General features: G+C 38.4%; 1 pseudogene across 1 annotated transcript; it reads left to right on the top strand.

Moving 5' to 3' along the window:
• The first annotated feature begins 36,724 nt into the window (after positions 1-36,724).
• Positions 36,725-54,648, top strand: LOC308515445 (uracil-DNA glycosylase-like; annotated as a pseudogene). The gene is made up of 3 exons: positions 36,725-36,806; positions 47,156-47,222; positions 53,843-54,648. The product of its transcript is annotated as a uracil-DNA glycosylase-like (transcript).
• The last annotated feature ends 17,441 nt before the right edge of the window (positions 54,649-72,089 follow it).

Here is a 72,089-nt window from a genome sequence, read left to right as displayed (position 1 = left end):
CCGTGGGCAATTGGCCGGCAGGCCCTGCTCCCGATTAAGTATTTTTTCCTGAAACATGGATATATTTGAGAGTTTGTAAGTAAGTCCTCCAACTGTCAAAAGCTCGATTTAAAAAAATAAATTTTGGTTCTAATGATATAAAAAAGAAAAAAAATTTTCTGTACAGCAAAAGAAACCATCAACGAAACAACAAGAAAATCTACTGTATCAGAGAACATATTTGCCAATGTTATCTCTGATAAGGGTTTAATAACCAACATTTACAGGGAACTCATACAACTTCACAAAAGGAAGATAAACAATCCAATCAAAAAATGGGCAAAGGACCTAAATAGACACTTTTCGAAAGCTGACATAGGAAAGCTAAGAGACATATGAACACATGCTTAATTCACTAATCATCCAAGAGATGCAAATCAAAACAACAATGAGGTACCATCTCATACCTGACAGAATGGCTATCATCAACAAATCAACAAATGACAAGTGCTGTAGAGGATGTGAAGAAAAAGGAACCTTACTTCACTGCTGGTGGGAATGCAGAATGGTGCAGCCACTGTGGAAAACAGTATGATGTTTCTTCAAAAAATTAATAATGGAACTGCCATTTGACCCAGTAATACCACTTCTAGGAATATATACCAAGTAAACAGAAACACCAATATGAAAGGGAATATGCACTCCTCTGTTCATAGCAGCACAACTTACAATAGCTAATATTTGGAAACAGCCTGAATGCCCATCAGCAGATGAGTGGATTTGAAAACTGTGGTACATATACACAATGGAATATTATGCTGCTGTAAACAAGGAATTCTTACCATTTGCAACAGCATGGATGGAACTGGAGAGCATTATGCTGGTGAAATAAGCCAGTCAGTGAAAGATAAATACCACATGATCTCACTCATTTGTGGAATATAAAGAACATTATAAACTGATGAGCAAAAATAGATACAGAGGCAAAGAAGTATTGAACAGACTGTCAAACTACAGTGGGAAGGCAGGGGATGGTTGAGGAGGTGGGGGTAAGAGATCAAACAAACGACTTGTATGCATGCATATAAGCATAACCAATGGATGCAAGACACTGGGGGGTAGGGGGGAGGGCATGTGCCAGGGGGTAGGGGAGGCCGGGGGAGGTCAATGGGAAAAAAAAGAGACATATGTACTACTATCTGTAATACTTAAACAATAAAATTAAATTTAAAAAAAGAAACAAAAGAGAAAAACTAAAGCAGGTACAGGAGAAGAAAAAAAACAATGAAAAAGAGAAGAGAGAAAGAGAAAGGTATAACAAAAGATAAAATAACAATAAAAACATAAAAATAGAATCAAGAAAGAATAATCCAAAAAGAAGAAATAAAAAAATAAAGAGAATAAAATTAAAAATTATATATCTATAATAATAAAAGCATAATATGCAAATCAACTGAATGACCGAACAGTGGAACAACCATCTGGAAGACCACACTATGACACCTACTGGCACCAGGCCAGCCAAGGCAGGTGCAATGTGATTGTTCGGGCGGCCCTGACATCATCCCATGACTGTCCCGCTGAGAGAGGCCCAGGCCACTGGCCAGCGGGGTGATCGATTGCCCCAAAGAGGGAGGCCCAGGCCACTGACCGGCAGGCTGTGGCAGGTGAGCGGGGCCTCCCTCTGTGGTGCTATCAATTGTGGGGCTCTAGAACTGTGAGAGGGTGCAGGCTGGGCTGAGGGACACCCCCGCCACGTGCATGAATTTTTTTGCACCAGGCCTCTAGTATAAAATAAAAAAGTGAAGTGTCGTTCACCTCAGCTGAGTTTTAATTCCCTCACTCTTCTGTTCTGTCTGCCACTTCTCAGTTTCCTGTTAGGTAGTCAGCACCATGTTGCATTTCCAAGCAATCTACCGCTCTTCTGTTTGTGTCTGTCTCCACAGGCCTTGGCTGCAAGCAGGTGGGACCAATCTGCCCACTTTGCCTGTCTGCTTGCTGTCAATCTTAATCACTCAAACTTCTGTTTCTGATGGGGCTTTAGGTGGGGGTGGTGCTGTATTGCTTTCTTGGACTGATCAGCCCGGCTTCAACCCAGTCCCTGAAGGCTCTTTGGGGCTATTCAGGGTCTTTACGTCCTTTGTAAAGCTCAAGGTATAGTCTGGGTGTGGCTGTATTAGCAGCCTTGAGGCTGCTGGGAGGGGCTGGCTCTTCAAGAGAAAAATGGCTGCTTAGGTTTGGAGGGTCACAATTGTCTCAGGGCTGGATTTCTGGTCACCTCTCCCTGCTCTGCTCTCCTCCACAGTCTCTCCCCAGACTCCATAAATCTGCACCTCTACCTGCACCATAGCCTCAGGTGAGTGTTAGTAATTGAAAAGTCCTATGAACTGGTTTTAGCAAATAAAAGCAAAGACAAACAAAGGCAAAACAACCACTCAACTGCGAATTTCTCTCCCCTTGGCACCATACTGCTTGGCAGTTCTTCAGGCCACCTTTCTCGGCTAGGCTGTGGACTTAGATCTAAATTCCCCAGCCACCAGCAACCCTATGGACTTCCTTTCCCATGGGACACAGAATTAGTGCAGTGCAGCTTCCTCCTGACCCTCTTGGCCTGGTGGTCACCTGTCTTTCTCTAGCCCAGATCCCTGATCCTACTATTCTCCAGGTGTTCTCTGCCCTTCCTGGCTGCAAATTGCTTCACCAGCTGTTTCTAATTCACCTATTCCAGGTGGATGCTCTTAGATTTACTTCTGTCTATTCCAGGACAAGGTGCAGGACAAGTCTGCCTTAACTTTCACCTCTATCTCTTGACCTGCCAGCCTTCCACCCCCCACCCCAACCTTGCAGCCCTTCCTACAGGTCTCTAGGTGTTTTCTGTCCTTCCTTGCTATAAGTCACCTCCTCATCTGCGCCTCATTTGCTCTCCAATTTAGTTGTAATCCCAGTTTGGGCTTGGTAGGAGATGCATGACAGGTCTGCCTATTTGGCTGCCATTTTCTCAGTTCCCTCTATTTTTTTATCTTTATTGTTGAGAATAATACAGACATCCCCACTTTTACCTCTGCCCCCCTTTGCTCCCCTCCACCTGGTTCCCACAATGCCACAGGCCTTCACCACCTATTGTTTTTATCCATGGGCAGTGCATATAGGCATATATCTTCTTTGGTTAATCTATTCCCACTCCCCCTTCCCTCTGAGGTCTGTCAGTCTATTCCATGTTTCCATGTTTGTTTCTACAGTATTTTATTCATCACTTTATTTTGTTCATTAGATTCCACATATGAGATCATGTAATATTTGTCTTTCTTTCACTGGCTTATTTTGCTTAGCATAATAATCTTCAGATCCACTCATGCTGTCTCAAAGGGTAAAAGATTCTTCTTTTTTCCATTGCATAGTTTTCCATTGTGTAAATATAACACAATCTTTTTTTCCACTCGTATACTGATCATCACTTGGTCTGTCTCCAGATCTTAGCTATTGTAAATAGTACTGCTATGAATATAAGGTTGCTTATATTCTTTTGAATTAGTGTTTTAGGTTTCTTCAGATATATTCCAAGATGTGGAGTCTCTGGGTTATAAGGCAGTTTCACTTTTAATTTTTTTTTCAGCATTTGGATACTGAGAACATTGCCAATGTGAACATTGTGATATAGTATCTTTAACTTGAGTAAATAAGAGTAAATTCTTCAGTGTGGTATACTCTTTTTTTTTTTTTTTACTTACCCAAAGATATGCTTATTGATTTGAGAGAGGGAGGGAGAGAGAGAGAGAGAGAGAGAGAGAGAGAGAGAGAGAGAGAGAGAGAGATTAAGATTAATCTGTTGCCTCTGGTATGTTCCCCCACACCAGGGATTGAGCCTGCAATTTAGGTATGTACCCTAACAGGGAATCGGACTTAAATCCTATTGGTGCACAGGATGATGGTCCAACCAACTGAGCCACCAGGCCAGGGAAGTGTGGTGTACTTTTTTACACTCCCATCATAGTGTATGAGTGTTCTCAGATACTGCAAATTCTTTTGGTATTAAAGACTTTTAAAATTTTGACATATGATAGAGTAGTTGTATTTTATTGAAGTTTTAGCTGGCATTTTCCAAATTTTTAAGTTGATTAAAATTTTTTGCATATTTTAGTGTCCATTTGGATTCATTTTTATTGAGGAGTTCCTGTTGTCTCTTGCTCATTTTAAAAATTATGTTGTCCCTTTCTTATTGGTAGGTAGTATTCTAAGCCTTTGTTTTCTTATTGTGTTGTAAATATTTTTTCTCCCTCTAAAATATATTTTATCACCTTAATTACATTTTTGGATGAGCAGAAGATATTCATTTTAATAAAGTCAAATTTGCTAATCTTGCCTTTTATGGATAATGTTTTGTGTGTTTTGTTTAAGAAACTATTTTCTACCCAGAGGTCATGAAGATGTTCTCCTACATTGTTTTAATTTTATTTTTCAACTTTAGATCTTTTAACCACTTGGAATTTACTTTGTATGTAGTGTGATTCATGGTTTCAATTTTATTTTTTTTGCAAACATGGATATCCAATATTTCTACCACTGATTGCTAACAAGACCACTTTTCACCACTTCTCTGCTATACCACCTATGTCATAGATCAAATGTGTATATATGTGTGATTCTGTTCTGAGCTTTATTTTCTATTCCATTTTTAATTTGTCTATCCCTGCATAAATACAACACAATTCTAAATACTATGCTTTTATAATGAATCCTGATTTATTATAAAGAAGTACTCACAACTGGTTGTTCAAGTCTGCAATAATTATTGTTTGCCCTTTGCATTTTTATATGTTTTAGAATAAATTTGTCAAGGTCCACCATAACCAAAAACAAACAACCCATGTTGGAATTTCTATTGGGATTTCATTTAAGTTATAATTAAATTAGGAAAAATTTGACATCTTACAATACCTAGTCTTTTAGTCCCTGAACATCTACCTACCCTAAATAGAGTTTTTAGGCTGAACAAATGTTAGTAACTGAGAAATTCTTAATAAAGTATTTTATGTATATGTCAGATTTTCATCATTATTAATTAATATTATCATTATTAATAAGGTCATTTTATGGTATAGCACTCTATTTAATTAAAAAATTTCCTTGAAAAGTTTGATAACTTAAAAATATTTTTATAGAGGTTTTGCACACTTTTGTTTGATTTATTTCTAGGTACATGATATATTTTATTCTTTTTAAAATGGAAATATTATATATTTTATTTTACATCTATTTTTGCTGGTATGTAAAAATAAATTTATTTTGGAATATTGATTGAAATCTAATATCCTTATTAAATTTACTAAGTGGATTTTCTATACACTTAATATTATCATCTGCTAACAATGTCAACTTGTTTTTTCCTTTGAAACCTAATGCTTACTATTTCATTTCCCTTTTGTACTAGCAGGCTAAGATCTCTTTAAAATATTGAATAGATGTTCTGACAGCAGACATTTTTACCTTTTTCTTTAACTCAAAGAGAAAGCTTTCAATGCTTCACCACTTAATACAATGTGTGTTATAGGTATGTTGTAAGTACTCCTGATCACCTTGAGAAAGCTCACTTTTGTTTCTAATCTGGTATAAATTCTTATCATCAATGGATTTTGAATTTTATCATTGTGTTCGCTGAATCTGCTGAACTAATAATATGTTTATCTCCTTTTATATGTTGATATAGTGGTGAGTTATATTAATTGATTTTTTAAATGTTAAGCCAAACTTTTTATTATGGGATAAAACCAAGTTGGGCATAATATATTATCCTTTTTAATATTACTATATTTACTTTGATAACCTTTTAAAAATAATATTTTACTCAAAGTAAAACTTGACACTGACTTAATTTTTCTCCTTTCCTGTGCTGTCCTTCATGTTTGGTAAAGAGTTGATTATAAAATGCATTGAAGAGTATAACATGTTTCTCTATGCTCTGAAAGAACTTATATAAATTGTGTTCCATCTGCCATAACATCTGCTTGAGTGGCTTAAGCAATATAAATTTATTTTTTCACAATTCTTGAGGCTGGACATTTGAGATCAAAGTGCAACATTGTTAGGTTATGATGCGGAATCTCTTCTTGGTTTTCAGAGGACTGCCTTCTCACTGTATTCTCATATTAGCGAGAGAGGAAGAAATGAGAGAGAGGGAGAGAGAGAGAGGAGAGAGAGAGAGAGAGAGAGAGAGAGAGAGAGAGAGAGAGAGAGAGAACAAGCTCACCATAATCCAACATTTGGAATGCTATCATCAGGGCCCTACCCTTATGACCTCATCTAAACCTAATTACCTCCCATCTCCAGATACCACCACATTAGGGGATTAGGGCTTCAACATAAAATTCTGGGGAGTGCACAACTCAGTCTATAACGTTCTGAAATACTTTCTTCAGTGAATGCTTAGAAAACTCATTTCAATAGATTGTAGTTTACCTTATGTGAATAATTTTTTACATTTGATTCAAGTTTTTTAAAAGATTTTTGGGGTTTTCCATTTCTTTTTGAGTCAAATTTTTGTTGCACTTCTCTGGGAATTTTAAAATTTGTTCACAATACCCTCCTATTTTATGTCTTCAGTGATTTCTCCTGGTCCTTTCCAATATTCTCCCTTCCTCCTTTCTTCCCTCCCTCTGTCTCTCATCAAACTTACCACAGTATTTATCTATTCAAATATACAAGTTTAGCTTTGTTGGTCTTCTATATTTTATGTTTTTAAACAATTTGTTAAATTTGTATATTTACAGTTTTCTTCTTCCTCCACATTTTTTCCTTTTATTTTTTGATAATTTTCTAAGTACTTTAGGTATTTAATATACTTACATTATTTTCAACATTTCTCCTTTTTATTATATACATTTCTTCTAATAATATTTTACATGTCAATTTAGATGAATCCTGTAAGGTTTGCTATATAGCATTTGATATGATACAGTTCAAAATATTTTCTAATTTCTTGTATTAGATCTCTTTGACTCATGTGATATTTAGAATATATTGTTGATTTCTGAAAATATGTGACATTTTCTAGCTATCTGTTTCTGAATAATTTCTGACATAAATGCATTTTGGTCAGAGAGTATACTTTGAAATATGAATCACATATAATATTGTACAAAACATAACTATATAGTTTAACAGATTGTTATAAAGTGACTGTTCATGTTACTACCACCCAGGGTAAGCTAGAAAATAGCCAGAGCCACAGAAATTACCTTGTGCCCCTTTCTATTTTTTTCTGTGACTCTAATCCTTTGGTATTTGTTGACAGGTATATTATGACACAGGATAGACAATTTTCTTAATGTTCCACATACACTTTCAAAATATGTATTCTACAATTGTAATGTATCATGGCCATAGATCAATTTCTTAAGTTATATTTTTAAAATCTTACATAGCCTTACTTATTTTTTAAAAATATATTTTATTGATTTTTTACAGAGAGGAAGGGAGAGGGATAGAGAGTTAGAAACATAGATGAGAGAGAAACATCCATCAGCTGCCTCCTGCACATCCCCTACTGGGGATGTGCCCGCAACCAAGATACATGCCCTTGACCAGAATCAAACCTGGGACCCTTCAGTCCGCAGGCCAATGCTCTATCCACTGAGCCAAACCGGTTAGGGTACCTTAATTATTTTTTATGTTAATTCTACAATTAACTAAGAGGTGTATCACAATTTCCCACTATAATTATAGATTTGTCCTTTCTTTTGCTACTATCAAAGTTTGCTTTTTTTGGGGGGCGGGGGGAGATATGTAATTAGGTACATACAAATTTAAAAATATAATTTCCTTCTGGAATTTTTTATTAAACCCTCTTATCCCCCACATTCTCTTTTATTTTTCACCTGTTTTTATCTCTATTTGCAGCTTTCTGGATTTTTTTAAACCTATTTTTCAGTTTTTTACTTTTTTCTACTATACTAACGTTCCCGGTTTGCTGCCAAACATGTCTCCTGTGCATATTTTTAAATTTTATTTTTGCAGTTTATTTAATTGTATTTAATTTTTAAAAGTATTTTATATTTTGCATTTTATTGCATTACAGTTTTGTAATTTTTTACTTCTTCAAATTGTATTTGGTTATTTTTCAAGTCTGTTTGTCACTTTCTAGTCTCTGCAGATATTTGTGAGTTTCTTGAATATTTCTTCATGCACAGTAAGCATATTCATGTTGTAATCTGTTTGTGGTAAGGTCAATATGTAAATAATTTTTAAATAATTCTGGTTCTTACTCATATATTTTCCCCTTTTCTTAGTTTGATTATCTTTGACTCTCATTGCCCTTGAAAAGTTATTTTTGAGATTCCCCAAAGCTTTGGGTCTAGATACTTTTATTTTTTATTTTTGTCTGTGTGTGAGATAATTAACTTATATTCTAGTAAGTATTAAGTATCTAAGATAACCTAAAACTGATTTTGGAGCTTAAAGTTGCAAATATGAACAAAAACTAATGAGAAGACTATAGGTTAGTAGATTTCTTAATCACTATGACATAGTGTGCCCAATTCCGTCAGTATATAGAGCATATTTTATTTTACTGGCACCTATATGCTTCTGTTAAAAATGAGGGTCCATAATGCAAGTTTTACTTATATAATTCTGTCCAACATTATACATAAACCTATTAAACATCCATTGCTTCATTTAAGTAAAGAAAATGCCTTTACTCATAGAAACAGAGTGTGGAATGGTGATTACCAAGGGCAGAGAAATAGAGGAAGTGAAGAGATATTGGTCAAAGGGTATAAACTTTCAGTTATAAAATAAATAAATTCTAAGCATATAATGTACAGCTTGGTGACTATAGTTAATAATACTTGCTGCATTATTTTTAATATGTTTTTATTTATTTTAGAGAGAGGAAGGTAGAGGGAGAGATAGAAACATCAATAAGAGAGAAACATATAATCAACTGCCTCCTACTGCCTTCTACATGCCTCCTACTGGGAATTAAGCCCACAACTCATGCATGTGCCCTGAACAGGGGCAAACTGTGACCTCCTGGTTCCTGGAATGATGCTCAGCCACTGAGCCACACCAGCAGGGCTGAATTATTTACTTGAAATCTTCTATGAGAGTAGATCTTAAGTGTTGGATATCCTAGAAATGCAAGACACCCATGCTCTACATCCTCCTTCCCTTGTGGCTTTGAAAGTGAAGCAAGGGAACAGGAGTCAAGGAATGCAGGATCCCAGAAGCTGGAAAAGATAAGGAAGTTGTATCCTCTGCCAGGCTCTGTTTCATGCCACAGTGAGCATCCTTCACCTGCATAAACTACACTGCATCTTATTAAATGTGAAATAGGCCCAAGCCTGCCTATCTTCTGTAAACAGACTAAATATGAATTAGGCCCAAGCATGCCTGCCTATCTTCTTTAAACAGACAGTTTTTGGGCGTGGATCTGTGTACATATTTACATATGTGTTTACATAGGTGCTGTTAAATCGCATTGTTTACCCATATCTTCAGAAAAAAATCACTTCTACTGTCATGGTAAACAACCTGCTTCCTTTTTTATAATGGTCTAGCCCTCTAGCAACTTCAGCGTGAAATTATAGCTTATTTGCCTACAAACGTCAGGTGGTCATAATAATCTGGCTATATATATATATATATATATATATATATATATATATATTCAAGAAAAATTTATTATATATATATATAATATATATATATTCAAGAAAAATTTCTTTCTTTTAATTTAAATTCTTTATTGTTTAAAATATTGCATAAATCTCCCTTTTCCCCCATTGACGTCTCCCTGGCCACCCTCACCACCCAGCACATGCCCTTCCCCTACTGTCTGTGTCCATTGGTTGTGCTCATATGCATGCATACAAGTCCTTTGATTGATCTCTTACCCATTCACCCCCCAACACACACACATCTTCCATCATCAGTTGGATAGTCATTTCAATGCTTCTATGACTCTGGTTCTATTTTTCTTCATCAGTTTATGTTGTTCATTATATTCCACTTAGCATAATACTCTCCAGGTCTTCCATGCTGTTACAAATGGTAAGAATTCCTTCTTTTCTACAGCAACATAGTATTCCATTCTATAGATGTACAACAGGTTTTAATCCACTCATCTGCTGATGGGCACATAGGCTGTTTCCAAATCTTTGCTATTGTAAAGTGTGCTGCTATGAAAATAAGGGTGCATATATCATGCCTGATTGGTATTTCTGTTTTTTTAGGATATATTCCTAGAAGTGGGATTATTGGATCAAATGGAAAGGAAATCATAAAAATCCTAGAAGAAGCCATAGGCAGAAAAATTGCAGACATTTGCTGCAGCAATATCTTTACCAATATACCTCCTAGGGCAATGGAAACTAAGGAGAAGATAATCAACTGGGACTATATCAAAATGAAAAGCTTCTGCACAGCCAAAGAAACCATCAACAAAACAACAAGAAAGCCCACTGCATGGCAGAACATATTTGCCAATGTTATCTCCAATAAGGGTTGAATCTCCAAAATTTAAAGAAATCAAAACTTCCTTGAAACAAAAGAAAATGAACAACCCAAAACCTATGGGACACATTTAAAACAGAAAAGTTCATAGCATTACAGGCCTACCTCATAAAGAATAACAACAACAACAACAAACCCTCTAAAAACTTCTAATAAACTATTTTACCCTACAACTTAAAGAACTACACAGAGAACAATAAGAAAAGCCCAGATTAATTAGAAGGAAAAAAATAATAAAAATTCAGAGCAGAAATAAATGATAGGAAGACTAAAAAAATACAAAAGATAAACAAAACAGAGAGCTGATTCTTTGAAAAGATAAACAAGATGGATGAATCTTTAGCCAGACTCATCAAGAAACAGAGAGAGGAATCAAAGAGGTGAAGTAATGACTGACCCCACAGAAATACTAAAAATCATTAAAATACTATGAACAAATATATTCCAACAAGCTGGACAACCAGATGAAATGGACATATTCCTAGAAAAATACAATCTTCCAAAACTCAATTAGGAAGAATAAATACACTTGAATAGGCCCATAACTATTGATGAAATTGAAGCAGTAATAAAAATAAATAAATAAATAAATAAATAAATAAATAAAAATAAAAAAAATAAAAAGAACCTCCCAGCAAACAAAATCCCTGGTCTAGATCGCTTTACAGGAAAGTTTAAATGACAATTCAAAGAAGATCTAACATCTAACCTCCTAAAACTTTTCCAAAAATTCCAAACTCTTTTTATGAGGATAGCATTAGCTTAATTCTAAAACCAAATAAAGGCAATACAAGGAAAGAGGATTACAGGCCAATATCCCTGATGAACATAGGTGCTAAAATCGTCAACAAAATTCTAGCAAATGATATCCAGCAATACATTAAAAAGGTCATACACCGTGACCAACTGGGATTTATTCCAGGGGTGCAAGGCTGATGCCATATTCACAAATCAATAAACGTGATACATCACATAAACCAATTGGAAGACAAAAATCACATGATTTTTGATGCAGAGGAAGCATTCAACAAAATCCAACCCCCTTTTTTAATAAAATCTCGCAGCAAAAGTGGGAATAGAGGCATCATACTGCATCATCATAAAGGCCATATATGAAAAACCTACAGGAAATATCACACTAAATGGGCAAAAACTAAAACCATTTCCCCTAAGAACAGGAACAAGACAGGGATGTCCTCTTTCAACACTCTTATTTAGTACTAGAGGCTCAGTGCATGAATTCGTGCATGGGTGGGGTCCCTCCGCCTGGCCAGCAATCAGGGCCGATCAGGGCCATCTCGCCCAGTCACGATTGGGGCTGATCAGGGCCAGTGGCTGGGGAGGGATCACGGGAGGGACCACTGGAGGGCTCCAGGGTGTGTCTAGCCCTGTCTTGCCCAGTCCCAATCGGCCAGACCCCGATAGTAAGCTAACCTACCAGTCGGAGCATCTGCCCCCTGGTTGTCAGTGCACGTCATAGTGATCAGTTGGTCAGACACTTAGCATATTAGGATTTTATATATATACTAGAGGCCCAGTGCACGAAATTCATGCATGGGGGGCGTCCCTCAGCCCAGCCTGCACCCTCTCCAATCTGGGACCCTTTGGGGGATGTCCGACTGCCGGTTTAGGCCCAATCCCATGGACATCCCTCTCACAATCTGGGACTGCTGACTCCTAACCACTCACTTGCCTGCCTGCATTATGGCCCCTAACCACTTCTGCCTGCCAGCCTGATCGCCCCCTAACCATTCCCCTGCTGGCCTGATCTCCCCCAACTGCCCTCCCCTGCTGGCCCAGTTGCCCCCAACTGCCCTCCCCTGCTGACCTGATCACCCACTACTGCCCTTCCCTGATGGCCATCTTGTGGTGGCCATCCTGTGATGACATAAGGGTGGCCATCTTGTGGTGGCCATCTTGTGATGATGTCATGCAAGGGCGTGAGGCCACCTAGGCTATTATTATATAGGATAGATTGTAACTCACAGTGCAGAATGCTCAGCACGCACTTTCCCTCCAGCCCCTGGTTTTGTAGACCTCATGTCCTTCCAAAGCTCTGCTCACCCTCTTCAGCTGCCAAACAAAGTAAATTGCATCATATACATGGTAACCCTTTTCAGGCTTCATGGATGTGTCTTTATTTCACTGCAGTTCCGATACCCCAACATAAGCAAAGACACCTTCATTATCAGGTAGCACCATCGTGGTAAGATCCCTGCTCAACCTACTGCAGTGGTTTTCACTAGACCATGGGCCACCCTACAAGGTTTGGCTCAGTGGATAGAGCTATGGCCTGTGGGCTGAAGGATCCTGGGTTCGAGTCCAGTCAAGGGCACATTTCTGGGTTGTGGGCTCAATCCTCACTAGAGGGCATGAGGGAGGCAGCAGATCAATTCTCTCCCATCATTGATGTTTCTATATCTCTCTCCCTCTGCCTTCCTCTATGAAATCAATAAAAATATATTAACAAAAACAAAAATAAATAAGCCATGAATCAAACCTCGCTGCTCTCCATCCATCCAGTCCCCTCACACCCTCTTGTGTCTTTGCCCCTCCCCCACACACTCTGCTGGGGTCTGTAAAGTGGGGTCAGGATTTCTACTTCAACCAAGGGCAACACTTCCGCATGGCCCTCCTTCCCCACCCATCTCTGTCCTCAGTCCTGTGGATTCTCTCCCTCCCTCCCTTCCATCTAACTTGGTGAGTCCTGCTCTGCCCCTCCTCCTGCAACCTCCTGTCTGCAACCTCCCCCTTTCTCCTCTGGGGGCGGAGCTCCCCAAAGGCTGTGCGGGATGGGTTGGGGCTGTGTGAGGCGGGGCTAGGCAGTGCAGGTGAGGCAGTGTGGGTGGGGCTGTGGGGGCTTTGAGGCAGTGCGGAGCTGTGTGGGGCAAGCCCAGGTGGGGTCTCATAGGAGAGTTGGGGTGTCAGGTCATGAGGAGGAGAAGGAAGGGATGTGGAGCCTGTCCTGTGGGAGAGGCACCGGCTCCTTGGCTGCCGCCACCCAGCAGCTTTTCTAGGTCCCTGCGCAGCCGTCACCCTCTGCCCCTTGCTGCTTCCCACTTCCTTTCAAGTTTTGGACTTGGTTTCTCTGACTCAGCCCCACCCGCCTCTCTGCTGTGTCCCTGGAAGCCCAAGAATGCCCCTTGGCCTCAGGCAGGCATACCTGGCCCATCCCCCAATATGGTGTTACCCACTCTCCTGGAGTAGTTAGTGAAACTTAACAAATAAAAAGAAGCAACTCTGAAGATTATAAATTGTGCACTGAGAACACCACAGGTTGTAGAGGGCTGCACAGTCCACAGCGCTCAGATAATGCATAGCAGCCTCCCATGCCACCCAGTTCCTCCTGGCTCCCGCCCCCGCCCACCTCCACCTGGGGCTCGGGCCAAACCCTGGGAGCTTCCTGACAGTTCTCACCTCACACCTCACTTTCTAATCCAGCCCACCAGTGCCCACAGCAAGCTAACCTACTGGTTGGAGCATCTGCCCCCTGATGGTCAACATGTGTCATGGTGACTGGTCAAGTGGTCAAACTCCCAGTCAAGGGGACAATTTGCATATTAGGCTTTCGTTATACAGCATAGTACTGGAAGTCCTATACTCAGCAGTTGGACAAGAAGGAAAAAACATTTAAATTTTAAAGGAGGAAGTAAAACTGTCATTATTCACAGATAACATGATATTGTACATAGAAAACCTTAAAGACTGTACCAAAATAATATTAGATTTAATAAATGAATTTGGCAATACAGCAGATAAAAAAATTAACACCCAGAAATCTCTGGCATTTTTGTACACCAATATTGAGTTCTCAGAAAGAGAAACTTAAAAAAAAAAATCCCATTTACCATTGCAACAAAAATATTAAGATACTTAAGAATAAACTTAAACAAGGAGGTAAAAGTCATGTACTTGGCAAACTTTAAGACATTGACAAAAGAGATAGTGGAAGATATAAACAAGTGGAAGAAAACACCATGTTAATGAACTGGTAGAATCAATATCATTAAAATGTCCGTACTACCCATAGCAAACTATAGATTCAATGCAATCCCCATTAAAGTTCGAATGGCATATTTCACAGATTAGAAGAAATACTCCAAACATTTATATGGAACCAAAAAATAAACTGAATAGCTGCAGCAAATTTAAGAAAGAAGAACGAAGTATGTGGGATCTCAATACCAGATATCAAGCTGTATTACAAAGCTACTATTCTCAAAACTGCCTGGTACTGGCACAAGAACAGACATATAGATAAATAAAATAGAATAGAGAACTCAGAAATTGACCCAAACCACTATGCTCAATTAATATTCAACAAAGGAGGCATGAACATACAATGGAGTCAAGACAGCCTCTTCAATAAATGGTGTTGGGAAATTGAACAGATACATGCAAAAAAATGAAACTAGATCACCAACTCACACCATACACAAAAATAAACTCAAAATGGATAAAGGACTTAAACATAAAATGAGAAACCATAAAAATACCAGAAGAATCCACAGGCAGCAAAATCTCAGACATAGGCCGAAGCAATTTCTTCACTGATACTGCTCCTAAGGCAATGGAAACTAAAGAAAAAATAAACAAATGGGATGAAACAAAAATAAAAAATATATATATATATATATATATATAAAAATAAAAAGCTTTTGCACAGCAAAGGAAACCAACAACAAAAGAACAAGAAAGCCCACTGCATGGGAGAACATATTTGCCAATGTTATCACTGATACAGGTTTAATCTCCAACATTTACAGGGAACTCATACAACTTAACAAAAGGAAGAAAAACAACCCAATCAAAAAATGGGTAACGAACCTAAATAGATACTTTTCGAAAAAAGACAGAAGAAAAGCCAAAAGACATATGAAAACATGTTCAAAGTCACCATTCATCTGAGAGATGCAAATCAAAATGACAATGTGGTACCATCTCACACCCGTCATAATGGCTATCATACACAAATCAACAAATGACAAGTGCTGGCAAGGATGTGGAGAAAAAGGAGCCCCTGTGTACTGGTGGTGGGAATGCAGACTGGTGCAGCCACTGTGGAGAACAGTATGGAGTTTCTTCAAAAAATTAAAAATGGAACTCCCATTTGACCCAGTGATCCCACTTCCAGGAATATATCCCAAGAAACTAAAAACACAATTAGAAAGGATATATGCACCCCTATGTTCATAACAGCACAATTCACCATTGCTAAGATTTTAAAACAGCCTAAGTATCCCTTAATAGATGAGTGGATTAGAAAACTCTGGTACATCTACACAATGGAATTCTATGTGGCGGTAAAAAAGAAGGAATTCTTACCATTTGCAACAGCATGGATGGAACTGGAGAGCATTATGCTAAGTGAAATAAGCCAGTCAGAGACAGATAAATATCACATGATCTCACTCATTTGTGGAATATAATGAACAACATTAACAGATGATCAAAAGCAGATCCAGAGACAGAGAAGCATCAATCAGACCATCAAACCTCAGAGGGAAGGTAGGGGAGGGTGGGAGTAAGGGGGAGAGATCAACAAAAGGACTTATATGCTAGCATATAGGCCTAACCCAATGGTCAGCAAACTGCGGCCCCTTGAATGTGGCTCTTCCACAAAATACCACATGCGGGCACGCACGTATAGTGCAATTGAAACTTCGTGGCCACACTCAAGGGGCCAAAGAGCCGCATGTGGTTCACGAGCCACAGTTTGCCGACCACTGGCCTAACCAATGGACACAGACAACAGGGGGATGAGGTCATGAGTGGGGGGCATGGGGAGTAATGTGGGGATAAGGACACATATGTAATAACTTAATCAATAAAACAATTAAAAATAAAATAAAAAAATAAAATGAAAAATAACACATAAAAAAAGAAAGAAGAACAAAGTTGGAGGAATTACAATACTAGATATCAAGTTATACTACAGTGCCGCCATAAGCAAAACATCCTGGTTCTAGCACAAGTGCAAGCATATAGATCAATGGAACAGTACAGATTCCCCCCATATTGTTCCAAATCATTATGCTCAATTAATATTTGGCAAATCATACAAAGGAGTTAAACAGTTTTCAATAAATGGTGCTGGGAAAACTAGATAGGTACATGCAAAAAAAATGAAACCAGACCACCAATTTACACCATACATAAACTCAAAATGGATAAAAGACTTAAATGTATGTCATGTAACCATAAAAATCTTAGAAGAAACTATAGGCAGCAAAATCTCAGACATTTCTCATAGCAATATATTTACTGATATATCTCCTAGGGCAAAGGAAACTAAGGAGGAAATAAGCAAATAGGACTACATCAAAATAAAAAGCTTCTGCACAGCAAAAGAAACCATCAACAAAACAAGAGAGCCCACTGTGTGGGAGAACATATTTGCTAGTGATACATCTGGGTTGAATTTCTAAAATATATACGGAACTCATACAACTTAACTAAAGAAAGACAAATAATCCAATTAAAAACTGAGCAAAGGACCTAAATAAACACTTCAACAAAGTGGACATACAGAAGTCCAAGAGACATTTGAAAAAATGTTCACAGTCACTAATCATCTGAGAAGTGCAAATTAAAATGACAATGAGCTATTATCTTACATCTGTCAGAATGGCTATGGGTTTGTCTGGGCTGCATATCTGGTGCTTCGGCCAGACGGGGCGCGCTGTGCTCTCTGTTCCTAGAACACATAGATAGGAAGGTAGTTACTGTACTGATGCTGTACTGTGTTGGGAACAAATTGTGTAAACAAGGCTTTGTAACTAACTTTGTGGTTTTTGCAAATAAAAACACTGTAACTCCTGTAGTCAGCACTGCAGTTCAGCCTCTGCTTCGGAAGGGTGCTGTAACTGTAGTCACTGGACAACTTAATAACAACTCCTAAATCTTGATCTGAGTCCCTGGTGGTCGTCTCCGTGATTCACCCCATTACATTTGGAGGCCCCTAGCGAGATCCACTCTGGCCGAGTTGCCAGTGGACACCCCAGACGCCCCAGGTGAGGACACTCCAGTCTCTGTCCCAGGTCCCAGGGAGGTTGAGTGTTTTCCTCCCAAGACTGAAATCCAAAAACGATGAGCCACCTGGACCTCCAGTGGGGAGGTAAGAATCTGGTATCTGTCTGTGGAATGTTCCCTTTAGGACTCAAAAGAGGGCTGGACGCAGTGGAACCTCGGAGTCTGACTGCCTGGACATGACAGCGTCTGGGGTCTTAGTCTGGGCAACCTTAGGTTGCATTTGTCTGGTTTGTTTTGTCTTTGTTCTTTGTTGTCTTTGTCTTTGTCAAAATGGGTCATGGTCAGTTGTCTTTGTTGACCCCCTATGAGTCAGGCCCACTCTAAGTGAGTGGAAGGGGAGCTTCATCACCTACCAGGAAGCCATAGAGCTCCCTTAGGCAATTATCCAGGAATTGGTTGGATTGTTTAAACTCTGGGTAAATATCTGGTAGAAGTAAAAACTTGGGCTGTCTGGTATATAAATGTGGGACTCTGGAGGTGAGTGGATTTGGATTTGATTGAAGAATTATGAGTGAACAGCTATTTGTTTATGTGGGACTAGCCAATTTGCTACTCCAGTCTGGGCTAGTCTACTGAGAGAGTATGAGTACGGGTTTTTGTCTGTCTTGGCTGCTCATTAACTGGTCTGCGTGAAATGAAAACTACTTTGATTTATTCTGCATTTCTGTTGATTCGTCTAGCTCAGCCGTGGGCAAACTACGGCCCGCGGGCCGGATCAGGCCCGTTTGAAATGAATAAAACTAAAAAAAAAAAAAAAGACCATACTCTTTTATGTAATGATGTTTACTTTGAATTTATATTAGTTCACACAAACACTCCATCCATGCTTTTGTTCCGGCCCTCCGGTCCAGTTTAAGAACCATTGTGGCCCTCGAGTCAAAAAGTTTGCCCACCCCTGGTCTAGCCAAACCTTTGGACTGAACCCATAATGGGCTGCAAAAGTCTCTAGCAGCTGTGAGATTTATTTTTCTCAGAGTCTTTTGCTCTCTATTACAGAGGGAATCGCCCACTTAGCTAATAAAAATTTCTGTCTATCAGTTGCTTTTATCTGAGTTTAAATTTGCTATATTAAATTGAACTTTTAAAGTTCTAGGGTAGATTTAAAGGCTAGAACAAAGGCTGGCTAGGTTCTGAGATTGCTTGTAAAAAAAGCAAGAGAGAAGTCTTTTCAAGTTAACTATTTGCTTAGCAAATTAACAAAGAAGTAAATTTCAAAGAACAAAGAACTTGCTATTTATGGTTTTCTTATCTCTTTTGGTGGATGGAGACTTCCAGGGGCAGGGCTTACAACTCTGCAAGGGCGGAGAGATTTACTGGCCCTGACCCCGCCTGTGACATCATAGTCCAATGTGAGCCACTTGTGGAGGAACTAAGGCTGAAGTTATTATTAACTGTCTATGGACCCCGTTAACCCTGGTTGTGTGTTTTGTTTGACTTGCCGTTTTCAGTTATTTATTAGGATCCTCATAGAGGACATAACCTGGTCTTTTCCTTCCTCCCTCATCCTGATTCTGACAGCATCTGTAACTGGATTAAAGATCTTTTCTTTCAGGAGGCCCTCCAGGCTTTCAGTCTGCAGGAAATCTCCCTATACTCCCTTATCCTCATCCGCTATCTTTCCAGGCTGACTAAGAGTCATTTTTCTCCACAGGTCGGATCCCAGCCTCCAAGAGGGAGGACTACTACAGCAGTAGTCTGTGGTTTTCTCCAAAACTTCCACTGTTTAAAGGGAGACAAACAACTGGACTGGGGGATTGGCCAGAGAGATCAAGAGTAGTAAAGGAGGAGGATTTAAGATCCTCTAAGAGTAAAGAGGAAAAATCTGTGAGGGAAAGCAACGGGCCCTGGGCTGAGAGATAGGGGTTGGGGGGGTGTTGGCAGTTAATTATGAAGCAGGGAGAGATAGGTTTTGTTGATTTTACTGACTGAAGACCACTCTGCAGGCGTAGGGGTTACCACCAGGTGTGTTATCAGGAATGTTACTAACTTCAAGGATGCAAGTTTCCTGCGAGCACAATTAATCTTTCTCTGCCCTGGTTTATTCTTTTTAACCCTTGCAATACTAAATTAGATCGATACCTGTTCTTAGTTTTATCACAGAAGGTCTAGGTATGTTTTCTTGAAAGTGAAAGTACATTTAAAGTGTGTTAGTCATTAAAGGATTGAGGTTTCTAAGAATAAAGAATTCTAATACAGCAGCATCAATGACAAGAGGGAATCATTAGTGGCTGCCTTGATGCCACAACCAGGGTATATGCCCTGACAGGGAATCAATCTGTGACCACCTGGTTTATAGCTTGATGCTTAACCACTGATCAACCAAGGCCAGGCTTTATGTCACTTCTTGATCATCATTCGACTCTTATTTTAATTCCTACTCTGAACCATTTTTTCTTAGTTTTCGAGATTTATACATGAATCTTATACAAAACAGTCCATTTTTATATGATCTTGTTTCCAAACTGTATGTGATTGGAATAAAAGTGTAAGTAATCTTCGATCCTTTTCATCTTTCATCCTGCATTAGATTTGTAAGATTCATCTGTGTTGTTGTGAGTACAATAAAATTGTTTATTTTCACTGTTATACAAGGAAGGCACATTTCATGAATATAACAACATTTATTTATTCATACTATGGACTTGAATTGATTTAGGTTCACATACTTTTTTTTTTTTTTCAGAGTTGACACTAGATTGCAATTGCTGTGTTACAATGTATAGAGTGATTCTTATATTTAACTACATGATGCCAAATTGTTTGCTGAAGTGTTTGTGTTGACTGCACTCATACTAGTCATGTTTGGTAGTTCCTATTCACTCACATCCTTGCAAATATTTGGTATTGCAGGTCTCCTATTATCTTTCTTATAATATAATGAGTTTATAATGTTTTTCATTTGTTTACAAGTCATTTGTTCATCTTATTTTATGAAGTGCACAAGTAGGTTATTTGCCATCTTTCTATCCAGTTTATTTTATTTATTTATAGTTATTTACATATTGTGGATACTAGTCTTTTGTTGGTCAGGTTTGAAGAAAATATCTTTTCCAGCTCAGGGGATTACCCTTTAATCCCTTAATAGTGTCTTTGAAAAGCATAATCTTTCATTTTAATAGAGTTTGTCAATGTGTCGATTTTGACCATTTGTTTACTTCTATTTTTGTTTAGTTGGGCTTTTTTATTTGTTTTGAGTGAGTGCTTATTTTTATTATTTTATTTTTTTAGAATCAAGTATTTATTCTTAAAGAAATACTCTAATATATAAGCAGATTCCTGTAAACTCAGATAGTAAGAGCTTTTATAGTCAGCTGAAATGTAAACAAATCAATGGGGAGAATTGGAGACATTTAGAGACACATCTTATCTTTGTTTAACATATCAGGTAAAAGGAAAGGCTCAGGAATCAGACTCTGGGTTTGGATTCTGGTTCTGCTATTTACTCAATAGTGACATAGGGCAAGTTACTTCACTTTTCTTTTATTTTTTATTGTCTAAAGTTTTGCATATGTCTCCTTTTTCCCCAATTGTCTCCCCCTCCACAGCCATTCCCACCCTGGTAAAGCCCCTCCACAGCCCCAGTGTCCCTGTTCATTGGTTATGCTAATATGCATGATGCAAGTCCTTTGGTTGCTCTCTAACCCTTCTCCTCCCCTACCATTTGTTTCTGGATCTATTCTTGTTCATCAAATTAAGTCGATCATAATATTCCACATATGAGTGAGATCATGTGATATTTATCTTTCTACGACTTAGCTTATTTCACTTAGCATAATGCTCTCCAGTTCCATCCATGCTGTTGCAAATGGTAAAAGTTCCTTCTTTTTTATAGCAGCATAGAATTCCACTGTGTAGATGTACCACAGTTTTCTAACATACTCGTCTGCTGATGGGCACTTAGGCTATTTCCAAATCTTAGCAATTGTAAATTGTGATGCTATGAACACAGGGGTGCATATATCCTTTCTAATTGGTGTTTCTGGTTTCTTGGAATATAGTCCTAGAAGTAGGATTACAGGGTCAAATGGGAGTTCCATCTTTAACTTTTTTAAAAAATATATTTTATTGATTTTTTACAGAGAGGAAGGGAGAGGGATAGAGAGTTAGAAACATCAATGAGAGAGAAACATTGATCAGCTGCCTCCTGCACACCCCGGTCCTAGGGATGTGCCCACAACCAAGATACATGCCCTTGACCAGAATCAAACCTGGGACCCTTCAGTTTGCAGGCTGATGCTCTATGCACTGAGCCAAACTGGTCAGGGCCATCTTTAACTTTTTGAAGAAACTCCATACTGTTCTCCACAGTGGCTTCACCAGTCTGAATTCCTACCAGCAGTGCACGAGGGTTCCTTTTTCTCCACATCCTCACCTGTACTTGTTTTTTGTTGATTTGTTGATGATAGCCATTCTGACAGGTACAAGATGGTATCTCATTGTTGTTTGATTTGCATCTCTCAGATGATTTGTAACTTTGAACATGTTTTCATATGTCTCTTGGACTTCTGTATGTCCTCTTTTGAAAAGTGTCTATTTAGATCCTTTGCCCATTGTTTGATTGGATCGTTTATCTTCCTTTGGTTAAGTTGTATGAGTTCCCTGTAAATGTTAGAGATTAAACCCTTATTGGAAGTATCATTGGCAAATATGTTCTCCCATGCAGTGGGCTTTCTTGTTGTTTTGTTGATGGTTTCTTTGGCTGTGCAGAAGCTTTTTATTTTGATGTAGTCCCATTTGTTTATTTTCTCCTTAGTCTCCATTGCCCTAGAAGTGGTGTCTGTAAAGATATTGCTATGACATATGTCTGCTATTTTGCTGCCTTGTAGAATTTTTATGGTTTCCCATCTTACATTTAAGTCATTTAGCCATTTTGAGTTTGTCTTTGTGTATGGTGTAAGTTGGTTATCTAGTTTCATTTTTTTCCATGTATCTGTCCAAATTTCCCAGCACCATTTATTAAAGAAACTGTTTTGACTCCATTGTATGCTCTTGCCTCCTTTGTCAAATATTAATTGAGCATAATGGCTTGGGTCGATTTCTGGGTCCTCTGTTCTGTTCTGTTGGTCTATATGTCTTTTCTTGTGCCAGTACCAGGCAGTTTTGAGAACCATGGCTTGGTAATATAGCTTGATATCTGGTAATGTGATCCCTCCAACTTTGTTTTTCTTTCTCAGGACAGCTGTGGATATTTGGGGTCTTTTTTTATTCCAGATGAATTTTTGGAGAATTTGTTCTAGGTCTGTGAAATATGCCATTGGTATTTTAATGGGGATTGCATTGAATCTATAGATTGCTTTGGGTAGTATGGACATTTTAATGATGTTGATTCCATCAATCCATGAACATAGTATGTTCTTCCATTTGTTCATGTCTTCCTCTATCTCTTTTTTCAATGTCCTATAGTTTCTCAGTATAGGTCTTTTACATCCTTAGTCAAGTTTATTCCTAGGTATCTTAATGTTTTTATGCGATTGGTATATGGGATTATTTTGTTTGTTTCTCTTTCTGTGAGTGTATAAAAAGGCCATAGATTTCTGGGTGCTAATTTTGTATCCTGCTACATTGCCAAATGCATTTATTAGGTTTAGTAGTTTTTTGATGGAGTCTTTGGGGTTTTCTATGTATAGTATCATGTCATCTGAGAATAATGACAGTTTAATTTCTTCTTTTCCAATTTGGATGACTTTTATTTCTTCTTCTTGTCTGATTGCTATGGCTAGCACTTCTAATACTATGTCTAACAGGAGTGGTGAGACTGGGCATACCTGTGTTGTTCCTGTTCTTAGGGGAAATAGTTTTAGTTTTTGCCCATTGAGTTAGATGTTGGCTGTAGGTTTGTCATATAAGGCTTTTATAATGTTGAGATATTATCCCTGTATTCCCACTTTGCTGAGAGATTTTATCAAGAAAAGGTGTGGATTTTGTCAAATGCCTTTTCTGCATCAGTTGATATGATTATGTGATTTTTGTCTCTCAATTTGATTATGTGATGTATCATGTTCATTGATTTGAGGATATTGTGCCAGCCTTGCATCCCTGGAATAAATCCTACTTGGTCATGGTTTATGAACTCTCTAATGTAATGCTGGATCTGGTTTGCTAGAATTTTGTTGAGGATTTTAGCATCTATGTTCATTAGAGATATTGGCCTGTAATTCTCTTTCTTTGTAGTGTCTTTATCTGGTTTTGCATTAGGGTAATGCCGGTTTCATAGAAGAGCTTGGAAGTGTGCCTTCCTATTGAAGTTTTTGGAATAGTCTGAGGAGGATAGGTTTTAGGCCTTTTTTGAATGATTGGTAGAAATCCCCTGTAAAGCCTGCTGGATCAGGGCTTTTGTTTTCTGGAAGATTTTTGATTACTGCTTCAATTTTGTTGGTAGTTATTGACCTCTTCAGGTTTTTTGATTCTTCCTGATTGAGTTTTGGAAGCGTGGATTTTTTAAGTGTATGTCCATTTTGTCTAAGTTGTTCAGTTTTTTGGAGTAGAGTTGTTCATAGTATTTTTTAGAATACTTTGTATGTAAGAGGGTTGGTTGTCACTTCACCTCTTTCATTTCTGATTTTGTTTATTTTGGTCCTGTCTCTTTGTATCTTGGTGAGCCTGGCTGGAGGTCATCAATCTTGTTAATCCTTTCAAAGAACCAGCATTTGGTTTCATTGATATTTTATATATTTTTTGTTTCTATGTTGTTTATTTCCACTCTTATCTTTATTATTTCCTTCCTTCTGCTTACTCTTGTTGCTGCTCTCTTTCCAATTCTTTAAGTTGCAGGGTTAGATAATTTATTACCATGTTTTCTTTTTTTTTTTTTTTTTTTTTTGGTTGGCTTGGAGAGCTAAGAACTTCCCTCTCTGTACTACTTTCACTGTGTCTCATTGTTGTTTTGAGTTGCATCTCTCAGATGATTGGTGACTTTGAGCTTCTTTTCATATATCTATTGTCCTTATGTATGTCCTCTTTCAAAAGTGTCTATTTAATTCCTTTGCCCATATTTTGATCGCATTATTTAGCTTCCTTTTGTTAAGTTGTATGAGTTCCCTATAAATTTTGGAGATTAAACCCTTATAGGAGATAACATTGGCAAATATATTCTCCCATACATTGGGCTTTCTTATTGTTTTGTTGATGGTTTCTTTTGCTGAGCAGAAGCTTTTTATTTTGATGTAGTTCCATTTGTTTATTTTCTCCTTAGCTTCCTTTGTCCTAGGAAATGTATCAGTAAACATATTGCTAAGAGGGGTGTCTAAGATTTTGATGACTATGGTGACTTGGAGGATTTTTATGGTTCCATTAGAGGCTTGGTTCACAAAATTCATGTGCAGGTATGGTCCCTAGTCCTGGCCTGTGATCAGGGCCATATTCCGCAGCTGCCAACAGCCGGCCCCTCTCCCTGCTGCCACCCACCGCCAGTTCCCTGTTCACCACTGGGTGCCTGATGGCTAGGCGAAGGGACCGAGAAGTGGTCAGTGTACCTCATAGTGACTGTTCCAGTGGTCGTTCTGCTGTTAGGGTCAATTTGCATATTACCCTTTTATTATATAAGATGACTTATAGTTAAATTTTTTATCCATTTGTGTTTATTTTTGTGTATGGTGTAAGTTGGTGGTCTAGTTTCATCTCTTTGCATATGTCTGTCCAGTTTTTCCAGCGCCATCTGTTGAAGAGACTGTCTGTTGTTTTGCCAGTACCAGGCTGTTTTTATTACAGTTGCTTGGTAGTATAACTTGATATATGGTTTTGCGAACACTCCAATTTTGTTCTTCTTTCTCAAGATTGCTGTGCCAATTTGGGGTCTTTTTGGTTCCATACACAATGCGTACACAATGCTTAATAAATATTTCTATGAGTTGATAATATGCATGCTTATTTTTGGGTACAGTGTCACTCAGAAAAACTAACACTGCTATGAGAAATGAAACATAAGGAACGGTCTGAATGATAGGGAATCAGAGTTATTCCCACACAGGAAGTACAATATCATTTTATGAAAAATAAGTTTTAGTATAAAGAGAGAAAGTGGTATAAAATTACAAAAACATCTATTTATATAAAAACACTGGGTGTGAGGAAGAAACCAAGATGGTGGCATAGGTAAACACAGGAAATTGCTGCCTCCCACAACAAATTCAAAAATACAACTAAAAGAAAAAACGGACATCATCCAGAACCACTGGAAGGCTGACTGAGTGGAAATTATACAATTAGAAGAAAAGAGAAAAGCACACTGAGACTCAGAGGAGGTGCGGTGTGGAAATAAAGTGCAGAGGTATGGAGGCGCACATGGAAAGGGCTGGCAACTGAGGACACAGTTGTCTTTTTCAATCGGGAGGGAGTCTCAAGCTCCCAACTGCTCTGAACTCCAGTTCTGGGTGAGTCTCTGGGGACCCAGACTCATACGGGGAGAAAGTGGACTGTCTGGCATTGGTCGGAACTTGAGGGTGGCTTTCTCTCAGAGGTGCTTGCAGCAATTACCAGGACACTGAGACGCGGGGCCTCTTATAACAGGGCTGAGGATCAGCCATAGCTGTTTGCTCCACCCTGTTGATTCCCTGATACCCCGTCCCACCCAAGCTGTGCGCAGAGGCTTTTGCGTATGAAAGCCCTGGCCCTTTGCAATCTGAAAATTACCTAACAAACTGCAGCTGTGTTAGAGAGACCCAGAACTTCCAAAAGAAGGCCCAAGGCCCCACAGCAGCTTGCATTGCTTCACAGCTGGGCCTCATCTAGGCACCTCCAAACCCCAAACAAAGCAGAAGAATCTGCAGATCTCTCCATAGCTCCTGCTGGGTAGCCTCAGGCAGAGGCTAAATTAGCACCTCCTTAGAGATCCAAGGGCCAGGATGGTCAGAGTGGGACCATCCAGATTACAACTCCTCAGATCCATAAGGGACACACTCAGGGGGCAGACTCAGTGAGAACCAAAGCCCCACTGAAGCAAGTCTTGCCCCATAAGGGGGTCTCCAGCACAGAAGTTCTCCCACTGTAGACACAGCTGATTCTCATAGCCAATTGGCCTGGAGGTCAATTCCTCCCAGTGATACCTACAACAATCAAGGCTTAACTACAACAAGGCTGTGCACAAAGCCCACAAAGGGGTGCACCAAGAGTGTCCACCTCAGGTAATTGGGGAAGCTGAGCCACTGGGCCCTTTAGAACACCTTGCACACAAAGCCACTCTACCAACACAGGGAAGCATAAGAAATGTGGAGACAAAGAAACAGGTCACAAATGACAGAAATGGAGGAAGCTAACTATTGGATATAGAGTTCAAAACTACACTTTTAAGGTTTTTCAAGAATTTTTTAGAAACTGATGATAAATTTAGTGAGACCCTCAAGAAATCTAGTGAGACCCTCGAGGATATGAAAAAGGACCAACTAGAAATTAAGCATACACTGACTGAAATAAAGAATATTATACAGAGTTCCAACAGCAGACTAGAGGATCCCAAGAATCAAGTCCAAGATTTGAAATATGAAGAAGCAAAAAACACCCAACCGGAAAAACAAAAAGAAAAAAGAATCCAAAAATATGAAGATAGTGTAAGGAGCCTCTGGGACAACTTCAAATGTACCAACATCTGAATTAAGGGGGTGCCAGAAGAAGAGAGAGAGCAAGATATTGAAAACCTATTTGAAGAATTAATGACAGAAAACTTCCCCTACCTGGTGACAGAAATAGACTCACAAGTCCAGGAAGCGCAGAGAACCCCAAACAAAAGGAATCCAAAGACGACCACACCAAGACACATCGTAATTAAAATGCCAAGAGCAAAAGACAAAGAGAGAATCTTAAAAGCAGCAAGAGAAAGACAGTCAGTTACTTACAAGGGAGTACCCATACAACTGTCAGCTGATTTCTCAACAGAAACTTTTCAGGCCAGAAGGGAGTGGCAAGAAATATTCAAAGTGATGAATAGTTAGAACCTACAACCAAGATTACTTTACCCAGCAAAGCTATCATTCAGAATTGAAGGTCAGATAAAGAGCTTCACAGATAAGAAAAAGCTAAAGGAGCTCATCACCACCAAACCAGTATTATATGAAATGCTGAAAGGTATCCTTTAAGAAGAGGAAGAAGAAGAAAAAGGTAAAGATACAAATTATGAACAACAATTACACATCTATCAACAAGTGAATCTAAAAATCTAGTGAATAAATAATCTGATGAGCAGAATAAACTGGTGAATATAATAGAATCAGGGTCATAGAAAGAGAGTGGACTGACTATTCTCGTGGGTGAACGGGGTGTGGGTTGTGTGGGAAGAGACTGGACAAAAATCGTACACCTATGGATGAGGATGGGGGTGGTGGTGGTAAGGGCAGAGGGTGGGGTGAGAACCGGGTGGAGGGGAGCTATGGGGGGAAAAAGAGGAACAACTGTAATAATCTGAACAATAAAGATTTAATTTTAAATAACTAAATAAATAAATACCCTGGGTGTAATATCACAACCGAGGCTCCACCAACTGGAAGAAAATCAGTCCTGCAGGGATTGTCTTGGAAACAGCTGCACCCTCTCCAAGCTGTTTCCCGCGAGGGCAACTAGGCTTCAGGCAGGAACCCACCCTTGGAAAGTGGATGCTCTGAGTCCCGGGTCCTCTTAGCCACAGCTGCACCCTCCCCGAGCTGTTTCCCGGGAGGCCGAGGTTTGAGGCAGGAACCGGCCCTCGTAGTGTGGAGGCATATCTTTATAAAGTTTTAATACATTATATTAGAGGTCATGGTAGTACTGTTTTACCCACAGCATCTACAGGAATTGCTGCCAATTTACTTCTCAGTGGAAGCACCTTCATTCCCAATATAAATTACCCATTCCACTAAATGAAACTTCAATTTCTAGACTCGATATAAACAGTGAAGTTGCTAAAACTATTAAAAAGGCCAACTTCTCATTATGGATGAATGCACCATGGCATCCAGTCATGCAATAAATGCCATAGACAGATTACTAAGAAAAAATTGAATGTTGTATTTGATGGGAAAGTTCTCCTTCTTGGAGGGGATTTTTGACAATGTCTCAGTATTGTACTGCATGCTATTCAATAAGCCATAGTACAACCTAGTTTAAAGTACTGCAATGTTTGGGGATGTTTCAGAAAGTTGTCTCTTACAACAAATATGAGATCAGAGGATTCTGCTTATAGTGAATGGTTAGTAACACTTGGAGATGGCAAACTTGATAGCAGATTTTATTATATTAGAGGTTGTGGTAGTACTGTTTTACCCACAGCATCTACAGGAATTGCTGCAAATTTACTTAGGAATGGATATTATTGAAATCCCCTGTAAAATGATTTGTAATGGATCTATTATTGAAGCTACCTTTGGAAATACTATATCTATAGATAATATTAAAAACATATCTAAATGTGCAATTCTTTGTCCAAAAAATGAGCACGTTTAAAAATTAAATGAAGAAATTTTGGATATGCTCAATGGAGATTTTCACACATATTTGTGTGACGATTCTACAGATGATGCTGAAAAAAAAATTTTTTCCCCTTGAATTTCTTAATAGTATTACTCCTTTGGGAATGCTGTGTCATAAATTAAAATTGAAAGTGGGTGCAATCATCATGCTATTGAGAAATTTTAATAGTAAATGGGGTCTTTGTAATGCTACTAGATTTATTATCAAAAGATTATCACCTAATTATCAAAGCTGAAGTATTAACAGGATCTGCAGAGGGAGGGGTTGTTCTGATTCCAAGAATTGATTTGTCCCCATCTGACACTGGCATCCCATTTAAATTGATTCAATGACAGTTTCCAGTGATGCCAGCATTTTTGATGACTATTAATAAATCACAAGGACAAACTCTAGACAGAGTAATCATATTCTTACCTGAACCCGTTTTCACACATAGTCAGTTATATGTTGCTTTCTCTCGAGTTCGAAGAGCATGTGACGTTAAAGTTAAAGTTCTAAATACTTTAGCACAAGGGAAATTAGTCAAGCACTCTGAAAGTGTTTTCACTCTTAATGTGGTGTACAGGGAGATATTAGACTAAGTTTAATCACTTTATCAGTCATTGTTTGCATCACTGTTGTTTTTATATCATGTTTTTGTTGTTTTTATATCATGTTTTTGTTGTTTTCGTATTATGTTTTTGTCGTTTTTATATCATGCCTCTGTTGTTGTTATATCTTTTTGTTACTGTTTATTTATTAATAAATTTATATATTATTTTCATATACATTTTACTAATTTCCTTTCATCTCTCACACTTCTATTATAGAGAAAGGGCAAATAGCAATATAAAATATTTCTGCTAATTAATTACCTTTTAATGTGCATGAATTTCATGCACCAGGCAACTAGTGTAAAATATGCATCCCCAGAAATACTGTGGAGTCTGTATACACAATATCCACAGGTTATAAGATGTCAAGGTCAAAATACTGAGTCTATGCTATTTTATACTTTTCAATGTAAATTTTTGAAGTTTACCAAAATAATTTTTTAAATGATTTAGGAAAAAATTTCTGGGTTACTATTCTCAAAATAAGGAACATGGTTTACTTTGAGGCTGAGGTAAGGCATGAGCACAAGGGAATAATGTAACAGAGTCTGTTATATTACCTAACATTGCACCAAAATCAAAATGGGTCTCTTAGTATCAGCAGAATACACTAGGAACATAGAGACTGAAATTGCATTCAAGAGACCTTTCCAGCAACACTTTTTTTTCACACCAAAGTTTGTTTTTGTTTTTTTCTTATCATTTTTGGGGCTCATTTAAGAGAACTTTACTTTGCAAGATTTTTTATAATATTACAGCATTTTGTAACTGTATCATTAAGAGGTTTAAAGGTAAAATGTTCTCCCACTGCTTGCTTCCAAAATAAGGTATTAGTTTGGCAAACACCACATAAAATGAAAAAAAAAAAAAAACAACTCAGTTTTCCACCTTCTGTATCTTTCTTCCTTGTAACTCTATCTCTCTTGCTTTCACACCACTACCATACTCACACAACATACTTCACTACTGACACTTCTGGTCACCAAGTGTGTGAGTTCCCCCTGTGCCCAACCACAACAAGTAAATCTGTGAAATAAGCTGGGTGTCCTACAATTTAACTAATTTCTCACACTATCTACCCAGAGAGAGCCTCATATCCCAAAGAGTAGGGGCTCTAGTCCCACAAAACTGACCCGCCTCCAATTTCAGACTCCAGTCGCAAGCCCTAATTATAATTTGTGCTTCTGACCAACCAGGAATAGGTGAGTGGTTCCAAAGACCCTTTTCTTGGGTTCAATTACTTGTTAGAGTAGCTTACAAAACTCAGGGACACACATTTATTTATTAAAGGACATGATAAAGGATACAGGTGAATAGCCAGTTGAAGAAATGTGAAAATTTATGTCCTGGAGTCTTCCTCAGGGAGGAGAGGAGAGCACGGGTGTTGATTGTAACATGCATCTATGTAGGATATGTAATCAGCTATTGGGAGAAAGTTAAGGGAAACCGTGCCTGCAGCCTCCAGTCTTGGCATATCTATAAACTTCTCTACAAATGGATGATACAAGGATGGTGGGGTTTTCAGGAGTTTTTTTGGTATTTTTACTCTATGACTTTTATAAATTTATGGACTGGGGAATGACTGGGATTGATATTGACTACATTACATAGTTTCCAGAATTGATTGATGAGGTGTAAAAAATTTGTTTGGAACTCTTGATATAAATTACAAGGGGAATGGATTAGCTACCAGGCATTACATTGTGAAAGGAGCCACATATGCTTTTTATATATACCCAAATTGTTAATAATATTGCTTTTGGTAACCCCTATGGAGATGGATATACTGGTATACTAGCAAAATAGAGATGAAATACAGCTTTAATAACTTTTCATGAAAAGCATCCATTGACATTTGGTAGGGGCAGAACCATTTTTTAAAAAATAGTAATTGATTCTCCACCACAAAATATTTTTGATAAGATACACCATCCTTTTATGATTAAAACACTTAATAAAATAGGCATAAAAGGAAAGTATCTCAACACAACAAAAGTCATATATTACAAACCCTTACTCAATGTTATACTCAATAGTGAAAAATTGAAGGCTTTTCCTCTAAAATTAGGACTAAGACAAGGATGCTCATTCTCAGCACTTTTATTCAACATAGTTCTGGAAGTTCTAGTCAGAGTTATAAGGCAAGAGAAAGAAATAAAAGGCATCCAAATCAGGGAGGAAGAAGTAAAAGTGTTGTGTTTTTTTTTGCAGATGACATGATTCTGTACATAGAAAACCCTAAAGATTCCACCAACAAGCTACTAGAAACAATAAACAAATACAGTAAATTTGCAGGATACAAAATCAATGTATAAAAATTTCTGTCTACTAACAACAAAACAACAGAAGAAGAAATGAAAAAAATTCCTTTTGCAATTGCAACCAAAAGAATAAAATACCTAGGAATCAACTTAACAAAAGATGTGAAAAACCTATATACTGAAAACTAAAAAGCATTATTAAAAGAGATTGAAAAAGACACAACATGAAAAAGTATTCCATGTTCACTGATTGGAAGAATCAACAGAGATAAACTGGCCATATTACCCAAAGCAATATACAGATCAGATCAAATGCAATCTCCATCAAAGTCTTAATGTTATTTTTTAAGGACATAGAACAAAAATATTCATCAGATTTGTATGGAACCACAAAAGAACCCAAATTTCGTGCACCGGGCCTTTAGTGAAGATTATAAATAACATTAAATTCAGTTTTTGATTTATATGGTTTTCAGTTCAGTAGATAGTAGAGACATAAGCCATTCCATGTTGAGGTGGAGGTGTTTCCCAGTGGCTTTTTTTACTTTAAGGTAATCTATCTTACATATATTTTTGGATGTTGGAGAAGTGGAATATATAACAATTACAGTATTTGTAATTTTTGTTTCTTTCTCATGGATAGACCCAGATTACATCCAATGAAATCTTCTTCTTAGCCAAAATTTGGTCAGATTTTGGTAAAAAGGATTTTCCCAGAGTGGAGCTAGAAGAACTCAAATTACATTAATTTTTCAGAATTTGATCCTATAAGACACATAAAATAATTTCTAGTACTACAATTTATTTTCATATCTTTCTTTGCTAACTATAAATCGTTTAAATTTTCAAAGTATAAATAGTATTGTGCCTATAAATAATTGGATTGCCACATACCTGGGTCTTATATTTTTGAAACCATTATGATGTGGCTCTAGAAGAAACCAATTTTCTGGAGTTTTATTCTGGGTAATTGGATTGATATTCATTGAAAGAACAAACCACTTTATTTATATAAAAACAATAATACATGCATTATGTAAACAAAACTAGTGAAATGTAGATGGTCAAATTATCTTCTGCTAGTTTTCAGTGACTTTCAACATCTCAGACTCATCCTTTCCTTAAAGCACAAACTTTTCACTCTGAATTTGGAGAATTTCTGTTTAAACAATTTTTTTTGAAACCCAAGAACAAATAAACAAATAATACCCATTAGATTTAAAATTTAAAATTTGATGAAGCTGACCATGATCTCATTAAAAAGACCAGGACTTGTTTGTTTGCTTATTTCTCCATTTGCTTGTTGATCATCATTTGACTTGCTTCCACTCTTCTGGCTATTATGAATCATGTTTCTATGAATATTGGATTGCAATGATGGTTATACATCTCTGTAAACTGACTAAAAATCATTGGATAGTACACTTAAAAATGGAGAAATTTGGTGATATGTAAGTAATATCTCAAAGTCATTGTTAAGAACAGTTTTAAATATGGCTAGATTACATAACTCTAATTGATTATTTGCAAGATGTCAAGAAAGCTTTCTTGCTCCAGAATATCTTGTTAACTTCCATTTATCAATATTTGACATTTCTATTGATTGAAAATGAGACAAACATTCTAAGAGGATAGTTTTCTTTTTGTTTGTTTGGGGGGTTTTTTGTTTGTGTTGTTTTTTTTTTTTTGACAGTACAACGAATTATGTCCCAAACAACTGTGTTTCTGATGATATCTGACAGTGCTGATTATGGAGGGTTTTTTTTTTAAGGCTAAAATTTCTGTCCAGGCTAGTTTTTCATAATGAATTTTCCTTCTGATAGCCACCTATATTATAATAGTGTATTTTCCTCAAGCACAAAGAAAGTCATCTGTAAATACAAGCTACAATCCTAAAGCCACTGGATAACTCTTTCTAGTCTTGTATATGTAACACCAGAGGCCCTGTGCACGAAAATTTATGCACTGGAGGGAGGTCCCTCAGCCCAGCCTGCCCCTCTCACAGTCCAGGAGCCCTCAGGGGTGGGAGACGATCTGGAGATCAGGGGAAGGTGACATCCCATCACACCTCTGCTGCTGCCACTGCCGGTAGTGCAAGCCTCAGCCAGCCTTGGTTACCTGAGCCTCGGGCAGCCCTGGGCAGCTGGGCAGCTGCCATCTGAGGCTTGCCTGCACCTCGAGCTGGCCCTTGGGGGCTGGGGGGTTGAGGGAACTGGGGGACTCTGGACTGGGCAACACCATTTTGTGGCTGTGGGCACCACCATCTTTGAGGGCGTGGCGATCAATTAGCATATTCCCTCCTTATTGGCTGTGGGTGCTTCCATCTTTGAGGGTGGGGCAGTCAATTAGCATATTCCCTCTTTATTAGATAGGATGTTTGGATTTTGATTAATAATTTTAAAACAAACACAAGAGATTGTAGTGGACAGAGAATTAGTTTTATACAAGTCTCTCTGTTAATATTTCATTGGGGTAAAATGAGGATGGGTGATTCATGCAGGGTAGGGAAAAAATCACTCTACTCCCTGGACCCCTAGGGAGTTCCATAGATTTACCAAAATGTTTTGTAAATTTCTATTTTTTAACTAAAAATTATGGAAAACCTGAATGAAATGGATAGGTCTTTTTAAAAAAATCAATTTCATTGCTTAGCACATAACAATTTTATTCTCTGTGTTTCAAATTATGTTGTACAAGTAGATCTCCATGTCTTTTTTTTTTTTCTCTCCATGTCTTTTTAATACAAAACTTAGTATTGTACATTGGAAACCATCATACAATAAGTGTTCAGCTTCCTGTGGTTATGCTTTCATATTTAAAAAAAAATAACTTTCCAAATATTCTAAGTCAGACATTTCTAATTTATTTCTTAAGGAAGGTAACATTTAGGATACTATTTGTTTTGTGTTTTTTTTTTTTTTTCCTATGAGGAATAGGGAATATGTGCAAATAGAGATAAATTACATAGCAATCTTTTTGGCCTCATCCTAAACCCTAAATACCTTTTTGCAAAGAATACTTTCAGGACAACACAAAAAGCTAAGTGTGATTTGCTGAAATATTCATCTGCAGCCTCGTAGGAACCCTTTTTGAAAATAGCAGCATGCCAGAAACTGAGTCCATAAAAACGTTCATTTTCTTTAAAGATTTTCAGTAGCACATTGATTACTATAATGAAACAGGTAAAGAGGTTTATTGCATTTGATGATAGATAATATCTGATAAATATGTATGTTAATTTGTGGGTCTGAAGTATTTAATTAATTTGTTGCTGTGTCCAAACATGTCTAGAATGCGCTTTCAAGTTCACAGTACCATAATCTATCAACACAAAGGTGATTAGACAAATATAATTTCTGTAATTATATTTTTTAAATGAAAATGCCTTTCAATAGTTGCTAGAGGCAAAAGCAGTTTGGGGGGCAGTTCAAGAATGTGAAAAGTTAATACAGCAGGTTTTATGTAAATAGTAGCTCCAATAGATAATATGATTGAGCCTTCACTATGTAGTAAATCTGTGTTGTGTAAAAAATTTCCATACTTTTTTTTACAATTAATACTAGCAAAGACTTTGAGGTAGGTACAACTTCATCTACCTTTTCCTTTTTTTTAGACAAATGTGGTATTTAAGCCAGAATGTCACTGGAGAACACACTGTGACAAACACTGGGTTTGAGTGCCCTTATTTATTTTTGCCACCAGAATTCCCTATGTGGGGGTGTTCCCAGATGCATGTAATGGATCATTCCTAGTTTAAACCCTGGGTCAGGAAATGTTCTATACAGGAAGAGATAATAAATATATCAGGCTTTGTGAGCCAGAAAATTTATTTAGCAATTTCTCAACTTTGCTATTGTGGCATGAAAGCACAGAAAAAAAGGATGTGTGTGGTTTTGTTCCAGTAAAACTTTATTTACAAAAACAAACTGTAGGCAGCGTTTAGTCCATGGGGATGGGATGTAGTTTGCTGACTACTGCTCTAATCCAGTCATGACCAGCAGGTTCCTCAATTATTCAGCCTCTGGTGGTGTAATATTGTGATAAACTTCAAATAAATGAAACTTCAGTAGACACCTGATGAGAGGAAGTTGAGATCTTTACAACTGGCACTCCCTTTACTTCTCTTTTTCTGCTTTTAATTCTCTGTTTGAGGCAAAGCTGTCATAATGTGACCATTGCTGGGGTCCAACCCCAGCAGGTCCAGGGGTCCCCAAAGGTGTGGACGGAGTCGGCGAAGAAGGAAGGACATGGAGACAGTGTTCAGTTGATCAGCAGCCTAGCCAGGATCTCCAGCCAAGTTCTGGTCTGGATCTCCAGAGAGGTTCTGCTTAGGATCTCCATCCAGGTTCTGTGACAATGTTCTCTTGCTAGGTTCTCCAGGTTCTCCAGCCAGGTTCTGTGTCCATGTTCTCTTGCTAGGTTCTCCAGGTTCTCCAGCCAGGTTCTGTCCAGGTTCTCCAGCCAGGTTCAGTCACCAGGTTCTAGTCAGGTTCTCTTGCCAATTTCTGTAGTCAGGTTCAGTCCAGGATCTTTTGCCATGTTCTCTCCAGCGAAGTTCTTCTGTCTCTAGGTTCTGTGTAGGTTCTGTCTTCTAAGTTCTGTCTTGTTACATCTGTATTTATACCAGTTGATTCCAATCCTATCAATCTCTATTCCAAAGGTTAGGGTGTTTCTTATCTCCATTCCAGGGAGTAAAGATTATGTAGCTTAAGCATGATTGTTCATAGTTAAAGTGATTAATTACCCACCTGGCACTTAGTTAAGAGGTTTTATTCCCTCCCTAACTTCAGGGGAAAATCCCTACCTGGGGAAACAACCTTTCTCAGAGACCTTGGTTAAAACACATAGTGCCAAGAAGGTGAGCAAACATATTAAGAACAGTATGCCATATATGCCAGGTCCCTTGAAACAGCAAGCATGGACCTGCTCCCGGCAGACCATGAAGCAAAAATGTTGTCTGCTGAGGATGGAAAAACAGAAAGACATGGGGCTTTCCATGGTAAAGTTGAACAGCTGGACCATTGCCTGCAGCTGCCTGTCCCTGGACTTAAAAGACAAGAAAAACAAACTGTTGTCTAAAATCACTTTGATTTTGTTGTTGTTAGTTATAGAAGAAAGAAATTCTGACATATTTCTCTAGCAACTTAAATGCTCAATCCTGAATAGCTAAGTTATCTAATGTATTTTTTTAATGTACAATGATATATTTATTATTTTTAGTTTTAAAAATTGTATTGATTTCAGAGAGGGAGAGGGAGAGAGAAATAGAAACATTAGTGATGAGAGAGAATCATTGACTGGCTGCTTCCTGCACACCCCAATACCCAGGCATGTGTCCTGAACAGGAATCGAACTGTAACATCCTGGTTAATAGGTTGATGCTCAACCACTGAGCCATGCCAGCTTGGCTCACTGTACAATGGTATTTTTATATTAAAAAAACATGATGATCTATATTCTAGCACAGGGGACCTATAGTGTCTAATTTTAGAAACCATGAATTTATAATTTAATACAAATTCTTCTTTTACAGGCCTCACATTTTCTGAAAATAATTTAAGTCTCCTTTCTCATTCTTTGACTCATTAGTGATTCTCAAACTTTTGAGAGTATACAAAATACCAGAGCTTGTGAGACATTCAGATCCTTGAATTCCCTTGTAAAAGTTTCTGATATAGTGTGGTTGTACATAAGTCTGCATTTTAAATAATTACTCCTGGTGAATTTGAAACAGGTGAACTTGAGAAACACTGTTCTAGAGTCTAGACTGATTGGACTGGGTAATGAAGTGGTGGAAATTTTTATAAACAGACGTATTGACAAAAATAATGACTCTGAGACCTCTCCCATTTCTCACCAACAATCAAAATGCTCTTAGAATAATAGCTTTTAAATAAAATTTCTGTTTTGTTGAGTGGTAATTTGATTCAATTGAATGTTTGGTTCTTTTTTGTTTTGGGCTTAATAGTTTTAGTCAAGAAACAGTCATGGATAGCTAGGTTGCAAGTACATGGGCGTGTTTTTCTGGCTTTGGTCAGGAAGGCTATATAGATGGTACCCAATACTTTGAGCATAGTAAGTTCGCCATAAATATGTTGAACGGCATGTAGTTTTGTTGTTGTTGTGCTGTGTTTTTTTGATGGTAGAATTAGTTGTGATATAGAATTTGGCAACCTTTAAAACTTTATTTATTTATTTATTTATTTATTTATTTATTTATTTTAGAGAGAGAGAAAGAGAGAAAGGTGGATTTGTTGTCCCACACATTCATTCACTGGTTGACTCCTGTATGTGCCCTGACCAGAAATTGAACCCATAATCTTGGTGCATGGGAATGATACTCCAACCAACTGAGCTACCTGGACAGGGTGGACTCGGCAACATTTGATCCTAATTTGTTTTATGGTCATGCATAGTAAATCATTCAGCATTAACAGCATTCTGTGTGTGTGTGTGTGTGTGTGTGTGTGTGCTTAAAGACATACATTCTAGAATCAGAGGGTATAGGTTCAAATTTTCAATCTAACTCTAAATGACCTTGAGTAAGTCACTTAACCTCTCTGAACCTCAGTTTTTCATCCGTAAAATGAGAATGATTCTCCCTGACCGGTTTGGCTCAGTGGGTCCCAGGTTCGATTCCGGTCAAGGGCATGTATCTTGGTTGCAGGTACATCCCCAGTAGGGGATGTGCAAGAGGTAGCTGATCGATATTTCTCTCTCATCGATGTTTCTAACTCTCTATCCCTCTCTTTTCCTCTCTGTAAAAAATCAATAAAATATATTTTTAAAAAATGAGAATGATTCTCATTTCCCCAATTCACAGGGTTCTTGTGAGGAATAAATGAGTCATCAGATATCAAGTAGTTATCAGTGCATACTATAGCCTTAGTAATGTTAGCAAGTATTATATTTATATATATACAGATATTTCATCCAGGTAGCTTGTAGGCTAAACTTAGGTAAAGACTATATTTAGTATGGGCGAGGGGGGGGGGGGCGGGGGGGGGGCAAGATAGCTGCAGCATAACAGGAGGCTGTGTACACTTGCTCCCAGCCATGGACAGGATTTACAGTTAAAAGACTGTGCAGTCAACTTGGAAAAACAAAATAAGTGTAGCTGATTGGACATATTTTTTCTAAGAAGCAATATAGAGCCAGGTAAGAGAAGGAGTCAGGGAAAGGAGAACCCCTGGAGCTGGAGCTTGACTGAGAGACCTAAGTGATATTGGCTGCAGAACTCAGGAGTGTAGCCTCTCACCCCCATTCAGAGATCCCAAACCCAGAGCAGCAGAGTCTGGAACAAGAACCCATGTGGCACCAGAAAGAGGGAACCAGGGTAATCCTGTCTGCCTGGGAAACTGGAATGACAGCTTCCCACTGAAAGGGCATGCCTATTGCTAACAGCCCCAGCCTGCAAAGGTTTCTCTGGGGTCTGACTACTGGAAAGCCTGTGCTATAGGGTGTGTGTTAAAAGAAAAAGGATGAGCCTGGGTCCTGCACCCACCAGTGACTTGGAGGGACTCTCTACTTTCCTGGAAGGCATTGTGCAGAGCCCCACTCCTATAGATTACAAACACTACCCGCAATATGAGTCTGCTTAAACCACATGAGCCAAGTACCAGATATCCTCAAAGAGTGAAGATCCATGGAGGAAGGGAGAGCAACTTAGAAAAGAGATATTCAGGGGGCGAGACCTGAGGAAGACCTAGTTTGGGACTGTTTGGGACTCTGTGATATCAAGTGTCAGACTTGTGGTCAAAAACCAGGCAGGGAGCCCTAACTGGTTTGGCTCAGTGGATAGAGCGTCAGCCTGCAGACCAAAAGGTCCCAGGTTTGATTCCGGTGAAGGGCATGTACCTTGGTTGTGGGCACATCCCCAGTCGGAGGTGTGCAGGAAACAGCTGGTCGATGTTTCTCTCACATCAATGTTTCTAACTCTCTATCCCTCTCCCTTCCACTCTGTAAAAAAAAACAAAAAAAAAAAAACAATAAAATATATTAAAAAAAAAAAAAAAAAAACAACAGGCAGGAATAGCAACTGACATTGATTACACCAGGGAAACTACCGGGAGGACTGTGACTAGCACACCAAGGGGTCAGTCTTGGACAACATCTGAGCAAAATCCAGTGAGCATCATAAATAGCAGTTCCAAAGGGTGAACACAGTAGGCACCAGTGAAGCTGAATTCCACCTTTTTTTTCTTTTTCTTTCTTTAATATTATTTTGTTATAAACTTCTCTTTATTTTTTAAATTTCACTTTGTTTTAGCTTCTCTTTTTTTTCTCTCATATTCCTCATTTCTTTCTTTTCATCTATTTTTTCTTTCTATTTTCTTATTTTTAATTTATTTTCCATTGTTATCTTGCTGTTCCATATATTATTTTATTCATTAGCATTACCCATTATTATTATTATTTCACATACATTTCTCTTCTCTTCCTCTATTCTTATTTTTGTCTTATTTCTACCTTCATTTCCTTCATATTCTCCTCCTTCATTTTCACTTTTCTGCTCTATTTTGATTTCTTATAGTATTCCTTTTTATCTCCATTCCTTCCTCTTCTATTTTCTTATTCTTTTTTTTGTTGGTAGTGGGGTTGTTTTGATTCTTGTTGTTACTTTTTGTTCTGTGTCTGAGTGTGTGGTTTTCAGTTTGGCCCTGTTTTATCTTGCCTTGTTCTGTCAGCACTTGTATAATAGCTGAAACAACATGTTTGGTGTTGAACCTAATAGCCATCACTAGGACTGAGACTATGCATGACAAGGACAACAGCAATTAATAGCCAATTGCAATAGGAAAGCCCACAGGACACATGCTAGGGACATTTCTAGAATATCCAGCCCAGAAGATCAAGGAAACTACACTACAAGGTCCCATAAGACACCCACTACAGATGGCCAGCCCAGCAGAATGGGAATCAGAGCAGACCTACTTAATAAATAGATAAAATCACAAAGAGGCAGCCAAAATGGGGAGAAAAAGAAACATGCTCCAACTGAAAGAACAAGAGAATTATCCAGAAGAAGAGCTAAATGAAATGGCAATAAGCAATTTATCAGATATAGAGTTTAAAATAATCACTATAAAGATGGCTCAACAGCATGAAAAAAAAGACATAGAAATGGAAAAACAACCAGTTGAAAATGAGGAATGATATAGTAGAAATAAAGAATATAGCAGAAGTAATAAACAGAGATTAGAGAAAACCAAGGATCAAATCAGTGCATTAGAAGACAGGGTAGAAAAAAAAATCACTTAGAGAACCAAAAAAGCAGGAGGACAGTTTAAGGAAGCTTTGGAACAACATCCACATCATAGGACTATCAGAAGGAGAAGAAAGTGAGAAGGGATAGAAAACCTGTTTGAAGAAATAATGGCAGAAAACTTCTGTAACCTGGTGAAAGAAAAAGTCACACAAGTCAGGAAGCACAGAGAGGCCAAGAAAGAAGAATCAAAGAGACCCATGCCAAAACACAGCATAACTAACACACCAAGAATTAAAGACAAAGAGTGAATCTTCACAGCAACAAAAGAAAGGCAATTTGTTACTTACAAAGGAGTTCTCATAAGGCTGTCAGCTGGTTTCTCAACAGATACACTACCGGCCAGAAGTGAATGGCATAAAGTATTCAAGGTAATGAAAAACAAGGATCTGAAACCAAGACTAATCTATCTAGCAAGGCTATCATTTAAAAGAAGGGCTGAAGGAGTTTGTTACCACCAAACCAAAATTGCAAGAAATGTTAAAGGGACTGCTTCAAGAAAAAGAAGAAATAGGAAGAGATATGGACATATGCATAAAGAATAAAAATGGCAATAAATAAGTACCTATCCATAATCTTAAATGTAAGTGACAGAGTAGCTGGATGAATAAGAAAACATGACGCACATATATGCTGTCTATAAGAAATCCACCTCAGAACAAAAAACTCACACAGGATGAAAGTGAAGGGATGGGGAAAAAAAATTTTCATGCAAATGGAAACAAACAAAAAAAGCTGGGGTAGCAATACTTATATCTGACAAAACAGACTTCAAAACAAGGTCCACAAAAGAAACAAAGAAGGTCGCTACATAATACTAAAGATATTAATCCAACAAGAGGATATAATCCTGGTAAACATATATGCATCCAATATAGAAGCACCTAAATACATAAAAATCCTATGGAAGATTTTAAGGGATAGAGCAATAGCAACATAGTCACAGTAAGGGAATTCAACACCCCACTGACATCACTAGATATATCTTCCAGACAAAAAAATCAACAAGGAAACAATGGCCCTAAATGACACACTAAATCAGCTGGATTTAATTGATATTTATAGAACATTTCACCATGAAGCTGCAGAATATGCATTCATCTTAAGTGCGTATGGAGCATTCTCAAAGATAAACCACATATTAGGACACAAATAGTCTCCATAAGTTCAAGAAGATTGAAATTATATCAAGCATCTTCTTGGATCTCAATGACATGAAAATAGAAATCAAATACAATAAAAACAATCAAAATTACTATTCAAACACATGAAGGCTAAACATCATGTTATTAAACAATGAATGGATCACCAATGAGAACAAGGAAGAAATAAAAAATCTCCTGGAACCAAATGAAAATTAACACATAACAACCCAAAATCTATCAGACACACAGTGAAAGCTGCCTTAGAGGGAAGTTCATAGCACTATAGGCCTACCTCAAAAAAACAATAAAAATCTCTACTAAATTATCTAATGCTACAACTAAAAAATGCTAGAAGGAGAACAATAACCCAGAGTAAGTAGAAGGAAATTATAAACATGAGTGGAAATAAATGACAGAGATTAAAAACAACAACAATACAAAAGACCAATGAAACCAAGAGCTGCTTCTTTGAAAAGAAAAACATGACTGGTTGAAATTTTATCCATCCTCATCAAGAAACAAAGAGAAAGGACCCAAATAAATAAAATCAGAAATGAAAGAGAAGAAATAACAAAGGACATAAAAGAAATACAAAGAATTATAAGAAAATACTATAAACAACTATTTGCCAACAAATTTAACAATCTAAGTTAAATGGAAATATTCCTAAAAAGATGCAATCTTCCAAAACTCAACAAGGAATATTCAGAAAACCTGAATAGACCAGTTATAGCTAATGAAATTGAAGCAGTAATTGATAATCTTTAGCAAACAAAAGTCCTGGTCTGGGATGGCTGCTTAGGGGAGTTTTACTGAACATTCAAAGAACCAAAAAGGTAAAACATCTATCTTCCTCAACCTGTTAAAAAAAAATCAAGAGGAACGAAGTCTTCAAAGGTCTTTTTACGAAGCCAGCATTATCCTAATTCCAAAACTAGATACAGACACTATAAAGAAATAGAATTACAGGCCAATATCTCTGATGAACATATATGCTAAAATCTTTAACAGAATATTAACAAATAAGGTCCAGCAATATATTAAAAAGGTCATACACCATGACCCAGTGGATTCATTCCAGGGATGCAAGGCTGGTACAATATTTGAAAATCAATAAATGTAACTTCACATCAACAAACTGAAAGATAAAAATCACACGACCATATCAATAGACACAGAAAAAGCATTTGACAAAATCCAGCACCCATTGTTGATAAAAACTCTCAGCAAAGTGTGAATAGAGGGATCATATCTCAACATAATAAAGATCATGTATGACACACCTATGGCCAACATCATACTCAGTGGACTAAAGTTAAAACAATTTTCCCTAAGAACAGGAACAAGACAAGATGTCCACTTTCACCACTCTTAGTCAACATAGTATTGTATGTCCTAACCACAGTGATCAGACAAGAAGAAAACATAAAAGGCATCCAAATTGAAAAGGAGGAATAAAACTGTCATTATTAAAAGATGACATGATATTGTACATAGAAAATCCTAAAGACTCTACTAAAAAACTATTAGAATTAATAAATTAATTTGGCAAAGTAGCAGGATACAAAATTAACATCCAGAAATCAATGGCATTTTTATACACCAACTAGAGGCCCAGTGCACAACATTCGTCCACTGGGGGAGGGGAGTCACTCAGCCCAGCCTGCACCTTCTCACAGTCTGGGATCCCTCGGGGGATGTCTGACTGCTGGCATCAGTGGGCCTAAGCTGGCAGTTGGATATCCCCCAAGGGATCCTTAGCGCTGCCACAGAGATGGGAGAGTCTTCCGCCACCACTGCTGCACTCGCCAGCTGTGAGCCTGGCATCTGGCTGAGTGATGCTCCCCCCTGTGGGAGCACACTGACCACCAGGGGGCAGCTCTTGCATTGAGAGTCTACCCCCTGGTGGTCAGTGCACATCATAGCGACCAGTCGTTCCACTGTTCAGTCGATTTGCATATTAGCTTTTTATTATATAGGATAATGAAGTCTCAGAAAGTGAAACTAAAAAGAACAACCCCATTTACCATTGCAACAGAAAAATTAAATACTTAAGAATAAACTTAATCAAAGAGGTAAATTCTCTACTTAGAAAACTATAGGACTTTGAAAACTTAGAGGAAGATACAAACAAGTTGAATAATATGCTGTATTCTTGATTGGAAGAGTTAACATCATAAAAATGTCCATACTACCCAAAGCAATCTATAGATTCAGTGCAATGCCTATTAAAGTACCAATGGCATATTTCACAGATCTAGGACAAATATTCCAAAAATGTATATAGGACCAAAAAAAGACTCCGAATAGCTGCAGAAATTTTGAGAAACAAAGTTGGAGGATCATAATACTGGATATCAAGTTATGATACAAAGCCACTATAATGAAAACACCCTGATGCTGGTACAAGAACAGGCATATAAATCATGGAATAGAACAGAGAACCCAGAAATCGAACCAAGCCATTTCTCACAATTTATATTTGCCAGTGGAGGCAAGAGCATACATGGAGTAAACAGTTTCTTCAGTAAATGGTGTTGGGAAAATTGGACAGGAACAGGCAAAAAAATAAAGTAGAAACTTACACTGTACACAAGAATAAACTCAAAATGAATAAGATACTAAAATGTAGGTTATGAAACCATAAAAATCCTAGAAGCAAAATTTCATCTCATGAACATGGTACATGGTACATGGACATCTCATGTACCATAATGCTCATGGATATATCACCTAGAGCTAGAGAAACAAAGGAAAAAAAAAATAAATGACTACATCAAACTAAAAAGGGTCTGCACTGCAAAAGAAACTAGCATCAAAATGAAAAGGGAACTCACTATATGGGAGACATATTTACCAATGATATATCTCATAAGGGGTTAATTTCCAAAATATACAAAGTACTCATACAACTCAAGATTCCAATTAAAAAATCAGTAAAAGGCCCTAAACGGTTTGGCTCAGTGGATAGAGCATCTGCCTGTGGACTGAAGGGTCCCAAGTTCCATTCCGGTCAAGGCCATGTACCTTGGTTGTGGGCACATCCCCAGTAGGGGGTGTGCAGGAGGCAGCTGATGGATGTTTCTCTCTCATTGATGTTTCTAACTCTCTATCTCTCGCCCTTCCTCTCTGTAAAAAAAATCAATAAAATACATTTTTTTAACAAATCATTAAAAAAGCCTGAATAGATATTTCTCCAAAGAGGGAATATAAATGGCCAAGAGATTTATTTTAAAAATGTTCAACATCACTAATCATCAGAAAGATGTAAATTAAAATGACAATGAGGTATTGCCTCACACCTGCTTGTATGGATATCATCAATAAGTCAACGAACAAGTGCTGGCGAGGATTTGGTGGAAAAGGAGCCCTAGAACACTTCTGGTGGGAATGTAGACTGGTACAGCCATTATGGATAAGTGTGGAGTTTCTTCAAAATATTAAATATGGAAATGCCATTTGACCCAGTGACCCCACTTCTAGGACTATAACCTAAGAATTCTGAAACATTAATTCAAAAAAATATATATGCACTCCTATGTTCATAACAGTATTATTTATAATAGCTAAGATCTGGAAACAGCTCAAGTGCCATCAATAGATTAATGGATAAAAAAAAAAAACACAACTGTGGTACATTTGTACCATGCAGTATTATGCAGCAATAAAAAAGAAGGATATTTTACCCTTTGAGACCGCACCGAGGGTCCTGGAGATTATCATGCTGAGTGAAATAAGCCAGTCAAAGAATAAAAAATATCACATGATCTCATTTATATGTAGAATCTAATGAACAAAATAAACATGAACAGAATAGTTCCAGAGGCATGGAAACATGGAACAGATGATGGATCTCAGAGGGAAGGGGGTTGGGAGGGAATGGGAAGAGATTCACCAAAGAACTTATATCCATACATGCATTGCCCATAGAGACAGAAAATAGAATGGTGAAGGACTGGGGCTGGGTGGGAACCAGGCAGAGGGAACAATGTAGGGACAAAAGAGGGGGCATTTGTAATACTCTTAACAATGAAGATACATTTAAAAAAAAAAAACACCAAATTGACTATATTTATCAAAAGTTTGAATTTGAATGCCTTGTATATGTATGATCTAGTTTGTCAAATTTGCTTTCACTTTCTTCTGTTGTCTCTGTAAGTTTCATACATTTACATTAATTACCTGGTAGCTGAAGATTAGAATTTGTGACCTTTGCTCCTTATTTACTGTGATACTTAATTTTCAACATCTCATGGGAAAGTTTATTGACCTTCATGCAAGTAGGGAGTTAATGAAAGCCAGAAATAAGTTACAATATCCAAGAGTCAGAGTACAAGTAGCCCAGCAAATGAGCTATTGTAATGGCAAATTTTAATGACAAGTCTTTATCAAGGTGTTCCTACATAGATTAATTAGCTCAATTCTACCTGAATTGAAGGAGAGAAAGCATAGGGCTCCAATGATAACCCTAATCTCAGCTTCCAGAGTCTTGACATTTAAGTTCCAGCATAACTTTACAGTACCTCTCCCCTGCACATAGCAATTAATTCAGTTAAAAAGTTTGTTTCTGTCACTCTCTACTCAAGAACATTCTATGGTGCTTCATGATGGCCTCTTGTCAGAAGAGCTCTTCTTTTCCCTCAAAAATTGATAGCTGGAATTTGTAAATTTTAAATGTTCCTGAAGCATAGTAACCTCCATCTTGTATAAAAACTGCTGTTTGAAATTCTCTGCTATTGTTAGATAGTCCCTTGTTCTGTAAACTCTGTCATTTTTAGACAGTCTCTTATTCTGTATAATAACTGTTTTAGTTTGAATAATAGAAAAATATAAAAACTTAACTGTCTGACCTTGCAAGCTAGCCATCTAACGTAATGGACTAATACTGATAATAATTCCCATATTCTTATGCAAATGTTTGTTCTTTATGTATTCAAGATTACAAACTGCCTGTAACAATAACTCACACAGAGTTCTTTATAAAATCTACAAAGAAGCTCAAAAGGTATAAATATGGAAAACTTCCTGTGTGACTTCGCTCAGAGATTTGGAAAACCACCTCCCTCTGGGCCGCACACAATAAATGACTCCTAATTAATTAGCTCATTAAGGTGTTTTGTATCTCTCTCACTGATTTACGACACAACATTCCTTATTGCTTGTTTTTATGATATCACACAGTATAATGGAAAGAATTTGGGATGTCAAGACAGAGAGAACAAAGTTAGAATTATCTCTCAACAGTTTGTTGGATGATTTGTGATAGTTTTATTATCTGTACTGGACAATAAATGGCCCACTTTCAGAGCTGCAGTAGCCATTGGAGATAACCTATGGCACTAAAGGGAGGCTCTTCTTCCTTGTAACCATGGTTTTACTGCTGCTTCTCAGTCATGGTTTAGGTTGATGATAAAGACCCTGCAAAGGCACAATTCTGCCACTGGATTGACGAACTGAGACACAGAGGACTTCTAACTTTGAGTTATTCCCATGCTTGCTTCATTCTTACACCACAGTTTTGATTCAAGGTAGGAGATTAACAGATTGTATGAGAATCTAAAGTTCTGAGAAAACAACAACAACAACAAACAAACACACAATTTGGAGAGCTACAGCCAAATTAAACCTTAAGTGTTCCTTCTGATTGACTCTCCTCTGTTATCTGTCCAGGCAGATGTGCTAGCAAGGGAGCCTGAACTAAAAAATGGCTTCTAAAACATTACTGTTTTATTGCTTCTTTTTCTGTATTTGGTAACCCCCAAATGAAGTTATTAGTAGAAAATGGGAGAAGTAAGAAGGACAAGATAGGCTGGCTGCTGAGGATTTGGTCTTGAAGTCCCTGCTCACTCTAGTAAGTGCTATACTTCTTGTCTCAGCCTTTTGTGTATATCTTAAAAAATGGTGATTGGAACATTGTAGGTTTGTAATAGATGCCATCAATTAGTATGTTATCTTTACCTCTTGTGGGAGTTACCATTACACATTTATTTATTTCCTAGTATCTAGCAGGGTGTCTTGAGCGTAGCACAAGCTTACCATATTTGTAAACTAACTAAATAAAAAATCGTGTAATTGGTTAAAAACAAAAGAAGGCACTAGGCATGTGGATGGTGAAGGACACAACTGGGGAGGAAGAAAGGTCCAGAAAGGGTAACAAGTGGATGGAAAGGCAAATTTTACTGACTTACAATTTTGATGGAGAATATGTCTTTACCTTATGTGTTTGAACCCAGAGATGCTGAGATCAAAGGGATTTCATGTTCTGCTATGGTTATGGTCACCATCACTACCACCCTTTATTCATTTAACCACTAATAAGAAGTATTCATTAGATATCTGCCATTTGTCAGGTCCTGTGCTAGGTTCTGGATATATAAGATGAGCAAAAACAGACAAGATCCTTACCTTTGTGGATACTGTAGTTTTCTGGGAGAGTTACATACTAATTAAATTACTTCATGAATAAATATAGTTATTAATTTAAGTGCCAAAATAAATAATATATTACTCTGTAAGAGTAAAAAATAAGAATGCTTGATGTGATTAAGAAAGACTTTCTGATAAAATGAGAAATAAGGAATGAATAAATGTTAAGCTAATAAAGGGAGAGAATGGAGTAAGGTAGAAAAGCATACATTCAATCAAGGGAACATCATCTGCCAAAGACTTTCTGAGGGAGCATACCATGATTAAGAAACATGAAGTAAATTCCATATGGCTGCACCACTAAAAGGAAGTGGGAGATGAGGCTGGCAGTGAGGGCTGCTCAAGCCCTTTAGACCAAGATTTTATTTTGAGATCAATGGAAAACCATTAAGGTATTTTAAATATGGTGACATGATAATATTAGCATTATAAATTACTTTGGGCCTGGCTGGCATGGCTCAGTGATTGAGCATTCACCTGTGAACCAGGAGGTCAGGGTTTGGTTCCCAATCAGGGCGTATGCCTGGACAATAATCCTCAGTGTGGGGCATGCAGGAAGCAGCCAATCAATGATACTCTCTCATCATTGATGTTGCTATCTCTCTCTCCCTTCCTCTCTGAAATAAATAAAAATATTTTAAAAATTATTTTGGCTACAGTAGAGAACAAATTCAAGAGTGGATGGGTTACATCAATTAGATTATTTACTGTAGTTCAGTGGAAAGGTAAAGGCACTGTGGTGAAGAGAGAAATGAATTAATTCAGGAGTAAAATGGAGAGAAAATGATGATGATGAGGAGGATATGGGTGGGCGAGTGGGAAGTTTCATTGATGACTGAGGCAACTGGATAGATGGTGATGCTATCCAACAAGAAAGCAAAACTGGACAATAATAAAGTTTGAAAAAGATCATGAGTAAATCTGGGAGACAATTGGTTTTATTGAAAAGCTATATTGTGTTGGCTTCCAAAATTCATTTTTTGGCATACATGGATTTTTTTTATAGAGATGACTTAAGAACCATTTATCTAATGTCCCCACCCCAAAGCCATGCTCAAATCTATTGTGTTCTACCTTTAAGTAATGTTCTATCTCTATAACTTAACCAAAAAAACACAAACATGAAAAATGAAGGTATTAATATGTACAGTATGCAATAATGAACACTAGGTATATTCTTAACCATTAAGAAAAAATACAAATAATGAAAAATAACCTTATCATCTCAGCATATTGTTTTCATTTCTCATAATTATTAAAAATATTATTTCTCTATAGGTGTATATTTCATTTGGAGAAGTGTAGAGTAATAGAAAATAATATACTTTAGTGAGATATGGACCCAGATAAAAATTCCTGCACCATTTTCTTCTAGCTGCATAATCTTTAGCAAAAGATTTAATTCTCTGAACCTATTCACATTCATCTGGGAAATGGGGTGGGGAAAAGGGTAATCATCCTCTCCATTAATTTTTGGAGTAATGAATAAAGTAATATTGTGTATAAAATATTTAGTGTCTGCCAAATGTAGATGCATATTAAAAATTTGACTTTCCCCCCTTCTTCTTAGTAGCCTGAGTTTTTTACATATGTTGAGATTAGTACAATATTGATAATTATACATTTACTTATTTTTTAACTTTATTTTTAATGTTGACACTATTACAGATGTCCCCATCTCACACCCCCTCTATCCACCTCTACCTAGTCCCGGCCTCCCCTTTCCTCTGGCTATCACCACACAGTTGTCTGTGTCTATGGGCTATACATATTTGTTCTTTGGCTAATCCCCTCACCCTGTTTCAACCAGTCTACCTACCCCTTACCTTCTGACAGCTGTCAGCCTGTTCCATGTATTCATGTCTCTATTTCTATTTTATGCATCAGTTTATTTTGTTCATTTGATTCCATATGAATGAGAATGAGATTCTCATATGAATGAGATCCTAAGGTATTTGTCTTCCTCTGACTAGCTTATTTCACTTAGCATAATAGTCTCCAGGTCCATATGTGCTGTGGCAAAGGGTAAAATTCATTTCTTTTATACAGCCCAGTGTTATTCCATTGTGTAAATGTACCCTATCTTTTTTTTTTATTCCACTCATCTACTGATGGCACTTGGGCTGTTTCCAGATCTTAGCTATTTTAAATAACCCTGCTATGAATAAAAGGGTGCTTATATTCTTTCTGATTGGTGTTTTGGGATTCTTAGAATATATTTCCAGAAGTGGTAATACTGGGTCGAAAGGCAGTTCCATTTTTAATATTTTGGGGAGACGCCATACTATTTTCCACAGCAGCACCAGCTGCATTCCTAGGTTTCCCTTTTCTCCACATCCTCACCAGCATTGCAGTTTGTTGATTTATTGATAGTAGCCATTCTGGCAGGTGTGAGGTGGTTTATCTCGTGGTTTTAAGTTGCATCTCTCTGATGATTAGTGATGTTGAGCATTTTTTCATAGTTCATTGGCAATCTATATGTCTTCTTTTGAAGAAGAGTCTATTCAGGTCCTCTGCTCATTTTTTAATTGGATTTTTGTGTTCCTGGTGCTGAGTTGTATAAGTTCTTTATATATTTTGGAAATTAACCCCTATGAGATATCTCAGTGGTGAATATGTTCTCCCAGTGGATCCATTTTTCATTTTGTTGATGGTTTATTTTGCTGTGTAGAAGCTTTTGAGTTTGATGTAGTCCAATTTGTTTATTTTATCATTTGTTTCCCTTGCCCCAGGACATATATCAGCAAAAATATTGCTAGGAGAGATAGTTGAGATTTTACTGCCTTTGTTTTCTTCTATGATTTTTATGATTTCATGACATTTGTATTCTGATACTTTATCCATTTTGAGATTATTCTTGTGTATGGTGTTTCATATGATGGTCTAGTTTTTTAAAAATTTATTTTTATTTTGCTGTTCAATATTCCCAACACTATTTATTGAAGAGACTATCTTTACCATGGCGTGCTTTTGCCTCCTTTGTCAAGTATTAATTTATCATACAGGCATGGGTTGATTTCTGGGCTCTCTGTTCTGTTTAATTGATCTTCAGTCCATTCTTATGCCATTACCAGGCTATTTAGATTACAATTGCCTTGTAATATATTTTGATATAAGGTATTATGATACCTCAACTTTAGTCTTTTACAAGTTTACTGAAACTATTCATGGGTCTTTTTTGCTTCCACACACATTTTTGGAATATTTGTTTTAGATCTGTGAAATATGCCATTGGTATTTTAATAGATTGCTTTGGGTAGTATGTACATTTTAATGATGTTAATTCTTTTAATCCATGAATATATTATATGCTTCCACTTATTTTTATCTTCTTTAATTTTATAGCACATCTTTAGTGTGCTATAGTTTTCTGAGTACAGGTCTTTTATCTCCTTGGTTAAAATTATTCCTAGCTACCTTATTTTTATTGTTGTTGGAATAATAAATAGGATTGCTTTCTTAGTTTCTCTTACTGGTAGTTCATTAATGATGTATAAAACATAACTGATTTCTGTATATTAATTTTGTATTCTGATACTTTGCTGAATTCATTTTATCAGTTCTAGTAATGTTTTTGTTGACTCTTTAGGGTTCTCTATATAATATATCATGCCATATGCAAATAATGACAGTTTTATTTATTCCTATACAATTTGCATGTTTTTAAATTTCTTCAGCTTGTTGGATTGTTGTGGCTAGAACTTCCAATACTATGTTGAATAAGATTGGTGCAGACATCCCTGACTTTTTCCCAATCTTAAGGGAAATACTTTTAGTTATTGCACACTGAGGATGATGTTGGCTGTGGGTTTGTCATATATGGTTTTTATTATTTTGAGGTATGTTCCCTCTATTCCCATTCTGCTGAGAATTGTTTTATCAGAAATGACTCTGGACTTCATCAAATGCTTTTTCTGCATCTATGAATATACTCATGTGATTTTTATCCTCTATTCTCTTTGTGTGGTATTTCCCATTTATTGATTTGCAGATATAAAAACCTTGCATCTCAGAATAAATTCCACTTGATCATGGTGTATGATCTTTTATTTTTTAAAGTATTACATCTGTCTCCTTTTTCATGATTGACCCCCACAGCCACTCCCACCTGTGAGGGCAAGCCCCACTGCCCCAATTTCGGTGTCCATGGGTTATGCTAATATGCATGCATACAAGACCTTTGGTTGATCTGTAAACCCCCACTCCAGCCCCTTGTCTCTGGATCTATTTTTGTTCATCAGTTTATGTTGATTATTATAATCCAAATAAGAGTGAGATCATGTGATATTTATCTTTCTCTGACTGGCTTATTTCGCTTACCGTAATGCTCTCCAGTTCCATCCATGCTGTTGCAAATGGTAAAATTTCCTTCTTTTTTATAGCAGCGTAGTATTCCATTGTGTAGATGTACCACAGTTTTCTAATCCACTCATCTGCTGATGGGCACTTAGGCTGTTTCCAAATCTTAGCTAGTGTAAATTGTGCTGCTATGAACATAGTGGTGCATATATCCTTTCTGATTGGTGTTTCTGTTTTCTTGGGATATATTCCTAGAAGTGGAATTACAGGGTCAAATAGCAGTTCCATCTTTAACTTTTTAGGGAAACTCCATACTGTTCTCCACAGTGGCTGCACCAGTCTGCATTCAAACCAGCAGTGCAAGAGGGTTCCTTTTTATCCGCATCCTTTCCAGTAATTCTTATTTGTTGTTTTGTTGATGAAAGCCGTTTTGACAGGTGTGAGATGGTATATCATTAATAGTTTTATTTGCATCTCTCAGATGATTAGTGACTGAGAATTTTTTCATTTGTCTCTTGGCCTTCTGTATGTCCTCTTTCAGAAAGTATCTATTTAGGCCCCTTGCCCATTTTTTGATTGGGTTGTTTTTCTTCCTTTTCTGAAGTTGTATGAGTTCCCTGTAAATGTTGGAGATTAAACCCTTTATCAGAAATATCATTGGCAAATGTGTTCTCCCATGAAGTGGGCTTTCTTGTTGTTTTGTTGATAGTTTCTTTTGCTGTGCAGAAACTTTTTATTTTGATGTAGTCTCATTTGTTTATTTTCTCCTTAGTCTCCATTGCCCTAGAAGCGGTGTCTGTAAAGATATTGCTATGAGCAGGCAAGGCGCACCGATCAGAGTGGCGGGCAGCTGGGGTGAGGAGGGGGCGGAGAGGGTCTGACACTGCCTGTGGACACCAGCCAGGAGAGCCGCCTTTATGTCACCCCTGTCAAGAAGGCCTGGGTGGAGCAGGAGGAGCCAGGCACACCACCCTCATTGCCATTGAGCCCCGAGCAATTGGTCCACGTCCAGAAGAACAAGACCTCAGCCCTGCGTACACTCATGACTTGCAACCTGCCAGTGAGTTTAGGTGACAGTTGGAAGAAGCACCTTGGTGGGGAGTTCAGAAAATGGTATTTTATAAAGCTAATGGGATTTGTTGCATAAGAAAGAAGTCATTACACTGTTTATCCACCCCTACACCATGTCTCAACATGGATCCAAATGTGCAACACGAAAGAAGGTTGTCACTCTGGGACAGGATCCATATCATGGACCAAATCAAGCTCATGGGCTCTGCTTTAGTGTTCAAAGATCTGTTCCACATCCGCCCAGTTTTGAAAGCATTTTTAAAGAGCTGTCTACAGACATTGATGGTTTTGTTCATCCTGGTCAGGGAAATGTATATGGGTGGGCCAAGCAAGGTGTTCTACTCAACATTGTCCTCACTGTCCGGACACATCAGGCCAATTCTCAAAGGAGGAAGGTTAGGAGCAATTTACTGATGCGGTTGCATCCTGGCTAAATCAGAACTCAAGTGACCTCATTCTTGCTCTGAGGCTCTTATGCTCAGAAGAAGGGCAATGCCATTGATAGGAAGCACCACCACGTGCTGCAGACCACCCATCCCTCCCCATTGTCGGTGTACAGAGGGTTCTTTGGATGCATACATTTCTCTAAAACCAAAGAGGTTATGAAAAAGTCTGGCAAGGAGCCCATCAACTAGAACAGCGGTTCTCAACCTGTGGGTGGCGACCCCTTTGGGGGTTGAATGATCCTTCCACAGGGGTCGCCTAAGACCAACGGAAAACACATATATAATTATATATTGTTTTTGTGATTAATCACTATGCTTTAATTATGTTCAATTTGTTACAATGAAAATACATCCTGCATATCAGATATTTACATTACGATTCATAACAGTAGCAAAATTACAGTTATGAAGTAGTAAGGAAAATAATTTTTTGGTTGGGGGTCACCACAACACGAGGAACTGTATTAAAGGGTTGTAGCATTAGGAAGGTTGAGAACCACTGAACTAGAAGGATCTGTGACCTTGAACTGGGGTGAGAGTGGGGGTACACCAGGCGGTAACTAGCAGCTGCTATTGAAGTATTTGTCAGCGATGAAGTTGAATTGAAAACATAATTTCCCTAGTAATTCTTAAGCACTCTGTATACCAGGGAGGAAGTCTTGGTGAAGTGGCCATGAGCCAGTCTGCCCAGAAGTGGCAGCTTTGTCCAGCAGAGACTGTACCCTGTGACCTCATGTCTGTCTTTGCAACTTGGGTCTGGCCTAGAATATGTGTCAAAGTTTTTGGAAGGAAGAGGAGGTCAAATTCTCTAGACTCTCCTCCCCTGTGTTTCCTTTATGGTTAAAGATGGGGCGATAGCACCTTTTTGGTATATAAGTCAGCTGCTATTCTACTTGTTTTTACCTGTAGGTTAAATTTTAGGTTCTAAGGTGTTGGGTGTTTTTATATAGAAAGGCCCCCTTTCCACATCCTGGTGTTCCAGTCTGGGCCAGGTCCACCACCCTTTGATCCTTTACAGAGTTCTCAAGCTCTTCCTTGAAGGAACTAGGACCTTTCTTGCCATTTCCTAGAAATTAAGGTTCAATTTCCTGATGGTAGCACAGGTGAAAATTCCTAAGGAACAATCCTTGCTGTGACTCTTCAGACTGGCAGATGCCAAGAGAACTGGGCTGGGTCTTGTTATACTGTTCTCTGGGTGTTTATAGCAATAAGCAGTGGAAGTTAAACAAAAAGGAGGATAATCAGGGATTTTTTAAAAAATATTTTTAGCAGAGGAAATGCTATTCTCTCAGGTGTGTTCTGAACTGGATTTTTAAGGCAGCATCGTGTCAAATGCTGTTTTATTCTTGACTGAAATCACTTTGGGATACCTTTTTCTGCAACACTGGAGAATTTTGCTCTTTTAAAAAAAAATATGTAAGTGGATGTTTTATATTTTATTAATCCTTTGTTTAAGAGACCATGTTTATTAGGTGTGCACCTCCATCCTAGGTCCTGTTAGAGATGCTGTATTGCTGTTAGTTGGACTCAAAATTAAACCTGCTAGAGTTTGTTAATAAAAGGTTTTGGAGTTTTTTAAAAAAGTTATTGCCATGACATATGTCTGTTATTTTGCTGCCTATGGAGTCTTCTAAGATTTTTATGGTTTCCCATTTTACATTTAAGTCCTTTAACCATTTTGTGTTTGTGTATCATGTAAGTTGGTGATCTAGTTTCTCCTTCTCCTTCTTCTTCCTCTTCTTCTTCTCCTCCTCCTCCTCCTTCTTATTCTTATTCTTATTCTTATTCTTATTCTTATTCTTATTCTTATTCTTATTCTTATTCTTTTATTCTTATTTCTTCCTTTGCAAGTATTTGACCAAATTTCCCAGCACCATTTATTGAAAAGACTGTCATGACTCCATTGTATTCTCTTGAATCCTTTGTCAAATATTAATTGAGTATACTGGTTTGGTTTGATTTCTGGGTTCTCCATTCTGTTTCATTGGTCTATATGTCTGTTTTTGTGCCAGTACCAGGCAGTTCAGAGAACCGTGGCTTTGTAATATAGCTTGATATCTGGTATCGTGATCCCCAAACTTTGTTCTTCTTTCTCACGATTGCTGTGGCTGATCTGGTCTTTTTTTATTCCACATGAATTTTGGAGAATTTGTTCTAGGTCTGTGAAATATGCCATTGGTATTTTAATGGGGATTACATTGAATCTCTAAATTGCTTTTAGTAATATGGACATTTTAATGATGTTGATTCTACCAATCCATGAATATGGTATGTTTTTCCATTTGTTTATGTCTTCCTCAATCTATTTTTTTCAATGTGCTGTAGTTTTCAGGGTACTTGTCTTTTACTTCCTTAGTTAAGTTTATTCCTAGGTATCTTAATTTTTTTGAAGCAATGGTAAATGGGATTGTTTTTTAGTTTCTCTTTCTGTGAGGTCATTATTGGGGTATAAAAAAGCCTAGATTTCTGGGTGTTACTTTTGTATTCTGCTACATTGCTGAATTCATTTATTAAGTCTAATAGTTTTTTGATGGAGTTTATGGGGTTTTCTATGTACAGTATCATGTCATCTGCAAATAATGACAGTTTTATTTCTTCATTTCCAATTTGGATACCTTTTATTTCTTCTTGTCTGATAGCTATGGCTAGCATTTTCAGTACTTTATAGAACAGGAGGGGTGAAAGTGGGTATCCCTGTCTTGTTCCTGTTCTTAGAGGAAATGAATTTAGTTTTTGTCCATTGAGTATGATGTTGGCTATAGGTTTGTCATATAAGGCTTTTATTATGTTGAGGTATGATCCCTCTATTCCCATTTTGCTGAGAGTTTTTATCAGGAAAGTGTGTTGAATTTTGTCAAATGCCTTTTCTGCATCAATTGATATGATTATGTGATTTTTGTCTCTCAATTTGTTTATGAGATGTATCACATTTATTGATTTGTGGATATTGTACCAACCTTGCATCCCTGGAATAAATCCCACTTGGTCATGGTTTATGATCTTTCTAATGTAATGCAGTATTCAATTTGATAAAATTTTGTTGAGGATTTTAGCATCTATGTTCATTAAGGATATTGGCCTGCAGTTATCTTTCTTTGTGGTGTCTTTATCTGGTTTTCAGATTAGGGTAATGCTGGCTTCATAGAAAGACCTTGGAAGTATGTCTTCCTATTGAATTTTTTGGAATAGTCTGAGGAGGATAGGTTTTAGTTTTTCTTTGAATGCTTAGTAGAACTTTCCTGTAAAGTGGTCTAACCAGGGCTTTTGTTTGCTGGAAGAATTTTGATCACTGCTTCAATTTCTTCAGTAGTTACTGGCCTACTCGGGTTTTTTTATTCTTCCTGATTGAGTTTTGGAAGCTTGCATTTTTCTAAGACTATGTCCATTTAGTCTAGTTGTCCAGTTTGTTGGAATAGAGTTCTTCATAGTATTTTTCCATAATCCTTTGTATTTCTGTGAGGTCAGTTGTTACTTCACCTCTTTCATTTCTGATTTTGTTTATTTGGATCCTCTCTATTTGCTTCTTGGTGAGCCTGGCTAGAGGTTCATCAATCTTGTTTATCCTTTCAAAGAACCAGCTCTTGGTTTTATTGATCTTTTGTATTGATTTTTTTTGTCTCTATGTTGTTTATTTTCACTCTAATGTTTATTATTTCCTTCCTTCTGCTTACTCTGGACTTGTCTTGTTGCTCCCTTTCTAATTCTTTGAGTTGAAGGGTTAGATAATTTATTACCAATTTTTCTTGTTTTTTGAGGTAGGCTTGTAGAGCTATGAACTTCCTCTCAAGACTGCTTTCACTGTGTCCCACAGATTTTGGATTTTTGTGTTTCATTGTTGTTTGTTGTCATGATGCTTTTTATTTCTTCTTTGATCTCTTTGGTAACCCAATCATTGTTTAATAGCATGTTATTTAGCCTCCAGATGTTTGATTTTTTTCATTTTTTTTAGTGGAGTTGATTTTTAATTTTATTCCACTGTGGTCTGAGAAGGTGCTTGATATGATTTCTATCTTCTTGAACTTGAAGAGACTTTGCCTGTGTCCCAATATGTGGTCTATCTTTGAATATGTCCCATGGGCACTTGAAAATAATGCATATTCTATAGCTTAGGGGTGAAATGTTCTGAAGATGTCAATTCCATCTGATCTAGTGAGCATTAGAATTGATGTTTCTTTGCTGATTTTTTGTTTAGAGGATATATGCAGTGTTGTCAATGGTTATTAAAAGTCCCCTACTATGACTGTATTGCTGTTGATACCTCCTCCTTGATACCTTCAGAGTGTTTTTTATGTATTTGGGTACTCCTGTTTGAGTGCATATATGTTTACCAGAGATATATCCTCTTGTTTTATTGACTTCTTTCATATTATGAAGCAGTCTTCCTTATCTCTTGTTATGGCCTTCACTTTGAGGTCTAATTTTTCAGATATAAGTATTGCTACCCCAGTTTTTTTTTTTTTTTTTTCATTTCTATGCACCTGACAAATTTTTTTCCATCCCTTCACCATCAGTCTGTGGGAGTCCTTTATTCTGAGGTGGGTCTCCTGTAGACAGCAAATATACGGGTCATTTTTCCTTACTCATTTAGCTACCCTATATCTTTTGATTGGAGCATTTAATCCATTTATGTTTAAGGTTATTATTGACTAGTGGTCTGGTGCACAAAAATTTGTGCACTCGGGCAGGGGGTGTCCCTCAGCCCGGCCTGCACCCTCTCCAATCTGGGAGCCCTGGAAGGATGTCCTACTGCTGGTTTACAGGGATCGGGCCTAAACTGGCAGTCAGACATCCTTCTCACAATCTGGGACTGCTGGCTCCTAACCACTCACCTGCCTGCCCGCCTGATTGTCCCTAACCACTCTGCCTGCTAGCCTGCTTGCCCTCAACTTCCCCTTGCCACCAGCATACTCGCCCCCAAATGCCCCCCCGCCAGCGTGATCACCCCCAACTGCCCCCTGTACCAGTGTGTTCACCCCAACTACCCCCCCTGCCAACCTGCTTGCCCCCAACTGTCCCCCTGCTGACCTGCTCACTCCAAGTGGCTCCATCTTCTATTCCATTTGTGTCCTTTCCACCCCTAAGCTAATGTCCTGTCCTTAATATGTGGTTATGAGATGTCTCTGTGACTGAGCTGGGAAACCTTTCACTTTTCTCTTTCCTTTCCTTTCATCTCAGGATAACTGCGCTCTGCAGTTTGTGTGGGACCAAAGGCCCTGGGAATATAATGCTGAGCCCTCTGAACTCATTTTATTCTTTATTGTATTATTTGATTCCTGGGGCTCAATTAAACATGAAAACAGAAGAAAATATACCCTTAGATATAGAATCTGAGTCATTACCTGGAGATTTCTGTGGGACTTAACACTGAGGCATGAGACACATGTGTTTATTGGTCAGTTTCCTCAACTATGGAACGAAGGTTGATCCTACCCCTCGGATCCTTTGGAGGTTGGATATGATGCATCCAGAGGGATTAACTGGCAGCTCTGAGAATAAGATCAGAAGTCAACAGACATTTGTTTCTTTTACCCAGACAGAGTTAGAAAAACACAACTCCTTTTATCATATCAGCAGCAAGGGCCATGCCTGTGGGAGGAGGAGCAGGGAACCAGGGATTCCCTCTTGCTCCTTCCCCACCCTCCCTCCATCTATCCCTGCACTGGTCCAGCTGCCATGCTATGGCGGAACCGCTCAACTCAGGCTCTGGCCCCGCCCATGTCACAGAAAGGAGCATGCGCAGTTTCTTGCAGACACAGAAGCAGCTGTGGAGTAGGGAGGTGGCGGTTATTTCCCTGAGCAGGTGCTGAAGTCCTTGTTGAAGTCTCCACTCCGGAGCCTCTGAGTCCGAGTTCTGGGAGGCTGCACAGTGGAGGCACCACATTCCTTTCAATAGAGACTAAAGATTGATAGGAGCCTTCCGGCTGAGGGGAAAGACCAGGAAGTCTGCCTGTGCCCATTCCCAATCCACAGTCCCGCTTTACTGGTCAAGCCTCCTGAGCCTAACGCCCATGGCTGGGGAGCACACGGGGTGGGCTGCAAAGGGGGTGGGGCCCCCGCCATCCCGCGTTCCGCCTGAGACCCGCGTGCACCGATGACGGAGCTGCACACAGGGCAGGCTGCCATCACCGCGTTTCCTCTGAGCCCCGCACCCTTGGCCAGGGCTGCACACGGGGAGGGTTGCACATGGGGCGGGGGCCCCCTGCCATGCCGCATTTCGTCTGAGCCCGATGCCGATGGCCTGGCTGCATAAGGGTGGACGCACAGGGCCCAGGACCACCACCATTGCCTCCTTCCCTCTGAGTCCCAGGGCTGCCTTTGGGCTGCCACCCGGCTCCTAGCTGCCACCTGGGTTCCCCATCACCATCAGGTGGCTTCTTCCATTCTTCCCCTTCCCCTTTCGCCTCCCAGGATTGTGCCTACGTGTGCAAATTAACCGCCATCTTTGTTGGCGGTTAACCACCATATTTCTTGGCAGTTAATTTGCATATCATCCTGATTAGCCAATGGGAAGCATAGCGGAGGCACGGTTAATTAACCTTTTTGTCTTTTATTAGATAGGATAGCTACTTTGTTTTCACCATTTTTATTCTTTATGCTTATGTTCCTTCTTCCCTATTTCTTCTTTTTACAGCAGTCCCTTTATCATTTCTTGCGTTGCTAGTTTGGTGGTAATAAATTTCCTTAGCCCTTTTTTGTTGTGAAGCTTCTGATTTCACCTTTAATTTTGAATTATAGAATTGCTAGTTATAGTGTTTGGATTCAGTCCCTTGCTTTGCATCACTTTGTATATTTCATTACATTCCCTTCTGGACTGATGTGAATCTGTTGAGAAATTAGCTGATAGTCTAATGGGAGATCCCTTGTAGTTAACTTTCCGTCTCTCTCTGGCAGCCTTTAAGATCCTTATTTTGTCGTTGGTGTTTGCCAAGTTAATTATGATGTGTCTTGGTGTTGGTCTTTTTGGATTCATCTTATTTGGTACTGTGTGAAATTCTTGGACTTGTGTAGATTTTTTCATCTCAATATCAGGAAAGTTTTCTGTCATTATTTCTTTTTTTTATTGTTTTATTGCTTAAAGTATTACAAAGAGTATTACATATGTCTCCTTTTTTCCCCGCTCTTGACAATCCCCTGACCTCCCCAAACCCCCAGTGTCTTATGTCCATTGGTTATGCTTATATGCATGCATACAAGTCCTTTGGTTGATCTCTTACCATCCCCTCCAGCCCCCCAACCCTACCCGGCCTTCCCGCTGCAGTTTGACAGTCTGTTCGAGGCTTCTCTGCCTCTGTATCTATTTTTGTTCATAAGTTTGTAATGGTCTTTATTATCCATAAATGAGTGAGATCATGTGGTATTTTTCCTTCATTGACTGGCTTATTTCACTTAGCATAATGCTCTCCAGTTCCATCCATGCTCTTGCAAATGGTAAGAATTCCTTCTTTTTTACAGCAGCATAGTTTTCCATTGTGTAGATGTACCATGGTTTTCTAATCCATTCATCTGCTGATAGGCACTTAGGCTGTTTCCAGATCTTAGCTACGGTGAATTGTGCTGCTATGAACATAAAGGTGCATATATCTTTTCTGATTGGTGTTTCTGTTTCCTTGGGATATATTCCTAGAAGTGGGATCACAGGGTCAAATGGGAGTTCCATTTTTAGTTTTTTGAGGAAACTCCATACTGTCTTCCATAGTGGCCGCACCAGTCTGCATTCCCACCAGCAGTGCACAAGTGTTCCTTTTTCTCCACATCCTCTCCAGCACTTGTCGTTTGTTGATTTGTTGATGATAGCCATTCTGACATGTGTGAGATGGTACCTCATTGCTGTTTTGATTTGCATCTCTTGGATGATTAGTGACTTTGAGCATGTTTTCATGTTTCTTGGCTTTCTGAATGTCCTCTTTTGAAAAGTGTCTATTTAGGTCTTTTGCCAATTTTTTGATTGGATTGTTTATCTTCCTTTTGTTAAGTTGAATGAGTTCCCTATAAACGTTGGAGATTAAACCCTTATCGGTGATAACATTGGCAAATATGTACTCCCATGAAGTGGGCTTTCTTGTTGTTTTCTTGGTGGTTTCTTTTACTGTGCAGAAGCTTTTTATTTTGATGTACTCCCATTTGTTTATTTTCTCTTTAGTTTGCAATGCCCAAGGAGCTGTATCGGTGAAGAAATTGCTTCGGCATATGTCTGAGATTTTGTTGCCTTTGGATTCTTCTAGTATTTTTATGGTTTCCCATTGTACATTTAAGTCCTTTATCCATTTTGAGTTTATTTTTGTGTATGGTGTAAGCTGGTGGTCTACATTCATTTTTGTATGTATCTGTCCAATTTTCTTAACACCACTTATTGAAGAGACGATCTTGACTCCATTGTATGTTCATGCCTCCTTTATCAAACATTAATTGAGCATATTGGTTTGGGTAGATTTCTGAGCTCTCTATTCTATTCCATTGATCTATATGTCTGTTCTTGTGCCAGTACCAGGCAGTTTTGAGAACAGTGGCTTTGTAATACAGCTTGATATCAGCTATTGAGATCCCACCTACTTTATTCTTTCTCAGGATCACTGCAGCTATTAAAGGTCTTTTTTATTCCAGATGAGTTTTTGGAGAGTTCGTTCTAGGTCTGTGAAATATGCCCTTGGTATTTAATGGGAAGTGCGTTGCATTTATAGAGTGCTTTGGGTATTAAGGACATTTTAATGATGTTGATTCTACCAATCCAAGAACATGGTATGTTCTTCCATCTGTTTATGTCTTCCTCTATCTCTTTTTCAATATCCTCTAGTTTTCTGAGTAGAGGTCTTTTACCAATTTAGTTAAGTTTATTCCTAAGTATCTTAATTTTTTTGATGCCATGGTAAATGAGATTTTTTTTTTAGTCTCTCTTTCTGTAATTTCACTATTGGTGTATAGAAATGCCGTAGATTTCTTGTCATTAATTTTGTATCCTGCTACATTGCCAAATTCATTTATTAAGTCTAATATTTTTTTATGTACATTATCATGTCATCTGCGAATAAGGACATTTTTACTTCTTCTTTTCCAATTTGTATGCCTTTTATTTTTTCTTCTTGTCTAATTTCAATGGTTAATACTTCCAGTACTATGACGAGCAGGAGTGGTGAGAGTGGGCATCCCTGTCTTGTTCCTGTTGTTAGGGGAAATGGTGTTAGTTTTTGTCCATTGAGTATGATGTTGGCTGTGGGCCTGTCATATATGGCTTTTATTATGTTGAGGTATGGTACTTCTATTCCCACCTTGCTGAGAGTTTTATCAAAAATGGGTGTTGAATTTTGTCAAATGCTTTTTCTGCATCAATTGATATGACTATGTGGTTTTTTTTCTTTCAATTTGTTTATGTGATGTATCATGTTTATTGATTGTGGATATTGTATCATCCTTGTATCCCTGGGATAAATCCTACTTGGTCATGGTGTATCATCTTTCTGATGTACTGCTGGATCTGATTTGCTAAGATTTTATTGAGGATTTTGGCATCTATGTTTATGAGGTATATTGTCCTGTAATTCTCTTTCATTGTGTTGTCTTTACCTGGTTTTGGTATTAGGGTGATGCAGGCTTCATAGAATGAGCTTGGAAGTGTTCCTTCCTCTTAAATTTTTTGTAGTAGTCTGAGGAGGATAGGTTTTAGTTCTTCCTTGAATGTTTGCTAAAACTCCCCTTGTGAAGCCGACCAGTCCTGGGCTTTTGTTTGCTGGGAGCTTTTTGATGACTGCTTCAATTTCTTCCATAGTTATTGGCCTGGTGAGATTTTTAGATTCTTCCTGATTGAGTTTTGGAATGTTGTATTGTTCTAGGAATATGTCCATTTTTTCCAGGTTGTCTAGTTTGTTGGAGTAGATTTGTTTATAGTATTTTTTAACAATCATTTGTATTTCTATAGGGTCTGTTGTTATTTCACCTCTATCGTTTCTGGTTTTGTTTATTTGGGCACTCTCTCTTTGCTTCTTGGTGAGCCTAGCTAGAGATTCATCAATCTTGTTTATCCTTTCAAGGAACCAGCTCTTGGTTTCATTGATTTTCTGTATTTTTTTTGGTCTCTATGTCATTTATTTTTGCTCTAATCTTTATTATCTCCTTCCTTCTGCTCACTCTGGGCTTTTCTTTTTGCTCTCTTTCTACTTCTTTGAGATGAAGAGTTAGATGATTTACTACCATTTTTTCTTGTTTTTTGAGATAGACCTGAAGAGCTATAAACTTCCTTTTCAGGACTGCTTTCATTGTGTCCCATTGGTTCTGGATTGTTTTTTTAATTGTCATTAATGTCCAGGATGTTTTTAATTTCTTCTTTGATCTCATTGGTAACCCAATAAATATTCAATAACATGTTATTCAGCTTCCAAGTGTTTGAGTATTTTGGGTTGTTTTTATTGTAACTTATTTCTAATATTATGCCTATGTGGTCTGAGAAGATGCTTGGTATAATTTCAATCTTCTTGAATTTGGGGAGACTTTGTTTGTGACACAATATGTGGTCTATTTTTGAAAATGTCCCATGAGCACTTGAGAAGAACATATATTCCGTGGTTCGGGGGTGAAATGTTCTGAAGATGTCAATTAAGTCGATCTGATCTGGTGAGTCATTTAGGATTGATGTTTCTTTGCCGATATTTTGTCTAGAGGATTTATCCATTGATATCAGTGGTGTATTAAAGTCCCCTACTACAATTGTATTGTTGTTGCTCTCTCCCTTAATATCTTCCAGGAGTTTTTTTTATGTATTTGGGTGCTCCTGCATTGGGTGCATATATGTTTATCAGGGTTATATCCTTTTGTTGTATTGATCCCTTTAGTATTATGAAGTGGCCTTCCTTATCTCTTGTTATGGCCTTCACTTTGAGGTCTATTTTGTCTGATATGTATTGCTACCCCAGCTTTTTTTTCATTTCCATTTGCCTGAACGATATTTTTCCATTCCTTCACTTTCAGGCTTTGTGAGTCCCTTATTCTGAGGTGGGTCTCTTGAGGACAGAAAATATAGGGGTCATGGTTTTTTATCCATTCAGCCACTCGATGTCTTTTGATTGAAGCATTTAGTCCATTTACGTTTAAAGTTATCATTGAAAGGTACTTGTTTGTAGCCATTTCTATTTTTTGTGCCTGTTTTCTTTCTTAGCTTTTTATTTCTTCTTTTTACAGCAGTCCCTTTAGCATTTATTGCATTGCTGATAAACTCCTTTAGCCTTTTCTTTTGTCTGTGAAGCTTCTTATTTCCCCTTCAATTTTGAATGATATCCTTGCTGGATAGAGTATTCTTGGATTCATTCCTTTGCTTTGCATCATTTTGTAAATTTCCGTCCATTCTTTTCTTCTCGATGTGTTTCTGTTGAATAATCATTTCAAAATCTAATGGAAGATCCCTTGTATGTAACTTTCTATCTCTCTCTTACAGCCTTTAAGATTGTCTCTTTGCCCTGAACATTTGCCATGGTAATTATGATGTGTCTTGGTGTGGGTCTCTTCAGGTTCATCCTGTTTGGGACCCTCTGTGCTTGTGTGACTTTTTTCTTCCATACCTGAGGGAAATTTTCTGATATTATTTCTTCAAATAGGTTTTCTATTCCTTGACCTCTTTCTGTTGTTATGGCACCCCTAGTATTTGTATGTTTTTTTTGTTCATGTTGTCCCATAGGTCCCTTAGGCTCTCCTCCTGTCTTTGAATTTTTTTCTCCAATTGAAGTTCAGTTTAGGTGTGTTTTGCTTCCCTGTCTTCTAATTCGCTAATTCGGTCCTCCACTTCTCTTAGTCTACTGTTGAAACTTTCAATGGTGTCTTTTATTGCAGCTGTATCACTCTTCATTTCTTCTTGGTTCTTACATAATTTGTTGATTTTTTCATCCGTTTCTTTTTTATTCTTTCATAAGTTGTTGATTTTTTCATCCGTTTCTTCTTGCTTCTTGCATAAGTTGTTGATTTTTTCGTCCATACGGTTTATGCATTCTAAGACCCTCAATCTGAATTCTTTTTCTGTCATGCTGCATGCCTCTATTTCACTTAGCTGCTTTTCTGGTGAGTCCTCCTTTTCTTTCTTTTGAGGGGTTTCTTTGTCTACCCATGTTTGATCTCACTGACATATCTAGATGTTGAGTCCTTCAAGGGCTCCTAGGGCTGTGGTTGCTCCTCGGGTGGTTGTGGTAGCAGCTGCTCCTCAGTTGGCAGCAACTCCTCTGGTGGGTGCTGTTCACAGCTGTGGTGGCTCCTCTGTCTGATGGGGGGAGGCTTCACACACACATCAGCTATTCCTCAGACAGAGGGTGTGCTGATCACGAGGCTGCTGTTCCTTCAATTGGGGCAGGCTACACATGCAGCTGCTACTCCTTGAACTGTGGCAGACTGCTCACATGGCTGCTAATACTTGAATGGGGACTGGCTGCATGCTGCTGTTGTTCCTCTGATGTGGTGGGCTGCTTGTGGGGCTACTGCTCCTAGGACTTGGACAGGTTGATTGCGAGTCTGTTGCTCTTCGGAAGGGGGTGGGCTGCTTGCGAGGCTGCTGCTCTTTGGATGTGAGTGAGTTGCATGCGTGGCTGCTCCTCCTCAGACGGGGACGTGCCACTCTCCCAGATGCTGCTTGTCAGAGAGGTGCAGGCTGTTGTGGCTCTGCTCCTCAGACCAGTGCGTGCTGCGCAGGGCTGCCACTCCTCAGATGTGGGCAGTCTGCTTGTGTGGCTGATGCTCCTCATACCAGGGTGGGCTGCTGCTGCTCCTTGAATGGGGCCAGGTCGCTCGCAGAACTGCTGCTCCTCGGAATTGGGAGGCTGCTGGTGCGGCTGCTGCTGCTTGGACGAGGGCAAGATGCTTGTGCAGCTGCTGCTCCTCGGACTAGTGCAGGGTGTTTGTGCAGCTGCTGTTCCTCGGTTGGGTGTAGGCTGCGCAGGGCTGCCACTCCTCAGAAGTAGGAAGACTGCTCATGCGGCTGCTGCTCTTCAGACAGGTCGGACTGCTCGTGTAATTGCTCCTCCTTGGATGGGGAGGCGGGCCCTTCACACAGCTGCTGCTCCTTGGACAGGGGCAGGCCACGTGAGGCTGCTGCTCTTAGGCTCGAGGCAGGCTGCTCACGGGGCTGATGCTCCTTGGACAAGAGCTTGCCGCTCACATGTCTGCTGCTCACGTGGTTGAAAAAAATAATGTGAAAAGAAGTAGGAAATAAAGGAGCAAACAAAAAAAGGAGAACAAAGAAAAATAAGCTAACAAAATAATAAAAAAAATAAAAATGAAAAATTGAAATGTCATTCCTTTGGGTGGCCTAAGATCCCAGTTTTCTGGAATGTCTGTGATTTTTGTTGTTGTTGTTCTGTCATTATTTCTTTAAACAGGTTTTCTATTCCTTGCTCAGTTTCCTCTCCTTCTGGAATCCTTATTATGCACATGTTGTTTCATTTCATGTTGTTCCAAAGCTCCCTTTGGCTCTCCTCCTGTTTTTTAAGGTGTTTTCTTTTAGTTGCTGCTCTGCTTGGGTGTTTTTTGTCTACCTTGTCTGATAACTCAGTGATGTGGTCTACAGCTTCTTCTAGCTTACTGTTGATGCTTTCTATTGAGTTCTTTATTACAGCTATATCATTCTTCATTTCTTCTTGGTTCTTCTTCATTTCCTCTTGATTCTTACACATGTTACTGAATTTCTCTTCCATCCTTTTCAGTTTCCTTATGACCATTGCTCTGAATTCTTTCTCTGACAAATTGCTTGCCTCCATTTCATTAACTTCCTCTTCTGGTGAGTCCTCCTTTTCTTTTGTATGGGGGCTGATTCTTTTTGTCTTCCCATTTTTACTCCTCTAAGGTGTCTGATTATGTGCTCACTCTCTATCACACTGACCAAAAGGCACAAAATACAACTTGACAAGACATGACACAGAGGGAACAAAACACGAGTGTATTCACGACACCGACAACCCCATATAAAGGTGAACACCAGATAAAAGAGACTTAGGGGAGAACAAAGAGTGTAAAAATGATATTGAGAAAGGGAAAAAAGGTAAGAGAGAAAAGTAAAAGTTGAAAAAAAGGGTAAAAATATATGTATATCGGGGGGAAACTCCACAAAACCAACAACTAAATTAAAAAATGCAAACAACAAACACCCAGAAAAGAAGGAGGGGAGCTGAATCTGAAGAGGCAGAGTTCATTTCCAGAAGGTAAAGTAAAGGAATTTAATGAATGTGGGAATGGCCATGAATCGGTATTCAGGAGGTAGAAAGAGAATGAGTGTGTAAGAAGAAAAGTAAAAAACAAAATACTCCATTTAAAAAAAATGTTCCTTTCTTTAATTTATCTATGTATTCACTTTTTTTTGGAAAAGGAGAATAGAGTAGGGCTCAGATAGGCCTGAGTTTGGTGAGTGAAACTAATTAAGCTATTAGTAGAAGGAGAGAACAAGTGAGGAAAGGAAAAACAAAAGCATAAAATAAAAAACAATCACAATAAAACAAACTAACAGTCAAACAAACAACAACACCAAGAAAAAAAAATGGCTAGCAAAGAGAGAAAAGAGAATGGTGCATGGACTTGGAGCAGGGGAAAGTAAATTAGATATATGAGTAAGCCAACAGAAACAACTATAATAGTAATGAGTCAATAGAGAATATAAAGAAGATCAATTTTTATCAAGGGGTAAAAAGAAAGGAGAGAGAAAAACTAAAGCAGGAACAGGAGAAGAGAAACAGGATAAAAAAGGGGGAAGTGAAGAAGAAAGTGTTGTCATAAAGGAAAAAATTAGAGTAAAATAATTATAAAAATAATAATAATAATAATAATTAGATAAAAATACAAAGTAGAACACTAATTTAAAATTCTATATATATAAAATGCCGTAATCTCCAAAATGACCAAAGGGACAACCAAACACCAGGCTGCGTGTGCAGCAGGCTCGGGTGGGCAGGGACGGGTGAGTGGGCTGAACTGATGACCTCTCAGAGAGAGAGAAAGAGGCAGGGCTGATAAGCAGCTGCCCCAGACTGCTGGCAAAGCCTGGAGAGAGAGAGAGAGAGGCATGGCTGCTGGCGAGGCCTGGAGAAAGAAGCAGGGTCTGTTCCGCAGCCTCCGTGGCAGCTGCTGATAAGCCCTTGCCTCTCTCTCTCTCTGGACCTTCCCAGCAGCCACACCTCTCTCTCTATTCAGGCCTCACCAACAACCTGGAGAGGCTGCTGGTCAGCCCCACCTCTCTGATCAGGTCCAGAGATAGGCCCAGAGATGCTGATTAGCATAGAAACCAACCAATCAGAACCAAATCTAGGTGAACTGCGAGGAGGCAATGGCTGTCTAGGAGGCAGAGCTTTTGACACTGACTGGCATAGAAACCAACCAATCAGAACCAAATCTGGGTGAAGGCAGAACCTAAGGTCAGGGCTGAGGAGGGGTTTGAAGGGCAACAGCTGTTTGGTGTAAGGTATAAGAAAGTGGTACTGCCAAAACCGGTTTGGCTCAGTGGATGGAGCGTCGGCCTGCGGACTGAAGGGTCCCGGGTTCGATTCCGGTCGGCGGCATGTGCCTTGGTTGCGGGCACATCCCCAGTGGGAGATGTGCAGGAGGCAGCTGGTCGATGTTTCTCTCTCATCGATGTTTCTGGCTCTCTGTCTCTCTCTCTTCCTCTCTGTGAAAAATCAGTAAAATATATTTAAAAAAAAAAAAAGAAAGTGGTACAATTTTTTAATGACTGGTTTGACAGTATAGTGCATATAGCTGGCTATTACTCCAGATATAGGGATTATGTATTTTTGTCTGCCAAGAGCATCTCCTACTGAAAAAGGCGCTTTCCTCTTTAAGCAATCCTATCCTATATAATCTATCTATACTAATAAAAGGGTAATATGCTAATTAGACTGGGTCGACCGGCCATCTTCCGGACATCTGACTTCCTTCTGGACAAAGCCATGGTTTTGGGGGCCAAGGAAGAGGCAATTAAAGGTAATCAGGGCAGCAGGGAAGGGCAATTGGTTGTGTGATCAGGTCAGCAGGGGAGGGCAGTTGGTGAAATCAGGCTGCTAGGGGAAGGCAGTTAGCGGTGATCAGGCAGGCAGACAGAAGGGTTAGGTGCAATCAGGCAGGCAGAAAGAGGCAGTTAGGGGTGATCAGGCAGGCAGGCAGGCAGGCAGGCAGGTGAGTGGTTAGGAGCCAGTGGTCCCAGATTGTGAGAGGGATGTCCAATTGCAGAAGGTGCAGGCTGGGCTGAGGGAAACCGCCCCCATGCATGAATTTCATGCACTGGGCCACTAGTCTATATATATAAAAGCCTAGGCAACCATCTGACTGGACGATCAGCCAATATCTATGACATGCACTGACCACCAGGGGACAGATGCTCAACTCAGGAACTGCTGAGCAACAGCAACTTTGCAGAATGCCTTCTCGCACTCTGGGGTCCCTCAGGGGATGTCAGACTGCCAGCCTTGGCCAGATCCCTACAGGCCAGGCTGAGGGACCCCACTGGTGCACAAATCCGTGCACCAGGCCTCTAGTGATAATAATAATTAAAAATAACAATAAATTAAATATATATATATATATATATATATATATATATATATATATATATATAACCAGATTATTATGACGACCTGACGTTTGTAGACAAATTAGCTATAATTTTGTGCTGAAGTTGCTAGAGGATCAGACCATTATAAGTAGAGAAGCAGGTTGTTTACCACAACAGTAGAAGTGATTTTTTTCTGAAGATATGGGTAAACAATGCGATTTAGCAGCCTTTGAACATGGGATATATTTGAACATGAGTGGCCAGATTATTATCACCACCCCATCAGTACTTCGTTGGGCCACCTTTTGCCTTCAATACTGCGGTGAATCTTGGCATTGACTCCACGATATGTTGAAAGTGATGGGAGGAATCTGACACCATGCCTGATGAATAGCACTGTCCAGTTCTGTGAGATTTGATGGTTGTGGAACCAGCTGCCTGATGGCTCTTTTAACTTCGTCCCACAAATGCTCAATTGGATTGAGATCTAGTGATTGTGGGGGCCACCTAAGCAAGGTAAAGTCTCCCTCATGTTCTTGAAACAACTCCTGCATAATACAAGCATTGTGTCATGGCACATTGTCTTGTTGGAAGAAGCCATCTCCATTGGGATATGCCATCAACATGATAGGATGAACTTGATCAGCAATGATACTTAGGTATGTTGTGCTATTCAGATGTTTTAAATGAATTAAAGGGCCCAAATCATACCAGAAAAATACGCCCCAAACCATAACACTGCCCCCACCAGCTTGAAGGGTTGTACTCACGCATGTGGGGTGCATGCTTTCATGCTGTTTCTGCACAATTCTCACTCTGCCATCTGCATGATGCAACTGGAAACATGATTCATCAGACCACATGACTTTTTTTCAATGCTCCACTGTCCAATCCTTGTTTTCCTGTGCAAATTGGGGATGTTTTATCTTGGTAACTGCAGACAGCAAAGGTGTTTGAACAGGCCTCTGGCTTCCATATCCCATATGATGCAGTGTACAGCTAATTTGCTACAAATGTCAGGTGGTCATAATAATCTGGCCACTCAGTGTATATATATATATATATATATATATATATATATATATATATATTGCCCGGTGCACAAAATTCATGCATGGATCGGGGGTCCCTC

The sequence above is a fragment of the Myotis nattereri genome, assembly GCF_964212035.1.
Source record: "Myotis nattereri genome assembly, chromosome: 3".
NCBI classification, from domain to species: Eukaryota; Metazoa; Chordata; class Mammalia; order Chiroptera; family Vespertilionidae; genus Myotis; species Myotis nattereri.
Note: the sequence above shows the minus strand (reverse complement) of the source record. Positions and strands in the feature narration are given on the sequence as shown.